Consider the following 72,089-nt stretch of genomic DNA (forward strand, 5'->3'; position numbering starts at 1 on the left):
TGCCAACATAGTCCTTTTCTCCCTTGGGATAAATGTGTAGGCTTTGCACCCGAATATATAGAGCATGTCATAGGTCAGTTGTTTGCCTGACCATAGTGTCTGTGGTATTTTGAGCCTTATTGCTTTCGACGGAGATAGGTTGATTATATATATTGTCGTCTGAAATGCTTTGGCCCAAAACTCCAGCTTTAGTTCGGCTTGCTAGAGCATTGCCGTCACCCTCTCTTTGATCATTCGGTTGATCCGTTCTGCCACTCCATTCTGCATGGGTGTGTATGGAACAATCTTTTGATGTTGGATCCCTTTGTTGGACATGTACTGTTTGAAGGCTCGGGAGGTGTACTCACCTATGTTGTCGGATTGGAGTGACTTAACTCTGTATCCTGATCGGTTCTCCAGTTCAGCTATCCATTGAGTGAAGCACTCGAGCGCTTCATCTTTCGACCTAATCGAATAGGCCCATACTTTCCGTGTACAGTCATCGAAAAATGTGATGAAGTACTAGGAGCCACCTAATGATCGTTCAAGCATGGGCCCACCACATATATCTGTGTGCATGAGCTTTAGGGGTTGCCGTACCGTCTCGTAGTGGAGAGAGTGCGGATTTCAGGTATGTTTCCCGTATCAACAATGCTCATAGAAGTCCGTCTTTGTTTGGAGTTTTGGGATGTAGCCAACCACCATTAATGCATCTAGGCCAACTTGCGACATATGGCCGAGTCGGCAATGCCATAGGTTCAAGTCAGTCTTTTCGGCTACACTCACAACCCCTTCTAGATTGATCGACATCATTGGATACAATTTGTTGTACGTGCGTCAGCTTCCTATTTTCAGGTTTCCATGGTTGATCATCCATGTCGTCTCATTAAGAGTCGTTCGGTACCCGTCTTCAACTAACATGCCGATGGAGACCAGACTCCCTTTCAGTGCGGGTACATGCCGAACTTGGTGCAGGACTATCTTATTGCCATTTGGCAACTAAATTGGTACATTGCCGACCCCGGCGATTTTGCATTCTGGCCATTGCCTAGTCGGACTATGCCTCTGGCTCCGGCCAAATAGTTTGAAAACCATTCGATGTTAGGGGTCACGTTGAATGTGGCACCGGAATCCAATAACCACATGTGTGCATCTTGTGCACTGTTGAGGATTTCTCCGATCATAGAGTCCTCTAAGGAGACAATTTCTCCTGACTCGGTTGAGTGGTGGGCTTCTGCCGACTTGTCGATGGTGAGTCCCATCGAATTTTGCCAAATATCCTTAGTGAGGACTTAGTCGACTATTTCCTCTAGATTTAGGTTTGATCGCCTATTGTCAAATGTCGTGCAAAATACCTCCCAACTCGTCGGCAAGCTTGATAGGAGGGCAAGGGCTTTAACTTCTTCTTCGAAGTTAATCCCTTGGGAGGAGAGTTCCGACAACACCTGGCTAAAGGTGTTGATGTGGGAGGTTGTTGGGTCCGACTCTTTCATCTTTATATTGAATATTTTTCTGATCAGTATCAATTTCAAAGATGAGAACTTCTTTTCGTACACAACCTAAAACTTCTCCCATAATGATAATGTTGTCGTCTCCATGACCATCCTGAAATAGACGTTACGGCCAAATGCATTCAGATGGTGGAGCGCGCGATTTCATCTATTGATCTCCACTCGGCAGTCATCGAAGCAGGTTTTTCACTGTGTTGAATGGCTTTGACTTGTCTTCTGATGATCAGCACATCATGCATCATCTCTTTCCACAAGGCAAACTTTTTGCCATTGAACTTTTGGATTTCAACTCCTATACCGGATGTTGAAGCCATGTTCTTTTTTAGAATGAGATTTTATTGACCTGGTCTTTTCTTTAAGCCGGATAGCTTCTCCTCTTTTTTGTTATTCATCGTTGCTAAATAACAAGTCACTCTGATACCAATTTTGGGCAGATATGCGTGGAAGAGTGTGAGGACATGTCGATTATGTATACATCAAACAACACAAAGAGTATGATAGAAGAAGTGATGGAAACATAGACACAGTTCAGGCTCTAATGGAAGCTCTCGTTATTCTATAACTCTACACTCAAAGACTCATGATACAAGATCGATCAAGTGTCTTTTTTTTATAACTTTAGGTTATCGCTAATATATTAAATCACATGTACCAAACAATTCTCGATGTTAAACGAGAAATTTGTGTTCTAAAATAATCTGAGAATTTAAAATTAAATGGATGTATAAATCTATAAGAGATGCCACATGGGAACAAGAAAATACTCTTAAAACTAATTTCCCTAACTTATTATTTTCATTGCAAGAGTGCAATGTTTTAAAGAGGGGGAATATGTTACGGGCATGACCATATAATATCCCATGGTAAGATTGTACTGTAGTATTCTATACACGTGGATAAAGTGTGAGGGTTAAACGAGAGTGTAAAGAAAGGAAGGATTACTTTAAAAATCCTTGGGATTGAGACAACCCATTAAGGCCAAGTGTGAACTTGCTTGGGGCCTTAGGTCTGGCTATAAATATGAGGCCTACCTACCCTCATTTGACACATTATCGACTATGTCGAGACTCTGTCCTCGTGGTGATTAAACTCTTGTAAGCGAGCGCGCTAGTACCAGGTACGACTCGACGCCACGACGGTGGTATGGGACAATGATCTAGGCTCGAGTTCATCTCTATCCCTTCGCTCAGGGATGGTCAGGTGGATGGGCACCCTTCTTTCTCTCTGTCCTTTCTTTTCTATCTATCTATTATATCCTTATCATATGTTTACATTAGGATCTAGCTTTAACAATTAGGAATTGTTGATCCATTACAATAGTCCAAAATTTTGTTTCCGAATTTGATGATTATGGGATTGTTATCAAGATTAGAACCATGAAAACAATTATTGTTATACGAATTGTCCCAAAACTAGTGGAGATTGGAAGCCCAGTTTTCAATGGAGTTTTATGGAAGACGACAAGTTGGCTATTTCCACAAAATGGGGACATATGGTGTGAAGGCATACTCGATGTGCAAGGGCAGAATTAGATGGAGGACCAACACATTCTATAGGTCTGTGGACGATATTTCAGACCAAAGCATGATAATGCTTAATAATATAAGGGGTGGAAAGACAATGTATTCTATGATACAAACCACCCTTTCTAATATCTAGATGCAATTTATCTTCTACATAAAAGTGGATGGGTTTATTTACTCCATTGGATGTTTTGATTGGAGTAAAAGCCTATATTGGGGAAGAAGCTTTTATAATCTTTGATGTACAAGATGGTAGTAGGTTAACTTTCACATATATGGAAACTAATTTGTTTAGTTTTTGTTTACATAAAGAAGCGAGGGCAATCGCAAATGATGGATCAAATTGGGTCTTAGATCTGGATCCCCAAAAGGTGAATTCTTTTTGGAGGATTTGGATTATGGAAATGAGACCAATATCTCGATTAACTTGGGATCCTTGAGAGTTGTATTGGAAAGTGTGAGTTCAAGCTCAAATAATTGGATATAGATTGTGCATAATCTTAGAAGTTTTTTGGATAATGTAAAAGGTAATATGCAATAGGCAGAGCTCAAACAATTGGAGTTTCATGCCATCTAGGACAAAGGAATATTTTATAGACGGATTTTTGATAAGGTGGAGTGCGCTTGTCCAAGTCAAATACAATCTATAGATCCTTTACGATGTCGGGAAGTTGCTTAATGTAAGGTCTCTCAATGCAACGCATAAGATCATGGGAGTGTTAAGCCGACGGCTAGAATTTAGAAAGGGGCTCATTACCGAAAGGTACATCTTTTATGTATAGCCTTAGGGCATTTATTAATACTAATGTAGTATCTTTTTTGGAAAACAAAGTATAATGCGCGACTAGAATATCATTATTAGTTGTTCCTCATTTCTTGATTGAATCTCCAACCCAAAAAAAAAAGCACCTTTGAAAACAAAAGTGGTAGGGCTAGGAAGCCACCTAACAATACGAAAGTGCATGAATTAAGGTCCGGCCTCTCCTCATTACGAAGAACTAGTAGATTCATGTAGCTTGCTGGCCAATTGAAGTGGTAGCTTGCCTAAGGTGGGTTCCTATCCTTACAAGGGGTCTTCTGAGTGGTTCTTCGGACATTGTTATCCCTAATCTACGGATAACGTTGTTGAGCGAACACTGGACGTTGACATTTATAGGAAGGTATTACTTTGGGTGATCGTCAACAAAGATTTGCTAATAGGCCTTCGGGCAAGTAGAAATGTGTATGTCAATAAGGCCTTCAAAGCAAGTAGGATCCTCAAAGACTTCAACATCCGAACCAATACTTTGGCATGATTCAACAATAGATCATAGCTAGAGATATCAATTGTAATAAGGAAAATATTTAGCTTCGAACATATGCTTGAATAGAAATCGTGATTGACTAAAATATATCAATTGAGTAAGGTGACTCGAAACCCGAATAGGAAGGAATGCATGACGATGCACAATGCAAAGTGTTAATGGGTAAGGAAAACGTGTGGTAGGCAATTGCTTGTCGTAGCGTAGGCATGATGTTGAATTGAAAAAATAAAACAATAATGGCTGAGCTTAGAGAGGACTCGAGAGATGAACGAGTGGATAAATCTCAAGGTTCGAAGCTAGAGATTGCGACTAATCATCCGAGACACGAAGTGGTGACGTGATCGACTGATACACATTTAGTTGTGTGATGATCTGAATCCCTCGGCACAGGGGTGACTTTAACTCTCGTGTGTGAAATATGTGTTGCTATATAACCCCCACCACCACCACCACCCGAAGAGATGGACTACTTGGCTTGGCTTAGTGGGTGTGTGAGTCACTCACTTGACTACTTACTACTCACTATGTACTTTCTTGTAGTTGTGACTAAGAAGAAGGGAAGGGTGTGAAAGGAGGAGGCCTTAGTGATGATGATGATGATGATGATGATGAGATTAGGCTCTCTCTCTGTCTCTCAAAGAAGAAGAAGAAGAAGAAGAAGAAGAAGAAGAAAAGCATTGTCTTTCTTTCTTTCATGAGTTCACTGGAACTTCCTGAGGGGGCGAAGTAAAAGGAAGAAGACGACCCCCCCCCCCACCCACCCACCCTACCTATGGAGGCTTCCAAATTCGCAGTACTTGGAGTTCACCCTGCTCTTCAAGGAACCCCCTTCGCACGCCCTTTTCCTTTTCCTTGTTTTCTTCTGTTTTCTGATCATCGCCATCGCCATCGCCATCGCCATCGTCCTCATCATTACCTTCATCACCACCATCACGATCAGTGTCATCTTTGTGGGCGTTCTAAAGGTCATATAAGATGTATCCCCAAGGATAATACTTCTTCATCAACAACAACAGCGAAATCATCACCCATCACTGAATCTAACATTTTGGGCACTATATCTCCTCCTCCTCCTCCCCCTTCGTCTTTATCTTCTTCTCAAGATGAGATTCCTCCCTCTCAAGAAAAGGTGCCTACTTTTAAATGCTTTCATTACCCTCTCTCTTTTTTTTTATCTTTTGATCACCCCATGTGTTTATTAGGATTAAGTAAACTTAAGTAACGAATGGTTATGAAAATGTTAGAAAAGAAGATATCTTTATTGCTGAGAAACCAGCATTCAAACTCTTCCATTTACTAGCCTTGTATTTTAGTTTGTTGTGTCTAAATGTACATTAGGATCAACGGATCTAATGGCTCAATAAAAAATCTTCTGTCAGGTGGATTTGTATTCAATTATCTATGTGTTTGTTGTGAGATTAATTGAACATTAGGATTAAACTTTACTAACATCCACATTCAAAATCTTCCTCTTTGCCTTTATAGAGCTGCTCTTACAATCGGTTCCTTCTTTCTAAGAAGTCTTCTGATTGTGGATATATGCAATAGCATGTTAGTCCACTTGTGTTGAATGTCATTGACCAATACCTTTTTAACAAATGAGTGATACATGGGATTAAGACACAAAATCTGCATGCTTATGTCAACTGCTGATTACACATTTTGAAGACGACATAGGGCTCTCTTCGCTATAAATGTAATGAAGTCAGAATGTAAATGTGATATATGCATCCTGCGCGGCCTACAACACTCTGTGACATGCAATACCGGTGTCTCTATCAATGAACGTGTGTAGAGGTTCCAATATCGTGCCTCTTTGTATGCATGGTGTGCAGTTCTTTTCTACTGGTGCCTCTTTGTATGCATGACCTCTCCTCGTGCCTTATCTATGTGAAGGTTTTTGTAGAGCTGGCTACACGCTTAGTCCCGCAATCTATTCTAAGGGGATGTCCTTGGTGTAGATGTGCATCCTCTAGATGTATGGTGCAGAAAACTATAGGCTTCTCTGTAAGTTTGCAGGTGAGTATTGTAAAAAGATTGCAGGGATCCATCTTTACTATCTAGTAGTTCCCAACGTATGTGGTGCTCATATACATCAGGTAAATTATAAGCTGTAGTATTACTGGAATTACTGGCAGTGAGGGATGTGTGTATAGGCTGTATATAGTGAGCCTTTAGCTCTCTCTGGGGTCTATCATGGAAGCTGCCATGTCTTTGTCCAAAAATTGATTTTTCATACTGCATTTTCTTCATCATACTCAAAATTGTAATGTCTCAAGGTGTAGTCTACCTAAAAAATAGGCCAGTTGTTGGAAATTGGGATGTCACTCCCCCTGTTGTTTGAGTGATGTAAATAACTAAGAGAGTGTAAGTTTTGAGGGGGGAGAGAAGTGTGTGTGTGCGTGTGTAAGAGAGAGAGAAGAGAGATACAGGCAATCTTTGGTTTCGATGTCACTTTCCTTTTCCCTCTTATCTTGTGCTAAACAGAGAGCTGGATCAGATATACAAACAATCCTCAAGAGATTCTGGAAAGTAGCGGCTCCCTATTGGAGTTCTGATGACAAAGATCAAGCCAGATTGAGACTGGGTGGTGTGTTTGCCTTGACACTTGCAACAACCGGGATCAGTGTTGGCTTCAATTTCTTAGGAAGAGATTTTTACAATGCCCTTGCCAGTAAGTTATGAGTTATGGACTTCAAACATTCCATCATTTATTTTGGTGCATGGATGCTATACTTTTTGTAAATACAATCATTAAATGATGCGTTTTTAAGCTATATGATTTGTTATTTTATTATTAGGCAAGGATCAGGAGCAATTTACTAAACAATTACTGTATTATTTGGGTGCATTTGTTGGAGGCATTCCGGTGAGCTTAATACTGCACTCTTTTAGGTACTTTTCTGTACACTTCTAATTTGGAAAGAAATCATTCTTGATACGAGACCATCCTTTTGCATGATTTCATTCATATAACCTTGAAATTTTGGCAGTTTTTTGTGCTGAGGGATTATGGTCGAGATACTCTTGCTCTACGGTGGCGTGCCTGGATGACCAATTATTATATGGAACGATATTTTGATAAGCAGACATTTTATCAGATCCAGTCCCAGTCACTCATTGACAATCCAGATCAACGCATTGTTGATGATTTGAACTCTTTTACAGGAACTGCACTCTCGTTTGCCTTAGCCTTATTCAATGCGACCATTGATCTCGTATCATTTAGTGGAATATTATTTGGAATCTATCCTCCACTGTTTCTCGTGCTTATTGTATATGCAATTGGTGGCACAGCTATCAGTGTTGCATTAGGCAAGGTAATGGTTTTTCATTTTTTGCTTTTGTTGTACATTGCTATATTATGTGTTCAAATGTAAAAAGGTATATTGGTATGTACATGCACAAAGGGCGTGAATCTACACATGTTAGTGTGTGATGTGGAGGTTTCCCATTCATTGGACATCAAGGGTTAATGTCATGCTCCATTTTTCAGACCCAATCTTAAACAATTTGATTCTATGATTGTAGTAAACAAATGACACCAATAGCATGTGACTCATAGTTAATTTGTTTTTGTAAAAAATGTGTCCATGTACAACATTTTTTGCTCTCAACTTGTCATTTATGATGTGTGCATACCTTTACATTTTCTTCTTCTTTCTCATAGGGAAGTGCTTAAACAATGTCTAATTCAAACATTTAAAGTAGACTCTAGCTGGGCATTACTTCTTTGGCAGATATAGTGTTGCATAGCATAGACATGGACTGCAAAAATTTGGGTTTTCCGAGATTTTACTTAGTTCAGTTTACAAATATGAAACCTTCCTTCTTCCATGGAGTAGTGACAGTGGTCTTCTATGGCTCATTTACATTTGACCCACAAAATTATGAATATAGCATGCATGATTATCATGTTTAGATCTGTCAGCAGAAACAAAGCATACTGCTGCCTAATAAATCGTGTATGCTTTCTCTTGTCTTGTAAAATGACAACTGCCCACACATGTATACATGATGGTTACATGGATATATGACACTCACGTCTTCTTTTAAATCATAACATAGGTTAATGCTCCTTCATTTTGTTTACAGGATCTTGTGAATCTGAACTTTCTGCAAGAAAAAAAGGAAGCAGATTTCAGGTTTGGATTGGTGCGGATAAGAGAGAATGCTGAATCAATTGCTTTCTACCAGGGTGAAAAAAATGAAATACAACTCCTTCTTGATAGATTCAAGCGATCGTTTGAAAACTTTAGTGTAAGTTAATGTCTTGATTCGCTTACTGTTTTTTAATGGAATAGATTCTATGGTACCTATAGATTCCCTTGGCATGGTCCTTGATCGTACAGCCATGGTCCTTGATTTCGTGTATGTATTGCAACTAAAACTTGACTGTTTTGAGCTGGCACTATATACTGAGTATGTATTGCAGACTAAAATTTGACCGTTTTGAGTTGGCACTATATACTTTGTAAATTATTCTTTTTTGCAGGAATTGCTTATTGCGTCAAGGAACTTGGAGTTTTTCACAAATGGCTATCGTTATGTCATACAAGTTTTGCCTGCTGCTGTGGTTGCACCCATGTATTTCTCTGGCAAAATAGAGTTCGGTGTCATTAACCAATCTTACTCTGCTTTCAACCATATCTTGTCTGATTTTTCAATCATTATTTACCAATTTCAAGCATTGAGTGCCTTCTCGGCTGTTATTGATCGGTTGGGTAGGTTCATAATCTTCTTGAAAATTTCCATAAATTCAAAGGACTTAAGTTTCTATGCTAATTTCCTGGGTTTGAATTAATGCTTCACAAAACTCATATGAAAGCATCTAGAGCAGAAGTGTGTTGCCTTTTTCCACTCCAGAAGGATGAGTTATGCTGTTTGAACTCTAATATTAATTGATTGCGGGCCATCACTTTTTTGTCAAATGCCAAAGTTTGACTCTATTGCCAGTGTAATATAGGGTGAGAAATTCACTTAAGTTATATCTAAAAAGTATTTTATATTTGTGGCTTACAGGAGAATTTAATGATCTTCTAGACAAGCAAACTTATGAACGTGACACAGAAGGCAAGGAAGAAACAACAATTAGTATTGTTGACATCCAAGCTCCTTCAGTGTCATTCAGCTCCTCCAACGCTGTCTTGCTTGAGATAGAAAGTCTTACTTTACAAACTCCTCAGTATACAATGACTCTTATAGAAGAGTTAACATTGATGATTTCTAAAGGACAAAACCTTTTGGTATGTGCTGAAGTATGACGTTTGTAAATTTGTTATTGAGCTTTGGATTGTTCTGAATATCATATGGTGCTTATCAGGTTATGGGTGCAAGTGGAAGTGGGAAGACTTCTTTGCTTAGGGCTATTGCTGGACTATGGACTTCTGGAAGTGGCACAATAAGACGATACACCCTCCCAATATGTACGGAGAATAATGGATCCATTAGTGAAGTTGGGAAAGATGTTGGCAATGAAGGCGAAGAATTTGGTTCAGAGAGTGATAATGATGGATGGAGTGCAAATGCTACTGGAAGAGGGAGCATTTTTTTCCTTCCTCAGAAGCCTTATATGGTCCTTGGTACGTTACGCCAGCAGCTGTTGTATCCGACATGGAATGACCCCAGAACAATACAAAAACCATCTGATGAGAAAGGTATTATTCTTCAACTCCAACTTATGTTTTATCTGCATCATAACTTGTCCACTCTCTTCTTTATTTTATCCCACTAGAGTAATTAGATATGCATAATTATTTGTTTCTCCATATTTTCTTTACATTTTTGCAATGTTTCATAGACATTGAAGGTCATATTAATTCTTTTTTATCATCGCCCAATCATTTCCATATGGTAATTTGTTTGGGGGGTTTTCATGCTACTAGAAAAAATGAAAAGACTGAAATCCATGTATTTTATATTCCCTGGAGTCTGTTCAATTCATGCCTGATGACGAATGTGTGAAATTGGTTAATGATTAAGAAATAATCTTCATTGGGGAGGGATTTGTTTATACTTCTGAATCTCCAGATTATTCCATCATGTTTCATAATCAAAGAGTTTTTTTGGCTTGTTACGATCTCCAGCAGCTTAAAATTTCCATGTTGTTTAATGTTAATAGACACATGTTTGTTGCTTATATCAAATTATGATGCATTACATTTGAAATAGCTGCGCTTTTATTTAATTTTTTCCTCACATTCATATTGATTATCTTCACCCTTTTTTTTTAGGTAAGCAGATGATTTGTTATAGTCTATAGATGTGTAATTGTTGTAAAAGACAATATTCAATAGAGATGCGTAGTGTTGATAATGATTTAGATGAAGAGGATATGCCACCTTATCTTGTAAATGATTTGGGTTAAGATTATTGATGATAATAGTACAATGGGATATATATGTCTAGATAAACATTTTTGTCTGAAATCATGTAGCAGCCATTCACTGACATATTACAACATCGGTTTGGTGATATGTTCAGGATTCTGGACCCTACCTCAAAGATTGGATCAGACAACTTCTCAGAAAATACCGTCAGATGAGCAACTCATACAAGCCCTTAAAGCTGTTAACTTGGGGAATGTGTTGGATCGTTGCGAACTAGATTCAGAAGTTGAGTGGGCCAGTGTACTATCTCTGGGTGAACAGCAAAGACTTGCTTTTGCTCGGCTTCTACTAGCACAGCCAATCCTAGCTCTTATGGATGAATCCACCAGTGCATTGGATGAAGAAAATGAGGTATATTTTCTTTTAGTATAAATTTGAAATTATATAAAATTGCGAATCATAATGAGATTCTGGAGCTTTGGTTATTACAGGCAGCGTTGTACAAGTTGGTCTATGGAGCTGGGATAACTTACATCAGTATTGGACATCGGAGTACTTTAACGAAATTCCATTCATTGAAATTGACACTCTTGAAATGTAATCAGGATAACAAAAGTGAAAACTGGGTTCTAAGTGAGCTCAACCAGTAATGTTATAAAAACAAATTGTTGTATTATTGTAGAATATGATATTGGATGATATATTTGAGAGCTAGTTAATGCCATCCAATTTCTCACCTAACCTATATTAATTCTATTGTATTCGCCAGCATACAAACACCACCCCTCAAAGACACCGATGATATGTATTTATCTAGTTGAGGGAATATCAGATTCTTGTTAAAGTTACTTACAGAGAAATCCTGCATACAGTTTATACTAAGTTCTACAGCGTCAATACAGTTATATGACTGCATGATGTATTCTTTTAGTACGTAAACATGAATGTGTTGTGTATGCCTTACAGATACATATATAGTGAGGCATGGAAGTTGGAAAACTCCCACCATGGTATTAATAGGTTGATATTTGTAGTTATCATGAATGTACTCATAAGCTAAAGATGCAAAAGGATGTCTGCATGCCAAACAAAATTAATAGGAACTGCCACCCATGCAAAACCTACACTTCTCCGAGAAAGCTCTACACTGTCTATATATGTCGTAGTGATGCGAAAGGAATACCAAGATGGTTAAAAAAGGAACGTGATTCACCTTGAAACACTTCTATAGCAAATACTTAATTCCTTGGCCAAGTAGTAAATTTTATATAAAGCATCTATCTCATGTGTCACATGGAATACTATTGTATGAAACTGTCTGGGTTTAGAGAGAAAGAAAAAGGAATGTGTGTATATAGCAGCCCAACCATGGTCATTGAAGTTTTGAACATTGTTGCATGATCATCACAAGGCCCAGTCTCTATGGATGCTAAAAAATATCTGATCTAATCCTTGGATTGATGTATTTCCCACATATATAACAGGAGTATAAAATCAAATTAGTCATATAAGAACTGTTCTCTTCCCACTTGTTTGAAAAATCCATTTGATACATGGTCAATTGGCAATAAGTAGTAAACTGAAAGAGATTTCCATTAACAGGTTGTGCTATCTCTGAAAATACGTGCATGCAAACTTTTGAACCACTGTGGCCAATGGAGTAGCAAATCCAAGTTCAAACCATACATGCATTCAGACAGGTTCAGCTAATTCCTCTGGCATTTCAATGTACAAATGTAATTACAGAACTATTTCAACAAAAATTTATCCAGACTGCACACAAAGTCGAAAGACAACCCATAAATTTCAGGGTTTGCAATTATGAACCCATAAAAAATGAATTCATTCTGGAATCTTTAGAAGACATAAAATACAAGTAGAGGAAAGCATATCGATAGACAAGGCTCCTCTTGCAATCAAACACTAGATCAATTTAATGCTTATGCATGGGGTACTTCCTCAGCTCGAAAAAACAAAAAATAATAATTCTGCAGCTGAATACTTTTGGCATAATGAACTGCTTCTCTGAGTGTTTAACGAGAAACTTTTACAATATAAATTATTAAAGAACTTGATACTCCATAAGCAATGGTAAGAAATGCCGAGCCTGTTACGCTCGCGAAGTTGAACTATAAAACTGTCTCAACATGTCACAATGAGGTGTTTTTATTGTAGGATTCCATTGTTTCCACCCCATCTCGCGCTGACAATTATGTTTGAGAACTTCTGCATAATCCCTTTCTACTTGATATTCAATGTTATGACGAGCTCGACTACCCAGAGGGTAATCGGTGTCAAACTCCCTAGACCTTACAAAGAATGTTATAGAATGATCTTTAGTCAAGTACTTAATGTCATATTGCGCTGTTTGCTCAAGGCTGTAAACAGGTTTAGAATAGGGGAAATAGCTCAGTAGAATCAGCAAAAGTACTGGTAGAAATTGTACTAAATTCAACAATCCTCCATGGACTTCACGGGTATGCACGCGTGCACCACCTTGATGTCCACCTGTCCTGAATGTCCTTACATAAGCTCCCCGTGGAAACCCATTTGTGGTTCCCGAGAAAAATGAGTTGAAAATCTCATCTGCATCAAACATATCCTCATTGACAAAACCAGTTCCTCGTCGCTGCCTATATGCTTGTTGTCTTTGAGCTACTTCATGGATTTCCTCTGGACCATACTGATCATACTTTTGTCTAAGCTCAGTGTCACTAAGACAAGCAAATGCCTTTGAAACTGCCTTGAATGCCTCTTCAGCCCCTGGAGCTTTATTCTTATCAGGGTGAACCTTCAAAGAAACCTTCCTATAAGACTTTCTGATTTCTTCCCCTGAGCAAGATTTCTCTAATCCAAGAACCTGATAATAGTCTTTCGTTCTCCTGATCCGCCGAACAATATCCATCTGCTCTGTGGTGTATTCTTGAGCACTTCTTTCACCAGTACTACCATTTTCACTAGGTCTACTACCATCACTGGAGTTACTTGTTTCACGAGAATCCTTGTGAATGGGCTTCTCTTTTAAAGGAATCTCTGTATCTTTCTCCCCTATATCTGCTGCTAAAGAGGAGACCAAGTTTTCAAGAGGTAAAGTGGGATCTAATCTTAATGCTTTTGATAAGAACTTGTGTGCACGGGCCTTATCTCCTTCCTGCAGAGCTTGGTTTCCAATGTCTATACATCTCTGAGCAGCATCTTTATTGCCGTCCATGCTTCAACAATATGACAACAAGATTGACACAAGGAGGTCAGGCCTTTCAAACCCTGTGCTGTAAAAAAGGAGGGAAGACATCACTAAGCTTGATTATTATGTAATATGCAAAACCAAATCCAGAGATGAGAACATTAAAGAAATGAGAGAGAGAATAGAACAAATTTTTTTGTTGTCCACGAGGAGGCCAATTTTGACCAATGAGAGAGAGAGAGAGAATGAGAACAAAACACTGTTGGACACTGGAAAGATGAATAGAATAGTATGGAAAATGAAAGGATTGGGATTGCCAATGACCATTACATACAGAAAACCACCTCCAAAAACAAATCCATAAAGAAATAACGTCATTAACATGGAGACAGAGAGAAAGATGAAGGGGTGCACAGATAAAGCAGTTAGATCAAACCAGAAAGCAGTTACAAAGATGAAACTTGCTATGCTTATCAAACAAAAACCAAACCTACCAAAGAAAACACCATTAAAGCAGATAGAGAGAGGCACATACAGATCAATAGAAAAATCCTACTTTGGAACACAGTAAATTCAAGACATGATGAAGTGATGGGATTTGTAATCGAAGGAAGGACAGATTTGCACATCTTACAATTATGGTTCTTTCCTTCTATATTTTGAACATACAAATGTACTCTTCTCCTTTACCTTCTGGTTTTGCAATCAATCTACTAGCTTTGGTAGGCATCTCTTTCTGTTCCCAGTTTCTATAATTTCCTTCAAATTTTGCTCCTAATTTGTTATATCCTCTACCCCTATTTCAGATATTGCAAATTCCTAATTTGTATAGTTTCTGGCAATAATTTCGGCAGATTCCTACATTTTCTTCTTAATTGTGTAGTTTCTAGCATGGCTGCACTCCACAATTTTACCTCATATCTCAGCAACAATTGATACAAAATCCATGATTGATGGCCAGTAATTACAATTCATATTACAACTATTAATGAATTGAGAAGATGCTGAACCGGAGGGAGAAGACCAGATGTCTAATATTGCAACTATTACATCCTGATATTGCAGCTCGCAATAAGATACAATTATTAGCGCCTAATATTACAGCTATTAGATTCTACTATTACAATACTAGATCCTAAACTTACAACTATTAGATCCTAAAAAGGGAGTGGGGAAATCCACGTCTATCAAACAAGACTTGTGTCATAAAAATCTTGATGCTTAAAAAAAGCAATATCCCTAATTGATACATAAAGAAAATACCATTAAAACAGCAAGAAAATTGGTTTAAAGATGATGTTAAAGCCTTAAAAGAAAAAGGAATCAAGGCAAACAGGAAAATGATACAGGCAATCAACAGGATTATGATGCACACACTTGAATATAATATTGAGATACAGAGAGGAGATACAAAAAAGCCACCAGAATCCCAGAAAAAACAGAAATTGGTACAAAGGGGGGATATTCAAAGAAGGATAGAGAGAAACAACAAATACTATTAATTATACAAGGGAAAGAAAAGTTACAAGGGAAAGCAAAACCCTGGAAAACCTACTAAAAAGCTGACAGAAGGAAACCCAAGCAAAGAAATGACAAAATTTGATACAGATGAATTGAAAACCTAGAAGATACCAAAGTATAGTAAAACAACTCAAGAAAGCTAACAAAAATGAGCACAAACCTCTTGAAAATACCAGAACACAGTGAAACGATCAGGAAATCAAAAAAATGATGACTCCCAAGACCTACAAAAATAAATAGAAAGCATATACAACAAATAGCAGGAAATTACAAAAAACCATCAAGGTCGGGCTGCGAGGGGAAGATATGGTGATCAAGACAATAACCTAAAAGATAGAGGGACAGAAACAAATGTACAAGAAGGAAATCACAGAGATAAGACAGAAAAAAAACATAAACGCCATTAACAAAATCAGTTCAATCACCTAAAAATCTCAAGAATCCAGGGGATCAATCAAAGTTCAGTCCAAAAGGGCAGGGAAAAAAGGAAAATTCAAGAGATGATAGAGCGACAAACAACAGAAAACACCATTGACAAAGATCTTCAAATACCATGGGAAAACTCCTAAGAGAACAGTATAGACAAAAAATCAGGTAAAATCAACCAAAGAACATACTAGAGAAATAATCAGAGCAGTACAAAAGGATGAATTAGAGTGATATTTGTTACAGGAACGAAGACGAAGATAAAAAAAGCACGTCATTGTCGTTGTTAATGGGGGGAGTAAAAGAAAAGGGAAGCCCTAGATCGATGAAATCGTGGAGGATCGTGACAGGTGATTCAAAAGACTTAAAAACTGAATAGAGGAATCAAAAAACTGACATAGATGAAATAAAAACCGATAAATGTGTGTGTGTGTGTGTGTGTGTGTGTGTGTGTGTGTGTGTGTGTGTGTGAGAGAGAGAGAGAGTCTACCTAGAATTCTTTCTTTCCTTCTTTCATCTGAGTTTTGGGGTTTGGCAAAGACATAAAGACGCAGAGAGAGAGAGAGAGGGAGGGAGGGAGGGAGGGAGGGAGGGATAGAGAGCTTACCTGGCTTCGTTCTTCCTTTCTTCTGAGTTCTAGGGTTTGACAGAGGCCCAGGGGAGGTATGATGAGGGGGGACTAAATGTTGTACATAGTTTTCTCTCTTTTTTAGTCATGTACACAGCAGGAGAAGGAGAGAGAGAGAGAGAGAGAGTATGTACATATGATGAACAACATAGCTTTGGGGGGATGGACACAAGGAGAGAGAAAGAGAGAGTACATATGATGAACAATATAGCTTTGGGGGGGTGGACACAAGGAGAGAGAGACAGAGAGAGAGAGAGGAGGAGAAGGCACATATGTACATCTTCTGGCCATGGATGGATGGACCCTCACTCGCATCTTCATGTCCGATCAGATCAATCGATCGAACATAATCCATCGGTTTGTCAGTCTGTCGATTGATGGCCTCGTGATAGGAGAAGCGGTGGACACATTCATAACATGATGGTGGCCTCTTGTTAGAATGGGAGGGGATGGGATGGACTACTCTCATCTCTATTGTTGCCCCATCTCAATTGAATCTCATACATCCTTCTCCTCGTCCATGCGGATACACGTATTGCATATATATATGTTGTTATCTTGTATGGATGGATAAATAGATGGACATTGACTAACACACGTGCATGTATCTTGTCTCAATTGTAACCCTTCGACACTCCTCACCACCCATCGCCTTGAGAAAATAATAACGTGTTCGAGCGCTTTGACTTACTTCTGTTGTCAATCTTGCCTTAAATTAGTCAACCCTCATTATCTCTCTCTCTCTCTCTCTCTCTCAATGTTCGAACATTTATGCGTTGATCGAGAGTGGATTTGGAGAAAATAATTAATTCTTAGGGGCATTTTGGGGGAAATAAATAAAAACTCGAAAGTATTCCAAAGTCTTCCCCTCCGTTTGATATATCACACTCAAACCATGTATGCCCCCTGCTGTTATTTCAATTTTCTATTTTCATAAGGTGAACAATATTCACACAAGCAACCTCTTGAAGCCCTGCATTGTTATGGATAATGGAAATCTTCTAATTTCATGAAGTCTATACACTATTTCAATGCCTTTACTCAATACATGGGCCTTGGATAACCTAAGACATCGCACAACCCCAAGCTCTTCCATGACATCATATTGGAAAACCATGACTGCTAAAGTTTTTGCGTCCCAATTTATGAACAAAAAATAAGGGAATGGATTATACTTAGTCATGGTCAAAGAGGACCAACAACACAAAGATAAATAGATTTTATTATCGCATGATGTGGTCTTTAACGAGAGGAAGGCAAGCCCTTAATTAACCCACCAAGAGGAAGGCAACCCCTCAGGAGTCAATTGTGACCCTTGGAAGTGCAACACTTTGAGGTATGAGTTATGTTGATTCCGTCGGGAAAACTCAATTCATTGAAACTACTGTCATGGACATGAGGGCAAGCCTTGGTATAGGGTTAAGATAATGATAGTTTGAATATGTTATGTTTTATGAATATACGAAGAAGATAATAACGAGGAAGAGAGAGGATAACACCATCACCACCGCCACAAAGAGAGAATAACATAGGATTAGCATGAGCGATTAGAGAGAGTGTGTGTGTGTTTGGTTGTGTGAGTGAGAGAGAGAGAGAGAGAGAGAGAGAGAGAGAGAGAGAGAGACTGTTGTAGTAGGCACACCAAATTATTTACACTATTTCAAAATCTAAAATTTACTAAGTATATATGTGTATTAGAATAGAATCCTAGAATAATCACACGTTTGACTTCAATCTAATGCATCATCATGCGTAAACAAATTTTCTATGAAACTCGTTTAAAGAGGAACATAAGTAGAAATGTTTATATTTGTAGTGGTAACAACGCCTTCCCTCAGTCCACAAAAATAAGATTCTTTACTTCCAACAAAGTATTAAGAATGTTACTTGAACATAAACCTTATAACCGTCCTATTGATCTTCAACTAAGGAAATAACAACCTATGGACTTAGTTTATTTTTTTCCATAAAAAATACCCTCCATTGGTATTAAACCTAAAGTGGCCAAAGGCAATCTACAAAACAGTTCACTATCACAAAGAATATTGCAACATATTTAACTAGAAAGCTATTGAACACTCATGTAGCTTCAACAACCCAGCCACATTTAGCATCCACATGAAGAAAGGAATTACCACCAACAACACTGGGAAACCCCTCTTTTTACAAGCTAAATATGGATTTTTGGCCTTTATCACTAGAGTATATGCCACTGAAAACTTGAAATCCAAAGAAACTATTATCGCATCCGACCTATGGACTTAGTTATAATCTACCGCCATCAAAACTCAAGGATCTTCGAGGGTATATCAATGAGAACATGGGAAGTGGATTCATTCAACAATCCAAATATATTGTTAACAATAAATATCACTCACTTTGGTTGGTCGTGGACTATCAAGGTTGTCGCAATACAAAACAAATACGCATTGCCTCTAATTTCAACTTTTTTAGAGCTCTTTTGTGGAGCAATATACTTCACAAAGCTTTTTCTCTAAATTTTCTTCATTTTTTCTGTAACATAATGAAGACTTACCAACCAACTCAATAAGACATTAACAATATTTCTATCACTAACATCAAGGACAATTGTATGTGAATGAGTGCTTAAAATGATGATCAAAGTGGGTTGGAAAGAGAGGGTTGAAAATAGATGGATAGATCAAACACAACAAGTGATGGGGGGGTCACTACATGGATATAAGGACAAATAAGGAAATGAGTGGGTTATTTGAAAGGAAGTACAAAGTTGGGCAAGTAAACAACACCAGTCAACGAAGAGTCAGATGAGCCAGTGGACTAGAGTCAAAGACAAGTTGAGGAAGTAAGAAGACTATAGTCAAACATGAACATCATTATTGGGGATTATTATTGGTTCCCTCAAATGTCTCGTTGCTTTCCTCAAACATGGTCTTCAATATATGTTAATATTTCTTCCCTTATTGAGTTGCTTGTACCACCCTTGCCTCATTTGATTTGGCCAACCCAATTCCAACCATTCTAATCCTCCAAACATATTTCTCTTATTTGAATATGCCCATCCTCTCATCTACTCATCCACCCACCCTCTCCTCTAATTGTTCAATGGTCATCTTATCTACTCATTTAGTTTTGCCCATACTCATATTTGATTTTGTGGCCATCCCTCATCCTCTCATCCAATCTTCCAATGTTCATGAAACGATCGAGATACATATGTGGGTATACATGTAAAGGAGGCAATTTTTATTGATGAAACAAAAAAAGCTTTGGTTGCAACCATTAAATTTTTAACTTGGGAAAATCGTAGCTTTTGCCGACATGAGATGGTTTTGGGTTTGAACTAGTTCTGCATTTTTTTCAATTGTAGTTGGGGAGATTTTATTGTAGGCCACAAAGATTTGTTAGATGTAGATTTGGGCAAACATGGTTTTACATGCAGGTTTATTAAGCATATCAAAATGTGTGGGCATGGCTGGAAGACTAAGAGAAGCAAGATGTTGACCTAGGCACAAATACAAGGTGTAAGAGAAACAAAATATATCTGACAAGGACAAGTTTTCCACATACTGAAGGAGAGGAGACACACAACATTATTGAGGCAACAATAAATTGATAGGTTGATAGATGCAATGAATTAGTTGTTAGTAAAACAAAATATTTGAGATAAGGCTAAGTTTTTTACATACATATCGAGGAGATACCAAACCATAAACTAGTATGAATGAATGTTCTCATGTATGATTCCCCAACTCTCTCACACTCTTCCTCTCATCAATAAAGTAAGAGTTTCTTTTGGTTTACTTCCCAAGATAGGGAAAGGGATTGAAGCAACAATTAACACGAGGAGACCGAAGAGAAAGAAACAGTGAAAGTAAGGAGTAGGAGAAACATGTGCATCAATCCCATCTCATCTCGACACTTTGCTGAAGACATTCAGTGCGGTTAAGAATGTTTGTTGAATCATCGTAGAGCCTTTTTTGCAAATGGTGCGTACAACTTATCTTAAACCTCTCTAAATATGCCACCATTGTGTAGTAGAAAATCATCCGCACAAAGAGAAGACGAGAGGAGGGTTTGGTGAATGATTGATCGAAGCAGAGAAAGAGAGAGATATCGTCCGTCTGTCAGTTTGTCTGTCCCGGACTCGGGATTGGTCAATTGAGGACCGCAAATGAGCTTAACGAGAATTTGATTTTCTAAATATGTAAATAAATAAATAAGTAAAATAACCCAATTTAAAATACATAAATAGGTCAATAAAACGATAAATATGTATGTATGTAAATAAACAAATAAATAGATATTTACAAACAAATATGTATGTATGTAAACAAATAAATAAAAAATAAGATATAGAAATAAATAAACAAACAAATAAAAGTAAATTTTCTGCATATGTAATGTATGTACATACTAATACTACTGTATAATCGCGCTCTGCCATTTTCTAGGGTTTTCTGCACAGTGCAGACCCATCCCCGCCATTTGTCTGTGCTTTTCGTTCTCCTTCTAGGGTTTGGTCACCGGCACCCCCACCCCCCTGCTGCTCCTTCTGTTGTCACAGCTTCGTCTTCAGGGACAACATTTGAAGCTTCCATGCCTTCTTCACCATCGCTCGCCACGTTTCTGGCAGAAACGGACGCTTCCAAGGACGCCTCTCATTCAAAAACCGTTTCTTCACAGTTCGAAGTTTCAATGGAGATCCCAGTCTCTACAGGAAAGATAAATGAGGTTTCTTCTCCGAAGCCAGATACTGTAACTGGTTCTGCTCCTTCGGTTGTCAACGCAGAGTCTGTATGTGGATTTGCTTTAGAAGAAGTACAAGTAGAAGAAGTAGGAGAAGAAAAAGCAGAACAAATGCAGCAATCTTTTCTTTCCTCTCTTCACAACATGCCAACAGAAGAAGCTCGAACCTCTGTTGCTCCTGTGATACTTAACACTCTTCCTGATGAGACTCTAAACGTATCTCTAGCCGTTCATCATATGCCTACAGAAGAAGCACAGAAAAACGAGGATTCAATGGAGGCTACCAAAATAAACGAACCAGGGGATACCACAAAATCGGACACGGTTGGTCCTCTTGAGAGCTTTGAGAACGCAGAGGTTGGACTAGAAAAGGAACGGAAAAACGGAACTCTGGAAGTTGTCAATGAATTGCAAGTCTCTGGAAAACCAGAAACTGAAATTGAGGAGAATGAAAATGAAGAGAAAATTTCAATTTCGGAGGGGGTTGAAGGATCTCAGACATTTGAGAATCCAGAGTCTGAACAGAAAAATGGAACTTCTGAGAACTTTGGAACCGTCTCAGATGTGACAGTTGCCTCTTCAACTATAACAACTTTGGAAGGTACAGGACTCACGGACAGTATAACTGTTGAAATTGTGGATGAAAGCATCATGGTAAAGAAGTCAAGTAACTCTATAGAGGAGACTAATAAAAGTATTTCTGATCATAGTAACAGTACGTCTTTAACAATTGTTGTGGATAACAGCAAGCTTGGTAACGGTACAGAAATGGCCAATAACAGTACATATTTAACAACTTTTGAGCATAAGACTGAGATTAATAACTGCACTGATGTTTCTATTAACTCTATCGCTGAGCCTAGTAATAGTACGTTTACGGAAATTTTTGATCATAACTCTGAGGCTAGTAAGAATCCAAATGTGGCAGTTGTTGATGATGGAGGGAGACCTAGTAACTCAGTAGCTGATCGATCTTCAGAAGACATCAAGGGAGAAGGTGACTCACAGGAAGAATCGAATCAGGAACTAGAAGCAATGGAGATACCTCCACATTGGCATCCCAAGCCTTGTGTTCATATTAGCTGCATTGGAGGATCTATGACAGAAGAGGTATGAAGCAAAGTTCTTCTATTCTTTTAAAATTTGCCATTGGAAATTACTTTTGAAGTGTTTTTATTATTTATTTATATTTTCCAGCTTTGATGATCATCCCGTAGATCTTTTAAAAGATTCAAATGGCCAAACATGTTTTTTAGTATTTCTTAATATATGTACACATTTTTTTTGCGTTTGGTGGATGTAATGAGTTTGTAAGTTATGCTATAGATATTTTAATGGATTTAATGTTAAGCACCTCTCTGGACATGGTCGTGGACACTTGGCTCTCTCTCTTTCGGTGTCTTTCACTACATGTCTGCCATAGCCTCCTTGTATATTGAAATTTGCCACTGGTAGTTGGATATTATGGCATTTCATAACTCTTAATGAACAGTTGTTGAGATCATTTCTTTGTTCCCATTTGAGAATGATAATTATAATATTTGCATAGGAAACTAAATTCAATTTTCATACCTTAGACTTTACTTTTAAGCATGCTCTACTCTCTAGTGACACTGCAAAAAAGTCAATTGTAAGAAAAATTTATCAGTCCATGATTGCATGAATTTCCAGGGTTTTAATAAAGTAATTTTGGAAGGTTTTGTTTTCTAATTAATGTGGAGTTTATTTATCATGGAAAGAGAAAATTCTAAGGTTGTAAGAATCATTATGGAGGCTGAATTGCATACCATATACTGATCATAGTTTGTCATGGAAAGATAAAATTGTTGGGATTAGCCAATCATTATGGAAGCCTATCTTTGTCGCGATAGCATGAAACTTATTGATCTTAAATTGTCACGGAAAGCAAGTGCCAATGCTTATTTTCTCTGTTGGTTTGATACAATTATGGACAAGAGACTTGGAATTTCGAAAAAAGCTGAAAGCTTAAACATTTGGGTTTCTAGCTGTTACTAATTCTGCTTGAATTGGTTGGTCTGCCCCTGAATTTCAAGCTAAAAGAAAGCATCATAACAGGATAAGCTCTAAGCAGTGTGGGCCCAGAAGGAGATTCAAAAAGGGCTGGTGTGCTCGAACATCAAGACTTTGGGAGGAACAAGGGTATGAATCAATCCTATTGGACAAGGAGAAATGACATTTAAAGTATATCAAAAATCAGGAAAAGAACAAAAGTTTTTCATGTTTGCTGTAATGTCTGGGTCGAAAGGATAATTTAAGTCATAGGAAGGACTCAGTTTGTTCAAATTGAAGTGTCTAAAGCCATCGAAAGTAAAAAATAGATTGTACTTTAAGAGGAATTGAATGCACATTGAGAGGGGGTACATATTTGAAAGATTTGTTTAATGTATTTAAAATTTTAACAAAATTTAATGATTGTAGAGAGAGAGGAAACGGATTACAGAGTGTGCTTTGCACGATGAAGTAGGAGTACAAGCATTCATCCTCTGGAAGCATAAATGATTATCTTGCACATATAAAGAATAATAATTATATTAGAAATGTCTGTCTAAATATGTATATAAGTATGAGAAACTTGACATTAGTGAACTCCCATTTCTGGCCAGACATATATTATATCATCAAAGCTCGGAAATTAAAAAATCTCAAAATTGGCCATTGTTTTGGAAAGCAGCTAATGGGATGATGGAGTAGGGATGTACATAAATACGAGAAGCTTGACATTAGTGAACTCCCATTTCTGGCCAAACTATATTATATGATCAAAGCTTAGAATCTAAAAACTCTCATTTTTGGCCATTGTTTTGGAGAGTAGCAAATGGTATAGATTATGAATTTTTTGCTCTGCTTGCTTAACAAATTGGAAGCATGTTATGTTTCTTATGTGAGCAGGTTAACTCTGACGGTAACCAGCCGCTGTTATCAAGCATTGGATGAAATAAATTATTTTGTGTTTGGTATCATTGAAAAAGGTTCACCTCCTAGTTTTCCTGAATGTATGAGTTTTCTTTGCCAACCATTTATTGCATTTTTCTTGGAATCCAACTCATGGTTCCATTATTTGGCTTTGGGTGGAAAAATGATCTGTGTTAAACATGTCATATGCACTTCTAGGTTATCAATATCTGTGATTTTTTGGCTTGTTTGCACTCCAGTTGTTCAATAATGAACTTCCTGGATCAGCTGTCTGACAGCTCATTAGAGAGTTCTCAGCAGCTATTGTAAATCCATCTCTACGGAGGATATTGGCAAGCCTTTGAAAGGAAACTTCAATTCTGATTGCACCCTTTATTGTCGAATAGGATATGAAGTCTTGAAAAGAAATATATGGGCAAATAAATAAAGATTTTCCAATGGTTCATAGTTGTTTTTAAAGCATAATAACCAGTATAGTAAAAAACGGATTCTTCAGCTCAAGAAATTGACAGTTAAAATTGGAAGTTGCTTATTCTAATGAGAGTTATATACATATAAAAAAGATATATTCAAGAATAAGTGTAAATGTGTAATTACTTCAGAATTGTTTCGTAGAGAACTAAGAAAGAGCAAAATGGCAAACTCGCAAAAATTCCGTCAAGGTTCCCACATGGGAGCCATCTTGTGCGATGATGCTTGAGGTCACAGATCAATGTTTGCTGGAATCCTAGCTTGTTTGTTATTAAGGGGTCAACTTAGCTTCATGCAACAGCCTTCATCATGAAGCTAACATATCAATCTTCTAATGAACTTTAGATGTCCACCCACACTGTAACTGCTGAAAACAATAATTCCATTCAATTGAGTGTTACTTCTTCTTCATTGTTATTTGTGCTTTATAGTTCTTGGTGTCAAAAGCATGAATGCCATGTCTTCTGGTAAACTAAAAGTGTTTTGTTTCTCTTGGTGACATCTATCTTTGTCACATGCTGCCTACTAAGGACATAATCTGAAAGTGCTAATAGTGTACTCTTGGTGATATGATAAAATGCTTATTTACAGTTGTAATGTTTGGATTTGATTGGCTTTTACAGGAACTCTTACCTATATTTAGCCAATATGGGCCGATATCAAGTGTCTCATTTGAGAATGAGAGGCATGATTCAGCTCTTGTCCGCTATGAACTTCACCGTGAGAATGCAGATGATTTTCTCGGAGAAGTTCGTCAAGCTACGAATAGCACAAAGCTAGGAGACAAAACTATCATAGTTGAGCCTTTCCGCCCGGACTCATTACTTTTTATTGGGAACCTGACATCATCCATTGATGATTCTAGCTTGCAATCAATGTTTGATGCACATGGAAAAATCGAACGAGGATTTGTAAGTTTGTATAGTATATCAATCAGTATCAATGATATCACGATATGTGAAATATTTTACATGAAAGTTCTCAAAGTTGCTTCCGTCTCTTTACATGGATATGATGATAGGTGCTACGAAATGCTGAAGGAAAGAGCAAATGCTATGGATTTGTTGAATACAGCTTGAAATCACAGGTTGATGAATTTTCCTAGTACATCATTGGTACTCACTTTACTGACTATTTCTCACTATTTCTTGCAGGCTACTGCTGCTAAAGTGGCGATGGGAAACATAAACATGGATGGACGGGTCCTGAGAGTGGAGTGGTCTGATTGCAAAAAGGTTTCAGATATGTTCTCAACTGTTCTCTTTGTTGACAGATTACCAAGAGAAGGGTCCAACGTGAGTGTTCTAATTCCTTATTGATTTATCCTTGCAAGTGATGAAATTCCCTACAACATCTTGAATAATTCTTCACTTTGGTGTAATAGTTAGACACATCCTTGCAAGAGCTGTTTGGGAAATTTGGAAAAATAAGGGACAGCCATTTGGCCATCGGAATTGGTAATCAATACCGAGGCTTTGCTTTTGTGGATTTCTACCATTCTATATGTGCAGACAAAGGTGAGACATTTGTTGGTTTGATTTGTTCTATATGAGTATATTCACATGTAAAGATATGGCTTGTATTGGAATACTCTCATGATATTGATGATAATATCGTTTTCTGTTTACTTGTATATAGCCCATCTAGCACTGGATGGTTATACTTTCCAGGGGTCAAATATTCGTGTTAGCTTTGCTAACCCATCAAAATCAACACAGGTGCACCTATTAATTCTTGTTCCTCTTTTCATCATGAGAATTAAAAAATTAAAGGTTTGTTTTCTGTTGAATGTTTTATCATTCCTTTATCTAAGGATGGTTTTTTTCAGTCTTACAAGTTCCGTTATGGAACCCAGGCAGCACAAAGCTATTCTGGGAAGGGGGGAGTTTCAGGTAAGTTTATTTGTTGACAGTTGGTTGTCTATAATTTACTGAGTTTTTTTTGTGTTTTTTTGAAAATTCCCTGCTAAAACATGAAGGTTCTGGAATGATTATGTCTCCATCATTGCGAGGTTCTCCATCAATGCCTCTTATGCAGTCGCGGTTTATGAATCCAACTCGTCCTGGAATGATGGGCTATGGTATAGGCATGGTAATAAAATTTCTGTGTGTCTTTTTGTATATACTGCCTAGTTTTGTGATTGCAAGCATGAATTGACAGCATATATGAATATTTCATACATACAACGGATTCAATAATTCAATTTCATGCACACAATGGATTTATTTACTCAATATTGTACACCTAATGGATTCAACTCTTCAATTTTGTACACATAATTGATTCATTTATGTTAAATGAATTCAATGCAGCAATTTGGTAGAGGGCCTTATGAGCGTGTCCAAGTTCCAATGCATGGTAGCGGTATTGGGATGCTTGGACCAGGAGGTCGCACACCACTTTTGTATGGAAATGTTGCTTCACGGCCTGGAATGCCCAGGGGTGAAAGCAATATGCAAAGGATGCAAGGTGTTTTCCCTTGACTACCTTTTGACTCGTTTCCAACTTATCTTCTATTCTCAATCAGTAACAATTGTCATTTGTATGTTCATTGCAGCTGTATCTATCACCCCTTCTGCAATTGTTCAGGTACTCTCTGAAAATTGTAATAATTCTAATTATAATAAAAAATGTCTAAAAATTTCTTAATGAAACAGTTTTATTTTCTGAATCCAGGTTGCCACTGCGCAAGCGAAAGCACGTGAAGAAGAAGCAAGGGCAAGAGCTGAAGTAATATAACTGTCTCTTGATGCCAGAGAATGGTGCATTTAGCTCAATTCTTCTCATTCGTTATTGTATATAGGCTGCAAAGCAGGGATTGGCAAGGTCTGGTGTCCCTGGTGATTTTTCATCTGCAGAAAGGTATCAAAGATTCCAACATAATGCCCATCAGGTATGAATCCAATTTGCCGGTTGTATAAAGTATGTTATCTTGTGCTTGTATCAAGGAGCACCATCTTGGATTTCTTCTGATATTCTAACTATGAACAGCACTTCAAGTTATCAGACCCGAGTCATGCGTATCAAGCTCAACGCCAGCAATCTATCCACCAACAAGCCTCTTTACAACAACAACGTCCAAGTTGGAATCAGGTACAACAATGATGATAGTTCCTTATATTTTTCATATTTCTATCAGACTATCAATCTATTCTTTCATAAAAGTTTGTGGTTTATTTTGGCTTTAATGTTTGTGGTTTTATCAATCCGAATTTAGTAAATGTCTGTGTTTAATTTTACTGAATTTAGCATTTATCTACAGCCACCGGTTGGTCAAATTCCACAGACACAAGGAATGCAGTATCAGCAACGTCCAAGCCAGAATTTCCCACAACAGCAGCAGGTGATTAGTTTGGCTGGGTTGTCAATTAGACCATTTTAAAACCATATTTTGTTTGGTTCTCTGAGTAGTCTATTGAAATTTTGCAATACTCTCAAAATGCTCAACTATGTAAGCAGCCAACTGCCCAACAAATGCAACATTCTCAAGTAAGTTCTTTTTTTTTCTGGTTATATGCATTTGGAAAATTAAGTTTAGGTCTTGAATTTCCTGAGGAAGAGAGAAAAAGAGATGTCTAGCCAAGTGTCCTGAAATTTTCTATCTTTCCACAAGTGCCCTGGCCAACCCTGAAAATAGGAGAAAGGTGCACTGACCATTTAATTGCTTGAGTCGCACGTATGATTGATTCAGAGTGGGGTAACCAAGTTGGGAAGAGAAGAAATAAAACTAAGGAGTATTTGAGAAAATGGGAAAAGCATCAGGGATATTACATGGTCTCCCTGGATTATACTAGCCAAAATGCTGCACCTGCATATCATATGATATCTCATCAAAGCTTTGTGCAATGATTATTTGAATGTACTGGTTAAAGCAGCAGCAATATATTCAGCAGCAGCATGGATATTCACAGTATGGGCAACAACAAACGTATCAATCTGGCCAACAAGGAAATACTCCTTATAATACACAGATGCCACAATATGCTGGTCAACAGTATCAACAGCAACAGACTGTATACTCACAGCAAAATTATGGTGAACAGTATGCTCAAGTGCAAGGACAAACGCAACCACAAACACAGGCACAGTCACAAGCACAATCTTTACAGCCCACGTATGCTGGAGCTCCCGTCTCAGTAGTTAGTTCAGGGACAGCCTCATCTGGCCAGGACGCAGCACAGCAGCAGGCTTATGCTGCTTACTATCAACAGCAAGTAAGGTTTCTGCAATTTGTTCTCTATCATCGTAAACCGTTTAGAATGTTGCAGTAGTAGAACAATTTTGTAGTCCAATTCTAGATAATGCTAGAAACATCCTATAGAGAACAGTAGATATTTGGTTTCTTAGCTTTATTAATATCTGCAGCAAAACTATTGTTATTTGACGTTGTAGATTTGTTTATTGTGTGTCAAAACAGCAACTTTTTGGTATTGTAGCTTCATTAATATTGACATCAAAATTATAGTTTTTTGGTGTCCTGGCTTCATTAACGTTGGCACCCCCAAATTAATATACCCATAAATGGTTTGAAAATGTTTGGTTGCAATCAAGTTTGAAAATGTTTGGTTGCAATCAAGTTTGTCTGTAGGCAAACCTTTTGAATTATGTGGATTTGATGTATCAACTTATTGTTTCTTATGGTTTCATGGCATTCTGTGAACACGAGTTTCTTTCTTTCATTTGTTCTCTTATGAAGGCACAAGCAACACAACAGGCTGCTGGTTCTGTGACCGTGACACCTGCAACTACTACTCAGCAAAGCTATGAGGCACAGTGGGCAGCTTACTATGCTAGCCAAGCAGCTTATCAACAGGTTTATACACAGATAGAACTTGTCCCAAATTAGTTTATTAGGAATTGATAATCTATTTGAAACTCACTATGTTTTGTTCTTCTTTTGTAGCAAACTCCTTCAGCAGATGTTGGCCAGAAGAGAGCGGCTGACCAAATGGAGTCCTATCAGCAAAATCAGGTCTCTCACATCTGTCATTTTGGTGGTTTGCAAAAATAAATATCACATTATCTATGACAAGAAATAAAAAATAGTCTCCTATCTATGGTATTGGCTTTTACGGTAAGGATAGTTATATCACTAATGCTATGACTTGATTTCTTTACTAGTCAATATTGAGTAAGTGAGAAGGGTATTGGTTGCATTTTAGAAACTTTGAAAGGTATTACTGAGACAACAATGCTAGGATGCATGCACTCAGGAGAACTCTGTCTGTATAACACGCCGATCTGAACCATATCACTTCATCAAAATAATTAATATTGACATTGCCCTTAGTCTGGTATAAGTGGTCATTGATAATGTAATGCTCACTGGTGTTTAAAAGGTTAGTGAGAATGGTATTGATTGTAAATTTAAATTCTTTTCTAGCTTCTATTCAGGTAGCACTAAAATTGAGGGACTTGAGCATAAGGTGCCCCATCTATTACTCACCCAAATCATATGTTGCACTATCTGAGTAACCTAGAAATAGACCATAAACAGTGGCTCGCACAATGCCATATGCCTTAAATATGTGATAAGAAGTACTGTTTAATGTACTGAATATTGTCTATATTGGTGGTGCCCTACATTGGTATTGTGTTTTCATATCCAAAAGTCCATTTAAAGTGTTTGCTGTGGTTTGCAGGCTGCTTATAACTATGCAGCTTACTCTCAAGATGCGGCTACTTATCAACAGCAGCAGCAAACACAGAGTGTTCCAACTGTGTATCAGCAGCCAACTGATAATGTTGCAACTGCTTATCAACAGCAAGCAACTGTGGCATCAAATAGTAATCAATACCAGCAACAACAGGTATATCAGCAAGCTAATAGTTATGCACCTCAGGCGTCTAGCGTACAACCAGGATATGAACAGCAACCCATTGCTTTAACTACTGATACTTATCAGCAGCAAGCTACTGAAGCAACTCAACAAGTGGGCCCAACCGGTATATATGACTACAACAAACGCCCCAGATACTAGGAATTTAGCTTGATTACTTTTAGAGTAAATCGTTTAGAACGAAAAATACCCTCCGTAGCGCATCATTTCATATGCAAACAAGGGTTCATGAGAGCTGCAGCTATAAATATAACCCTTTTTGACAGAGATTGCGATCTCACGATTCTCTACCTCTCCCTCTCCCTCTCTCTCTCTCTCTCTCTCTCTCTCTCTCTCTCTCTCTCTCTCTCTCTCCACCCTCCCACCCACCCTCCCACCCATGGTATTGAGCTTATTGAATAGACATGAGATATTGATCAGAAGCTAGATAAGTTGTTTGATGCAAACAATATGGAAATTTTGTTGCTTCATGTCTTGTTTTTTCAAACCAATATTACAAGCTCATGCCTTCTGAGGTATCCTCAGCATTGTATTTTGTACAGGACAGTAATCTCTGGGCTTTGTTCAGGGAAATATTCTGTACTGTTAACAGGGCTTTTTCGTTCACCCTTTGGTTCTCATTTGGCTTCAAATTTACTTACATAACAATAGGTTCTGGTGATGACACTATTGCTAGTAGAGGGCGACATTGACAATCTTCGAAGAAGCTAATTCACTGTGAAAGTAGCAGAAGTTCAGATTTTTATTAGTTTTAAAGCAAGACACTTACAAGGAAGGTCTTTGTGATCTTCATTTTCAAGAAGTAATGAAATTCTATGGTAGTCCGAATTATTTCAAATGGCGTACTAAGAATATTCTGTGATTTTTGAGTTTTTGCATAGTCACTAATCTATATATATGAATATTCTGTGATTGTATTGTGGATGGATTCACATCTTACTATGTTTTAATGGTCCCGTGCATCTGTTTTCATGCTGATAATGTTTTGTTGTAGTCCTTTATATCATAGGTACAGGATTAATAAGCAAAAGTTGGCAACATGACCTGCCCCTGTTTTACTTCTCTTTCCTCTTTGTAAGTAATATTGTGATGTGTTACAAAAATTTAGAGAATTTACTATTACGTTCTTCTGTTTTAGAATGTATGCATATCATGCTCTTCCATGCAGGCTGTTTTTCACATGATGACAGGCTTTGTATGTGACTATATTGGCAGAGCATCACCACCATAATTAACAATGTCATCATGCTTTGTTTTGATATCACAATTCTTCACACAAATTAAAGTCACTCCACATTAACACCTGGTTAATCTTCTAATTACAACCAGTACATAGTTGTCTTGTAATTGTGACTAATGAATATATTTAGTATGACATCAATAGCATTATTACCCATATGTTTTCTCTTATGTTTGTGAATCGAGTCATGGGGAGAAAGTGGTCAAAGTTATTGGCTTTGGTTGGATTAAGGACCACTAAGGTATGAGTGAAAATTTGGTGAATAAAACAATGATCAAAGCATATTGGTGCCATGGGTTAAAGTGGGTGCAAATTTGAACCTTGGGTAAGCAAGAAATATAAAGGATTAGCTCATCTGTAAAGGGTTTTTCATGCCTCATTGAAGGCATCCATGTTAAAATATTTGCTTTCATCTTTGCATAGTAGTCTAATCTATTTAGAGTAGAACGTTAATGTACAAATTTACCCATTACTAGTGAATTGTTTTTGGACTTGCTCGTTGGGTAAGCTTGATGATAATAATAGTTCAATGAGAGTTTTGAATCCAATCCAAATCTGCCTCTCCCAAAATTGATGCAGTTTTACATGGCTATCTATTCGTGATTGGATTTTCAAACCATACTTCTGTTTTGATCCTTATTTCCCTCAAAGAGTTTTTACTAGAAAGGAGTAAACCCCCTTTTGACGAACACATAGGTGATATGTTGACTTGGTCCCATAGGTCAAAATTGGTGTCGTGGACAATAGATTTTTTTTTTCTATCGATGAATTTGATGCATATTTAGAACATCATTGATCTTATGCCTTGACACATCAATTTGTGGGACATCCATGTGTAAAGAACTAGATGATTCTATGAAACAAAGTAGATTAAATAGAGCATGAGAGAGATTTGATTATGGTCATTTAGGGTCAAAATTGATTATGGGACCAAAACTAAACCACTCTTGCACAATAAGTGTGGAATTGAGTCGCAACTCTTGATGCTCATGACTACGGAGCTCTTATAGGTTAGTGTGCATTGTGATTTTGAGAGGAATGTATATCTCAAATATTAGCGCAATGGAATGTGTTGAGGACCTATAGGTTAGTGTCAAGCAAACAATATGTACAAGATGGAGAAACAAAGTATGAATAGAGTGCAAGAACCAAGATGCTTAGTTGAAGCTCTAATGGAAGATTGTCTTATTCTTTGTTAACAACAAACCCCTCCCTCTCTCTTTACAATGTTATGTTTAGGCTTATATATACAGAAGCCCTAGCTTGGCGACGTGTTCACACATAGGATACAAAGTGGAAGGAGTCGGTCTTTTATGCCAACAAACTCCCCTGTAAAAGGGCTACTCTTCGTATGTATACTAATAGTTGAGGTTATCTCCCTCGTAAACCTAGATTACAATTTTAATCAAAAGTTACAATTGTATACATACAAGGCATTCGACATTCGACTGAATCTGCAGAGGTAAAGTCAGGATCTAGCCTAATTTGGTTAGTCATTTGGATCGTGTATCACCCTGATCAGCTTGTTTGAGTTGGTCGGATCGACTGGTTCGGGTTGTCTCTGGTCCGAATCGGCTCATTTGTTTGCATTGGCTTGTGTCCGATTCTAATTCTTAGCCTTTGGTGGATCATATACTTCTTGCTCGCGCTTGCTCTAGTGCTCCCTACTAAATCCTCTCTCTGTCCTCGACTCCATTTGTCCCTCGATCTCCTCCTCTACGGTCGGTCTCCTTGCACTTGGTTTTGTCCTTAACCTCTCAACATTACTCATCTGGCCGGGCCGATCTTCAACTTACCTGTTGCAATTATTAGTTCTGCTCTCTTCTGCTCGGTCGCTTGTCGTAGTCCCATGGTTGACCTTAGTGCTTCGAACGTTGTTCTGGGAGTGGCTTCGTCACGCAATCGATAATGTTCACCTCGGTATCTATCTTTCAAACTTCTAGCTTCTTCTATGTTACTAGTTCTCGGATATGATGAAACCACATCTCAATATGTTTCATCTTCGCATGATAGACTGGATTCCGAATGAGGTGTATTGCGCTCTTTGAGCTGCAATAGATGGTCAACGCTGGATGGCGTCACGAACAAGTATAATAGAGTAGAGCGAAGACAAGACTAGAAAACAAGAGAGAGGAAAAGAATAAGAACTCAACTTATAGAATCTGTAACTGGTGTTGTTCACTTTGATTAGAATCAAGGTGCGCATGAGTATTTATACAAGAAGGTAGGGCTATGTAAGCCAACTAGAAATAGGGTATGCACGAGGATGCATGCAATAGAGAATGCATGAGAATGTGTGCAAGCTAGACATGAGGATGCATGCAAGTTAGGAACTTCCAATGTTCAATCTATGCTACATGAGTTGGATTGGTATAAGGATATATGTGTAGCTCAATTGGTAAGGTTGCTCAATAGAGACCATGAGATCTTGGGTTCAATCCCTACCTTCGTCCGTGGCATATGTTTATGATAGATGGTTGATTCAGCTTCTTACCAAAGATAGGCCCACAATTGGTGCAACCATATTACTTTCTTAGTTGGTTCCAAATGTACTCGACGCAACCATATTACTTCCTTCGTTGGTTCCGATGCGGTAATGTACTTGGCCTCTATGGTCGACAGGGTCGTGCACTTTTGAAGTTTTGACCTCCAAGATATGGCGCCGCCGCCATAGGTGAATATATATCCCAATGTCGACTTCCTATGGTCTAGATTCAAGAAGAATTCAAGACACCCAATACTTTAACTAATAGACTTATATTAAAACTTATAGTAATACAGAGCGATGTTGTTACAATGCTCTAGGAGTCTCGACCCCTTTTTATAGACGGTCTAAGAGACTTCATCAAGATCCTATAGTTACAACTAACTATTATATATATTTTCTACTTGGCAATAATATTTGTTCTGGACTCTCTATTTCATACTTGTTCTTCGTCCGACTCCGACTACCTTTTTTGATTACCTAGTTTCGACTATCACTATGCTAGTTTGGTCAGTCAGCCTGACCAGTTAACACATGGCATGCCCGTGGGACAGTGCCTTGCATGGTCAAACCCACAAAAATGTCCTAGTTGTCGTCCTTAAAAATATCCAAAATATTTGGCTCATCCTATGCCGAATCCTCGTCCTCCCTAAGTCGATTATTATGTTGAAATTGTCTAATATTTTTAGGACGTATGTAATCGTCTTGGCTTTCTTGAGTGTTTGGAAACGACGATTATTTGGCCGACTATCCTCATAATATCATCGATCGTCGTGTTGGTTTATGTTGTAACGAGGTGAATAATCACGCTTGTAACGATTCCAACTACCTCTTCCGTAGTGTTCTTGTCACTCCATCCTGCGATAATCATTATGATAATCATATCATTGATAGCTGTCTTGGTGCCATCGATCCTTCTTTGATCAATACCGATCGTCATATCTGGGTCGATTGACCTCCTTAAAGCGATTCGAATGAGTTATTTAGTCATCTACCTGAATGCGCGCTTCCTATGGCTCTATTTGTCGGACTGGAACCACAACCTTGTTTAGTAGATTATATTTGCGCTGATCAATAGTGTGCCCTTTTGAGTGGTTGATTGGGCAATATGCCTTTAATGTGCACTCTATTGTGGAATGCCCCGGGTTCAAGCAAGTAGTGCACTGAAACGCTTGACGAAATCGTAATTCTTGTGGAAAATATTAAGCAAAAATTAAAAAATTAATATATATTATTAGTTAATAGTTCTTATGAATCATGAAGGAAACCGTAACTGTATTGGTGGTGGTCTTATAAAGCCACCACCAAAGTTGTAACTATTTAGGGCGTTTTAATATAATAAACGATTTACAGTTTCCCTCATCTCTCTCTCTCTCTCTCTCTCTCTCTCTCTCTCTCTCTCTCTCTCTCTCTCTTCTTTCTATCTCTCTTTCTTCTCTCTTTCTCTTCTTTCCCTACATGGTATTAGAGCCAAACGATCTGTAACCTATAGTCTATGCCTTTCTTAAATCACAAAACACATGCCCCCATCCTAATTTAACTTTCATGCCCATACGAAAATAATCATATTCATAGTGTCCAAGATCGTCAAGTAACGAAAGACAATTTTGTGTTTGCCGTGTGTTGATCCGGACAACCCTCTGCAATAATGGCACAATCTATGTCGTCATCGCAACTCAACATGCGAAAATTCACGATCGAGAAATTATCGGACACAAATTATCGAATTTGGAAGGCAAGGTTAGAATTACTTTTTAAATATAATAAAGTATGGGACATAATTTCAGGATTGTCAACAAAACTTGAAAAAGGCGAAGAACTTGAAGAATATGATGAAAAAGACTTGTGTGCAAGAATGGAAATTCTAATGCACGTAAGTGATGGTATCGGAGAAACATTGTGAAAAATGGAGACAACAAATGAAATGTGGAAACATTTACAAACTATCTACGAGCCGAAAAACGATTCCCAACAAGTGCATACACTTCAAGCGCTTGTTAATTACAAAATGAATGATGAACAACCGGTTGGTGAATTTCTATTAATATGGCAAGAGAAATTAGATGATGTGTTAACTTCTGGATTAGAAATCCATGATAAATTACAAAAGATTCTCCTTCTTGGTGCTCTTCCTCACTCGTGGTCCACTTTTAGAACCACCCAAAACTCGATAAATTGTCCAACGCTAATTGATCTTCTTGCAAACACTAGATAGGAGGAAACAATGCGTTCACGAAGGTCTTCAAATTCAACTCCAAGTGTGGCAATGGTAGCATACAAGAACAAAAGGTTCACCCAAAGAGGAGAAAGCTCGAAGCCGTGGATAAAGAAAGATCAAAACACAAAACAAGGAGGAATGCGGTTCAACAATACCTATTGTAAAATATGCAAACGTACAAATCATGCAACCAAAGATTGTCGCGCAAAGTCAAATTTCAAGAGTTATCAACCATGGACACGTGTACAAGCCCATCTTGTTGAAGAAGAGATGGATGATGAAAAAGTCATAGGAGATGGATATCAAAATGGCGACAAGTATGACAACGTCCTTCAAGCATTCATTGCCGAATCACTTTCCGTGACGTTTCCAAACCCAAGTAATGTAAATGACATATGGTATCTCGACACTGGTGCTACTAACCACTTAACTAATAGAAAATAGGGAAAAGTACCAGGATACCCCTGGAAGTTCGTCTATTTACCAGAATGCCCCTGGAAGTTCCAAAATTACCAAACTACCCCTATGTCCAAAAAATTACACTTTATAAAGTAATTATACACTCAAATCTACAAGCCCTATTTACCAAAGATGGAAGAAATGGACCCGAACTAGCCCTATTTACCAAAGATTTGAGTGTATAATTACTTTATAAAGTATATTTTTTGGGACATAGGGGTAGTTTGGTAAATTTGGAACTTACAGGGGCATTCTGGTAAATAGACGAACTTCCAGGGGTATCTTGGTACTTTTCCCTAGAAAATATTGGTTATGTAACTATAAGGATGTTGAACCTCCTATCATTGTAAGATTTGGAAATAATGGGACTAAACAAGCTATTGGCAATGGTGATATTACATTTGAACTCACATGAGGAAGACATTTCACAATCAATGAAGTTCTCTATGTCCCATGCATCACCAAACATTTGCTATCGGTTAGTCAAGCAATGACAAATGGTACTATCATGCTATTATTAAACATAAAGCCTCAAATGGAGAACTTATTAGAACATGTTGTAACCGAGAAGGAGGCTTATATCCCATAAAATGTATTCTTACATCTCTTATTTTAGAAGCACATCATACTACCCCAATACAATCCTCCATAACTTTAACCAATCTTCATTCTCCTTCTTCTCTTTGGCACTTTCGTCTAGGTCATATATGCATTTCAATGCTCTAAAAACACTACAATGTAATAATCTAGTCCATGGTTTGCCAAAAGAACCTTTCAAGCCCATGTCTTTGTGTGAAAGTTGTATCCTTGGGAAAATGCCCCAACAACCATTCCCAAAGCATAGATCTAGAGCCACTACCCCTCTTGCATTAGTACATAGTGATCTATGTGGACCTTTTCCAATCCCTTCTCTTAGTGGAGCCAAATATTTCATTAGCTTTATAGATGACTTTAGTCGATTTACAATCTTGCATTTTCTCAAGTACAAAAGTCAAGCTTATCAAGCATTCAAAGAATACAAGGCTCGAGTCGAAGCGCAAACATCATCAAAGATTTAAAGTCTTCAAACTGATGGTGGTGGTGAGTATATGTCTCATGAATTTCAAAGTTTATATCAAAATGAAGGCATACATCATAGAATATCAACACCACACACACCACAACAAAATGGTGTATCCGAAAGGAATAATAGATCACTTCTCAATATGGCTCGAAGTATGTTACAATTTGCTCACTTATCGCCTCAAATTTGGGAGGAAGCGGTTGGCACCGCTTGCTATATTCAAAATCTAGGATTTCATAGATCTTTGGGGCTCCAAACCCCTTATGAACTATGGTACGGTCACAAACCTAACTTAAGTAACCTTTGTATTTTTTGTTGTGATGCTTATGCTTTTGTGCCAAATGTTCAAAAAAATAAGCTAGATCCAAGGGCTACAAAATCAATTTTCATCGGATATGGAGAAGCTTCGGGATACAAGGCGTACAAGCTCTACGATCCACAAAAACGAAGAATATTCTTTAGTTGTAATGTGATATTCCACGAAAATGGGCCTTCTACAAAGGTTTCTTTTTCACTCTCTTCTAATCTACCTCCCTTATTACCTACCCCTACCCACTTACAACCATCTTCCTCAACCATCTCTAATATTAATAGCTCTCATATTGAAGGAGCCAACATTAGCTTATCCTCTACTTCCACTATTTGTGTTGCTCTTCCATCTATTCACAAGGCAAAGATTAATCCTACTCAACCAACTAATTCTTCTTCTCATCTTCCCTCATTCCAATCTCTAGATGATTCTCTTCCTCATACTTCTTTAAATACACATTGTTTAACTCCCTCTCCTAATCCTTCATTCCAAGTGTCATCACCAACTTCTCCACCAAACTCTCCACCTCCAAAGTATAGATCTCTAAGTAGTATTTATGAACAACTTGATCAAATGGAAGCATATTTTGTGAACTTGGACCATGAAGCTTATATACAAGAAGAAGATATTCCAACCCTTAGTGATGACACAAATCTATCGGCCAAAGATGCACTTTCCGGATCAGATTCTATCAAATGGAGAAAGGCTATGGAAGAAGAAATGAAGGCTTTACTTAAAAATGGTACGCGGACCCTCGTTGAGCCTCCAAAAGATTGACAAATAATTGGTTCTAAATGGGTCTTACGCATAAAGCGAGATAGTAATGGCAATCCAATTCACTTCAAGGCTTGTGTAGTTGCTCGAGGATTTTCTCAAGTACCAGTTATTGATTTTCAAGATACATTTAGTCCAACGCTAAAAATATGTGGTTTTCGAATGCTCGTTGCTCTTGCCGCGCAAATGATCTAGAATTGCATCACTTGGATGTACAAACGGCTTTTCTTCATGGAGATTTAGATGAAGAACTTTATCTACAACAACCACAATTTTTTGAAGATCCAAGTCATCCGACACATGTTTGTCGACTTCGTAAATCTATTTACGACCTTAAGCAATCTCCACGCATATGGTATCACAAACTACACTCTTTTCTTATAAAAATTGGATATCATCATCTAAACAATGAGCCAAATATCTATGTTAGAAAAGCCAAATCCAATTTTGTTATCATAGGTGTCTATGTTGATGATTTGCCCTTGATCTCAATCTCTAAATCTTATCTAACTATTGCAAAGAAGGAACTTGCATATGTCTTTTCTATCACTGATTTAGGCCCTATGACCCATTTTCTAGGCATCAAAATAACGCAAAATAGAACAAATCATACTATCTCATTATCACAATCAAATTATATTAATTCTATCCTCCAAAGATTTGATATGCTTCATAGTAAGCCTATTAGTACTCCTCTTACCTCTCCATGTAAACTTTCAAATGATGATTCTCCCAAAAATGAATGAGAAATTTTCGAAATGAAGGATGTACCCTATAAACAAATCCTTGGGTGTATAAGATATCTAGTAAGTGGCACACGTCTCGATATTTTCTTTGCCGCCAGTTTTCTTTCTCGTTTCATGGCTAATCCAGGACCAAAGCATTGGATCGTGCTCAAAAGATTACTACAATACTTGAAGCATACTCAACATTATGCGTTGACTTACTCCGCCACACAATCTGAGTCAACCACACTTGTGCAAGGATGGACAAATCCCTCTAGCCAACTAATTGGTTCGTCAGACTCGGATTGGGGGGGAGATGTGGACGATGTCAAGTCAATAGGTGGATATGTTTACACACTAGCTGGCGCTACAATTTCGTGGAAGTCAAAGAAACAAACTACCGTAGCATTGTCATCCACCGAAGCTGAATATGTTGCCGCGACTTTAGTGGCTAAGGAAGGCATATGGATTAAAGCTATGCTCGAAGAATTTAAACTATTTACTATTCCAACAGTGACTTTGTTTTGCGATAATCAATCTTGCATCAAGTTAACCAACAATCCGAAGATGAGCGACAATATACGTCACGTTGTCGTGCCTTACGGCTCCGGATCGTTGCGTGAGTTGGGTGGGAACCGTTGAGGTTTTGGACTAGGAGGAAAGAAAATTCTAAGGCAATTAAGAATATGAAATATATTGTAGGAAAGAAAGATATGAAAAACTCGTGAATCCCACGAGTATAGTGTATTAGTGAGTACTCAAATTAAGAGAGAAAAATAATTAGCAAATTCGTGAATCCCACGATTATATTATATTAATCCCCTTGTAAAATAATCAACAACCTCTCTACATCTTTCTCCCTTCCTTATATAGTGTTGGAAGAGTCTAAGTTTATCACACGCAAACATCATGCTTTTCCTATCTTTAGTTTTCATGCACACTACATGTGTATGATTAGCTTTCTATCTCATCTTTTCTTTTAACTCGAGTGTCTATGCATGAATAACTTTTTGTACCATGCATGTCTAGAAATTTGATATGGGATAAAGTTTAGTATAACTTTAAAATTCATAATACCCTAGTATAATGATAAGGCTTAACATTATTAACATGGAGGTGCAAGGTTCGAATCTTGCCCTATGCATGTAATATATATATATATATATTTATACTTTCTTCTATTTACAAATATGTCTCTTCATCCGGTGAGAGACTCTCACCGGCCTTCTTCATCCGGCTCTTTCCGGTTCTGCTTCATCCGGTGCTTGCTAGTTTTCTTTGTCCAGTTCTTATCGGGACCTCCTTACCGATCTCTTCGTCCGTTTCTCACTGACTCTTACCGGCCTTCTTCATCCGGCTCTTGCCGGGTCTCCTTACCAGTTTCGGTCCTTACCGGTTCCTTCTTCCGGTTCTCACCGGGTACTCCATGTCCTATCCGGAGAGACCAAAAATGTAATTTTTCACGTAGTGTGCGTATTACACTACGACAACGTGGACTTAAAACTTCATTTTCTTCGCGATCTCATTGAAACAAAGAAGATAGAGTTAAAGTTTGCTCCCACTCATCAAATGTGGGTTGATTTTCTAACGAAACCTCTTCAACATTCTAAGCACATTATTTATTGCAAGCAAGTTGGATTAATTGATGTAATCCAAGATAAAGATGAAAACCTACACTTCTAGAAATTTTCGCTTAGGGGGGAGTGTGGAAAATATTAAGCAAAAATTAATAAATTAATAAAATTATTAGTTAATAGTTCTTATGAATACGGTTTCCTTCATGAGAAGGAAACCGTAAATGTATTGGTGGTGGTCTTATAAAGCCACCACCAACGTTGTAACTATTTAGGGCGTTTTAATATAATAAACGATTTACAGTTTCCCTCATCTCTCTCTCTCTCTCTTCTCTCTATCTCTCTTTCTTCTCTCTTTCTCTTCTTTCCCTACAATTCTTCCCGTTTCAGCAATGTCTTTTGTAATGAAGCCATTGACATAGAATTTGTCTATGCTTTATCCATTGCGAACACAATTTGTCTGTGTTTTATCCATTACCAACACTTTGTCGATTACTTGCTCTAGAGGTACTTCTTTAAAATCGAGTACGGCCAGAGTTGTTCAAAGTGGCTCTTTGAGGGCACTCAGAAAGGTTTCTTTCGAATCTTCCTAAGGAGGTGGTTGTGCAAGCTAACTCCGAAGATTTTGAAACCTTATGATGAACCTGGGAACTGAATCATGAGCTTCTTGATATTATACTATATAGAATTGGCTGATGAGTTCTCGTTATGCGACATAGCGATGAAAAAGTCTAACAAACTTGTTAGTTAATTGTTGGAGGCCGTCAGGAAGGTTTCTTTCAAATCTTCCTGAGGACGTGGTCGTGCATGCTAACTCCGAAGATTTCGAAACCTTATGATGAACTGGGGAATTGAATCATGAGCTTCTTTATATTATACTATATAGAATTGGTTGATGAGTTCTCGTTATGCGACTTGTCGATGAAAAAGTCTGACAAACTTGTCAGTTAATTGTTGGAACAATTCAAATTCTCCTTGTTTATGATGTGAGTACCAATTATTGGATTGGCCTTCCAATGACAATCCGAAATCGACAATCTTCAACGCATCTGCATCAACCAGCGATAATCGTTGAAACACATCGTTGGCATGCCATGTAGTTAAGAACACGCGCACATGCGCTTCCACGTCAGCTTCATCATTATATTTTGAGTAAGGATATGACATTATATCCTCTAAATCTTCCACCAAATAGATTGGACATAGGTGCAAGTCAGGCGACCCTTCGTCTGAGCTACTATCAATTGTAGTCTCCAAATCCGGAATTGTGCTCAAATACTCTTCAGCCACTTGCTGAAGTTGGTTGAATAACTGCAAATCGACTAAATCATCTTGTTACACATGTTGGGTTTCCGATCTCCTTTGTGATCGTCTACTTCCCACAGGCTGATCTTCAGTATGTCAATCAGACGACATCAATTCTCTGTTTACTCTTTTTTCATTGACAGATTGAACCGGGTTTGCCAAATTTTGTGTTGTCCTGTTCGACAAACACAAAGGGTCGAACAACTCACTTTCTAAATTGTTTTGTCAATGGGATTGTGGTATAGAGATTGGAGTCGGTCGACTCTGCCTAATGATCATTTAAACACACTCATATTTAAACACAAACTCACTATATCACACTTAATCATTGTAATTAGCATAACACTTAAACACTCTTAGACTGGTGATCGACTGTAAAGTATGAGCAAACTCTCAAAGCAAGAAGAATTCAAGACACCCAATACTTTAACTAACAAACTTATATTAAAACTTATAGTAATATAGAGTGATGTTGTTACAATGCTCTCGGCCCCTTTTTATAGGCAACCTAAGAGAATTCATCAAGATTATATAATTTTCGTTTGGCAAGATCCTACAGTGACAACTAATTATTACATATTTTTTCTACTTGGTAATAATATTCGTTCGACTCTCTGTTTCATACTTGTTCTTCGTCCGACTCTAACTTCGACTCTAGCTACAACAACCTTTTTTTGACTACTTTCGACTATCATTATGCTAGTTTTTTGACCTATGTACTTTGACCAACTTGGCCGGTCAGCCCAACTAGCTAACATTGTCCAGATTCAGCTTTGGACAGTTGTTGACGAATGTCATGTAGAATAACTCCCAACTCGTCGGCAAGCTCGAAAGGAGGGCAAGGGCTTTGACTTCTTCTTTGAAGTTAATCCCTTGGGGGAGGAGAGTTCAGACAACACCCGATTGAAGGTGTTGATGTAGGAGGTCGCCAGATCCTTCTCTCTTATCTTCATATTGAACAGTTGTTGGATAAATATGAGCTTTGACCAGGAGGACTTTTTCTCATATACGACTTGTAACTTCTCCCATGATGCTGAAATATACGTTGTCGGCCAAATGCATCCGTATGGTCGATCGTGCGATTTCGTCCATCGATCTCCACCTTTCAACAAACGTTGATGCTGGTTTGTCATTTTGGCGGATTGCTTTGACATGCCTTCAAATTATGAGCACGTCTTGCATCACGTCTTTCCATAAGGCGAAGTTCTTCCCATCGAACTTCCGGATTTCCACATTTGTGTCGGATTGTGTCGCCATTTTCTAAAAGTAGATGTTGCAGGCCTTGTCTTTTCTCTCAGTTGGATAACCTCTCTTCTTAGTCTTTGTTGTTCGTTTCCACCGGACAACAATGTCACTCTGATACCACTTGTTGTATATCTCAGATGTTAGCGCCGCGGAATGTGTGAGGACCTAGAGGTTAGTGTCAAGCAAACAACATGTACAAGACAGAGAAACAAAGTATGAATAGAGTGCAAGAAGCAAGATGCTCAGTTGAAGCTCTAATGGAATTGTCTTATTCTCTTTGTAACAAACCCGTCTCTCTCTTTACAATGTTACGTTTAGGCTTATATATACAGAAGCCCTAACTTGACGACATGTTCACACCTAGGATACAAACAGGAAGGAGTTGGCCTTTTATGCCAACAATGTGGTTGAAAACAATGCATTGTTAGACACAAAGATATTTTGTCGTCATCTTTGGAGGTCAATTATGACCTATACGACAAAAAACTATTGTTAAGATATCAAGCTCAACTAGGTTTAGCTATTTAGTCAACCACGTAACTTAGTAGTTACATAATTAGAATCTAGTTAGAAGTATTGACCTGAAAGCCTTAAATAGAATTTTGTACTTAGTGGGGATGCATTCTAGGTTCTCCACTACCAAGTTCATTAAATATAGGACTTACATCCTTGTACCTATATTCTCCTTACATATGTGCACCCTGCCCATGAGATGTATATATACCTCACTGTGGGTATCTTTGTTCTTTAATGCTTATTAATATAGAGAAAGGTCTTTAGCTACACTCTTGTTAATCATTGCCCATTTATCTCATTGTTCATAAGTGTAACTTCTCCTCTTCCTTCCTCTCACACACATATCACATAATCTTCCACGGCTTAATCACATATGTGATTAACTTCTGACATAATTAGATACTATTGAGAATCAAACTCAACCTAGTTTAGTGTGTGAACATGTTGGGAATTCGGTCCCTCCGGATGGGATCCAGATGAGAATCGGAAACTGGATCGGATGGATCCAGAAGGTATCCGGTGTGAACCGGATCCACGGACATATCTGTAATATGTTTCTAGTGTGCTTGTCATGGCCATATTTGTAAATAGTCCTAAAGTCATATAAGTATAAATATGACTTAGGGCAATCACTTTGGTGTGTGGTTATTATTGTTGTTGTATAGAGAGAGATAGAGAGAGATAGAGACAGAGAGAAACAAAACTTGTTTTTTGTTGTAACCGCTGGTGGGACGAAGACATAGAGCAAGAGGTTGTTGCCTCTAAGTCTCGCATCTGGTATCAAAGCAAGGTTCTAAACCTTGAAGAAAATGGAAGAGTCATTCGGAAGCATGTTCAAGCTCACTGGATCCAACTACCCAGTGTGGAAGTCAAAGATGAGGGACATGTTCGTGGTCAAAGATCTCTGGCTACCGGTACAATTCAGGGGAAAGAAACCAGACAAGATCGATACCACGACGTGGGAGGTGATGCATATGAAGATGACAACATACATTAGGTGCTTCATCGACATGAGACTGTACAACAACTTTAATGAAAAAATTAAGGCTCACGTGCTTTGGGAGAAAATCGGTACCATGCTGGAGAGTAAAAACGCCATAAATCGGGTTTCGGTATTCCGGAAGTTAGTGAGACTTCGGTACCAAGACGGATCCAGCATGGAGGAGCACATGAATGCATTCCAGGGGCTCATAAATCAAACAACATCTACATAAGTACCTCTAGCCGACGAGGTACTTGTGTTGCTCCTGCTCGGTTGTCTCCCGATAGTTGGGAGACACTAGTTGTCACCTTGGGCAACGCCGGGCCGAAAGGAAAACAATTATCCCTGGAAACGGTAAAATCAAGCTTGCTGGATGAAGAAGCTCCCCAGAAGGACCGAGACTCCGGAACCGATCCGAAGGCCTTGGTCACGGAAGATGACCATAACTGGGAAGAGGCCGAAATCGGAGTCCCCAAAATAGGGACAAATCAGGGACGAGGTCAAAGTCAAGGGGAAGGCCCACTTGCTTTTATTGCGGAAAGATGGGGCACTTCTAGAAGAATTGCTGACACTTCTGGAAAAGCAAAGGGGGAGCCGACAACCTGGAATCGAAGAAAATTTCAGAAATGAGAGGAACGTCGGCGATCACGACAAGTGAAGAAGAACTATTGCTAATCACTGAGGAGAGTGAGCTGCATCTTGTTAGTGATGAGTCGAAATGGGTAGTCGACTCGGGAGTGTCGTTCCACCTGACTCCCAACCGGAAGTGTTTCTCATCGTACAGAGCTGGAGATCACGGTTCTGTCCGGATGGGAAATGAAGGTGCATGCCAAATTGTCAACATAGGAGACGTTGTCGTGCCTTTCGGCTCCGGATCGTTGCGTGAGTCGGGTGGGAACCACAGAGGTCTTGGACTAGGAGAAAGAAGTTCGTGAGATAGAGATTAATTATGAGTAAATAGCAAAGAGAAAGATAAGAAACTCGTGAATCACACGAGTATACTATATTAATTGGTACTTAGGGTGTTAAGAGAGAAGTAGATGTATAAATCGTGAATCCCACGAATAATTTTTGTATTGATTAATATTTAATCCAAATAATCAACAAAAACTACAATGTGCTCCCCATCCTTATATAGTGATGGGAGAGACTAAGCATAGCTACATGCTTTTTCTAATATGTTCATGCACACTAAATGTGCATGTGATGCTTTTCTAATCCTTGCTTTTATTTGCTAAATATAGTGCTCATGCACGCTAGATGTGCATGAGTCACTTTTTAGTTGCTTGCGTTTTTCTATAAAATATTCACGCACTCTAAAAATGCATGATTTACCTTTTAATAAAGGTATGCATAAATAAAGGTCTTATACGTATTAAATCTATATTTAAAACACTTAAGATAAGTTAATGTAATGGTAAGGTTGGGGTTTGTCAACGTGGAAGTGCAGAGTTTGAATCACGCCCTGCGTAGTAGTGAGTATTTCCTTTTTTTTTTTACATTTATGTCTCTTTATCCGGCTCTTCCTTGCCGGTATGCCGTTTTCCTCCTTGCCGGTATGCCGTTTTCTTCCGGTTCTCACCGAGCACTCCATTCTCTATCCGGAGGGACAAAAATATAATTTCCACATAGTGTGCAACCTACACTACGACAACGTGTGGTTGATGACGTCAACCGGGTGCAAGTTGCTACTGAAGGATATCCTCAAAGTTCCGGAGGTTCGGCTGATCCTCATATCAACTGTTCGGCTAAATGATGAATGCTACATGGGTAGCATCTGGAATGGAGTCATGAAGTTTTGCAAAGGAAGTTTGATTGTGGCTCAAGCTCGGAAGATCAACACACTGTACTTGATGCATGCCCGGATCTGCCAAGAGGAAGTGAACGTGGCATCCAAAAATGCCGCTGAGTTGTGGCTCAAGAGGTTGTGCCACATGAGCCAGAAAGGGATGAGAAGACTTGCTGAAGATAACCTCATTCCGGAGGTGAAAGGCGTGCATCTTGAGAAGTGCACCGATTGCTTGGTCGACAAGCAGAACCAAACCTCTTTCCGGTCGAGACCACTGTCGAGATGGAATGCACCACTAGAACTTGTAAATACCGATGTATACCAAGTGGACATGAAGTCACATGCTGGATCGTAGTACTTCGTGACATTCATAGTGTTGTTGGGGTGGGGGGTGAAACCTAGAATGGCTTCACCCCCCTCCCAAGGGGGTTACGTTAGAGAGAGAGCAAGAGAGAAAGACAAATTGAAAGTGACACAAAATGAGAGAGGAAAAATGTATATCTCATTACATACCCCATAGGGGGTTTATATAATACATCTAATGTAACAGTTACATGACCGTTATAAATAAGACCGTTACGCATTCTTGTACACATGCACATAATTGTGCATATGTCCATACACATACTCATCCTCATACACTCATTTACTTTACACATACACATCAACCACATCATTACACATACCCTTATGCCTCCCTGTATATTCTTACGGGTAACACATAGATGACGACAACCGAAAGCTATGGGTCTCACCGCTGAAGACGAAGGACTAGGTATTATCCATCTTCAAGGAATTCCACACGAGAGTGGAAAGAGAAACCGACTGGAAGCTGAAGGCGGTTTGAGGAGACAATGGAGGAGAATACCGAGGGTAGTTCGAGGAGTACTACTGGTCGAAGGGAATCCGGCTTGAATTCACCATGCCGAAGACACCGGAGCTAAACGAATTGGCCGAAAGGATGAACTGGACCTTAATGGAGAGAGTCCGAAGCATGCCGCCACATGCTAAACCTTCCAAGACGTTTTGGGCTGAGGCGCGGATGACGGCAACGTACGTGATTAACATATCACCCTCAACACCCTTGGACAGAGACACACCACAAAGAGTATGGACTGGTAAAGAGGTGTCTTACCGGCATCTGAAAGTGTTCAATTGTCTTGCATACGTTGTCGTGAGGATTTTCGGCCATGGTGAGAAAACCAAGTGGGACGCATAAAATGGGGATGTGCAACATTGCACATGCACTTGGAAGATTTGTAAAAGAAACAAATGTTAAAAAGGAAAGGTAAATGTAAGGTGTTAAAAGTGCATTACGAAGATTCATAAAGTGTAAATGTGATGTCTTATGTGCACATGCACATGTAGACTAAAGAGAGAGTACATGAAGTACGAGTGTAGTGAGTAGTGGCCATAGTGTGTGTGAGGAGAGGGAGTTAAGGCTCCATCAATCTCTCTTCCTAAGATCAAGGCCAAATATTCTCCCATTGAAAGAAGGGGGGGTTGACCTCTTCTTTATGTAATTTGTCTCACCCCTTGCTACTATAAAAGGGAGTGAGAGGCCATTTTTGGGGGGGCTTCCACTTTTGGGTTTTCTTTGAGGAGTCGCCATTTTGTTGTTAGAGGTAGACCGTTAGGATTTTCTTTATCATCTTTTCCCCGATTTCATTTTAGGGTTTCGTTTTAGGTTCCCCTTTCGTATCATTTCCCCACCCTCGATTAGGGTTTAGTTCTTCTTCCTATTTGCTTGGGTTTTCTTCTCCCACCCTCGATTAGGGTTTAGTTCTTCTTCCTATTTGCTTGGGTTTTCTTCTATTTGTGCTTGAGTTCGGCTTATGGCCACGGTTGTAATCATATCATGGCTTTCATGCCTTATAGTGTAATTTGTTTGTTTAACCTTGTCTTGATCTATTTCTCGACCGTGTTAATCTCTTCTTCTTTCTCCTCCCTTTTTGAGCTCAACGGTCGTAAGGGATAAGCTCCCATTTCCCGTCTATTCCCTAGTCCAAGACCCCCATGGTCCCGCCCAAGCCGACACATACTCGTGGATTTCCGCGACATTTGGTGAACCCGACGTGAAGGGTGGCAAGGGAGGACGAGGATGGAAGCTTCATTGGAGGCATACATGTACAAGAAATCGGAGGGGAGAAGTCGGCATGAGTTCGATCGATGGGTGGCGTTGGTGAAGGCCCATCGAAGCGTGATGGAAACATTCCAAGAGTTCGTGTGTTGTTTTGCTCAACTCTCAGAGCGGGATTGGAGATCGGTGGGGGTGGACAAAGTCCTCCTATTTTTGAAGACGGTCCATTGGGAGGAAAGGATGGACATTTTATTCGAGCTCAAAGATGATCATGGAGCACACGGCCTCACTGATGATTGGTCCGAAGTGGAGTGGGTATGCCAGCAACACGCTGAGAAGCGGTCGGCCACAACATGTCCCGCGAGCGGTGGAGAAGAGAGGGTGGTGAGTGACTACGCACTATCTCCGGAAGAGAGCTCAACGCGTAATGGTTCGGAGGAGTTCGACCTAGAAGCATTGATACGAGAGGCGTACGAGATCGTGAAGTCAAAGATCGAAGCCGAAGAGGGGTTTATTAAGGAGCCGGGCCCGAGAGGATCAGAGAATGCGGAGGTAGACGCCTCCCTACGCATGGAGGACGGGGCCTATGTGGAGGCCGAAAGAACGTACGACATCGACATGGGAGAGGGTGCGGAGCGAGTGACCCTCTCGTCTTGCGGAAAAGGGACGACCATGGAGAAGGCCGAAGACTACGGAGCGGGGAGCGCCACTTCGAGAGTGGGCGGAAGTTTCGGGACACGGTTGCCCGAAACATCGATCGGGGAGGAAGCAAGCGTAATCGAGGATTGCGCAATTGGGGATGGGGTAGTCACGGAGCCATGACGAGCGGTGGTGTCGGGACCTTGCTCACACCAGTTCTTGAGACTTTGGCGGTCGGCCACAAGGGCCCACGTGAGACCAGAGAGACGGACGGTGGCGGCGGCAAGGCGGACGACCAAGGCGACGACAAGACGAAGGACGAATATTGGACCGGACGGAGGCGAGACCCCTCGACATTGGTGCCGGAGGGGCGGTGAGGTGTCAAGATCGACGGTTTGGTGGGGGTGGATGTCGTGAGCATTTTCGGCCATGGTGAGAAAACCATGTGGGATGGATAAAATGGGGATGTGCAACATTGCACATGCACTTGAAAGATTTGTAAAAGAAACAAATGTTAAAAAGGAAGGGTAAATGTAAGGTGTTAAAAGTGCATTACAAAGATTCATAAAGTGTAAATGTGATGTGCACTTATGTGCACATGCACATGTAGACTAAAGTGAGAGTACATGGAGTATGAGTGTAGTGAGTAGTGGGCATAGTGTGTGTGTGAGGAGAGGGAGTTAAGGCTCCATCAATCTCTCTTCCTAAGATCAAGGCCAAATATTCCCCCATTGAAAGAAGGGGGGGTTGACCTCTTCCTTATTAATGTGCCTCACCCCTTACTACTATAAAAGGGAGTGAGGGGCCATTTTTGGGGGGGCTTCCACTTTTGGGTTTTCTTTGGGGAGTCACCATTTTGTCATTAGAGGTAAACCGTTAGGATTTTCTTCATCATCTTTTCCCTGATTTCGTTTTAGGGTTTCGATTTTAGGTTCCCCTTTCGTATCATTTCTCCTCTCTCGATTAGGGTTTAGTTCTTCTTCCTATTTGCTTGGGTTTTCTTCTATTTGTGCTTGAGTCCGGCTTATGGTCGCGGTTGTAATCATATCATGGCTTTCATGCCTTATAGTATAATTTGCTTGTTTAATCTTGTTGTTACGGGCATGACCATATAATATCCCGTGGTGAGAATTTACTGTAGTATTCTATACATGTGGATAAGTGTGAGGGTTAAATGAGAGTGTAAAGAAGGGGAGGATTACTTTTAATCCTTGGGATTGAGACAACCCATTAGGCCAAGTGTGAACTTGCATGGGGGCCTTGGGTATTGCTATAAATAAGAGGCCTAACTACCCTCATTTCATCATCTTTTGACTATGTCGAGACTCTGTTTCATGGTGGTTAAACACTTGTAGCGAGCGCGCCAACACCAGGTACGACTCGACGCCACGACGGTGGTATGGACGCTGATCGAGGCTCGATTCTGTCTCGATCCCTTCGCTCGGGGGTGGTCGGGTGGATCGACACCCTTCTTTCTCTCTCTCCTTTCAATCAATCAATCAATCATTCTTTTATCCTTATCATATGCTTACATTAGGGCATATCTCTAATAGTTGGTTTCAGAGCTCATGTTCTAATGTTTCTTTTGTTGTCTTTTTTCTTCTTGATTGATGGTAATCGATCGATGTGCGGTCGGCCTTGATCCAAACAACGATCAATAAAGGAACTTCGGTAATCTTTCTTGTTTTTTTTTTTCTATTTTTTCTTCTCCCTTCTAATCATGTATATGGTCATATGTAATTTTTTTTTCATTAATTCAATGATGTTGTAGTGGTAATTAATTGGTTATATAAAACGTTTACATATGTGCACGAGGTCAATGCCTCATTTGTATGTGATTAGTGTGGTATGTGTACGACCTCAATTATGTATTACGTTCACAAAGATATGTTACGTTTGTGTATGAGGTCATTACCTTGATTTGTATGTAAATGATATGCGTTTGGTGTCGTATGTGTATGAGGTCAATACCTCAATTGTGTATTACGATTAACCCTTATTTTTAGATGTTTCGTGTGCATAGAGGGTATATGCCTCGATTACGTATCTCGATTACATCATTTTTGGCTATTTTATATTACGATTTCTTTTATATATGCATATGTGGTCACGTGTATACGTATTTGATCGTATATATGTGATAATATATATATGTGTATATAAGTTATTACGTGATTTCAATATCGAATATTTTCCTTTTCAGGGAAAGGATCTTGGTGGCTGTCCTCACATTTTTGTGAGAATGGCGTTGTCAACATCCCTTTTTCAACAAATTTTTATTGTTGCATCCCCGTTGGTGACTTCAATTTCGTTACGTAATGAAACAATATTAGCCACAATGGTGTTGAGAACATAGGGCTTGACCCACTTGATGTGAGGTCGTTCTTATGATACACATATCCAACATCCCTCCCTCATTACATAGATACGATGCCACCATGAGCTCATTCGTACGAAAGGCATTCGTAATGACGTAACCATGTGATGGGCCACATGGGCCTACTACGAAAACATGACTCATTTGGCTTGACCATTTGGTTGCACTTTGGCGTATGCCATCGTAATTACGAGACTTGAGGTTAGGTAATGTACCAACAAAGTTTGTGGTTAACGAGGGGGAAATAAGGATGCTTGACATATATGTTTCTTTTCAAAAAAAATAAAAAATGGGCAAATGCCTCGCATATATCTTATACGCATTAAATATTAAACATTCAAGAAGAGCAACCTACTTGCTTGGCTCAGGTGTTTAATGCATTTGTTCTCGAGGTCTCAAAAATAATCATCCTATTTCTTTGCCAGAAATAATCATTCAATGGCTCAAAATAACGACCCGATGTCATCTGCTCAAGCGGAAGGAACTCAAGGAAATCCTCTTGGACAAATGTCCATTGAGATGTATTTTTCACAAATAAGCCAATACCTTAGTTTCACCGCTCAACAGATGACCAAACTTCGATAATCTTAAAGTGCTCTCGGGGCACGTGTCATTAGTTTACAATGTGAAACTAATAGACTTGATGAGCGACAGGGTGAACCATCGTTTATCGTTAACCCATTTACGGGAGAAAAAAAGGAAAGAACCAAAGAAGCAATCTGCACGTGGCTGGGTTGATGGGAGTCTCATTTTGAGCTCTATCCCACGCTAGACAGTACGAAGATTGCATATGTTAGCTGAGAACTAGGGGGTAAGGCCGCCACCTGGTGGCATGGGCTCCGAACTTTGGGGAAATTGCCCGATATCTGGACAGATTTTGTCACAGTTTTTAAGGGCCAATTTCTACAACCTCCCTCTTGAACCGAGGCAGCTCAAGCTTTAATGAACCTCTCTAGCATGAAATTTTCTTCGCTAGAAGACTATGTCCACCATGCTAGAACCCAAATCCAAAAATTGGGTCTAGAAGGGGACAATTGGTTAATAGCTTGTTTTGTCAATGGCATCCCCAATTCGGACTATCACTGGATAATGCACGATAAGGATCCAAAATCCTTTGAAGGGGCCATTGAAATAGTTCTTCGCTATCAACGCACTTGGAAAAAGGACCACAACAAACCCAACGAAGCGCTTGGGACTAAGCAGTCGCAATTCACTTGGAAACGCAAGATACCCAACGAATTCAAGGATCGCGATTGTAAGCGACAACATCCTTTTTGCGTATTCTGCAAAAAGAAGGGTCATACAAAAGAGCAATGTCGAAAGCTCCAACGGAAAGAGCACGATAGCAAAGCTAAAGCTGCAAACCATAAAGGTCAAATTCCTAATGTCCTTCAGGTCTATACACATCATTTAAGTAATTGTCAATGTTCTTTTCCTCACTATGTATTGGGTCCCAATGATTTACTACGTGCAAACGGGTATATCAATGGATCTCCCGTACAATTTTTGTTTGATTCGGGAAGCTCACACAACTTTGTGAATGATTGTTTGGTTCAAATATGGGGAATCCAACCCACCGTAAGTGATCACACCTATACGGTGCACTTGGCTGATGGAAGAGTACAATACATCAACAGGGCAATTCATTCATTAAGAATTTCTATTGATACTTATATAGAGGAAGTAGACTTCCATGTAATGAATCTTTGTACCACTGATGTAATACTAGGTTATCCCTGGTTCTATAATAAAAACTCTTCTTTATCTATTGATTGGGTTCATCATTCAATAACTTTTGTACTAAACCATTAAACTCATTTTATCAATGTGTAAAAAAACAATCCCTCTCGATTGTTTCCTCTCCATCAATATCTGAGTTGTCTTGTTCTACTCTATTTTATTGTGTACTTGATCCAGACATTCACGTTTACAATATCGATAATGTCTCGGTTCAATTAACATATTTTGAACAACAACTTGATGAAATCTTAAATGATTTTAGTGATGTTTTTCTGAGTTAACTACCAGATGGGTTACTTCCTAAATGTAATATAGACCATCGTATAGATATTGTACCTGGCGTTGCACCAATAAGTATACCCCCTTATTGCTAAAGTCGATCCGAAGAGGATGAGGTATCTAAGCAACTTAAGGGCTATTTATGAATGGGTTATATATGTTATAGTAAATCTCCATGGGGTGCACCAGTACTCTTGGTTAAAAAGAAAGACGGCACATGGTGTATGTGTATTAATTACCGACGCTTGAATAAAGTGACGATCAAGAATTCATATCCATTGCCTCGGGCTGACGATCTAATTGACCGTCTCCATGGAGCTCAGTATTTTACGAAACTTGATCTCCATACTGGCTACCATCAAATTCGTATAAGTGAGGACGATGTTCCTAAAATGGCATTTCGTATGCGCTATGGCCGTTATGAGTTTTTGGTTATGCCTTTTGGTTTGACCAATGATCCGACTACATTTCAACAAGAAATGAATGACATTTTCTGAGAACAACTCGAAAATTTGTCATTATTTTCTTGGATGATATTTTAGTTTATAGATGTACATTGCAAGAATATGCTAAACATGTCCGCTTTGTTTTACAAACATTGTGTGACAAATAGTTTTATGCGAAGATCTCAAAATGTGAGGTCTTCAAGAAATCAATTACTTATCTTGGACATCTCATAACCGAACAAGGAGTTGAAATTGATCCTTCTCGCATCGAGAAAATCAAGCTTTGGCCCACTCTTTGGAATATTCGAGAAGTTAGATCATTCCTTGGTTTTGTCGGGTTTTTGCGAAAATCCCTTCGTAATTACTCCCAATTGATGACGCCGTTTACTGATCTTCTAAAAGGTCAAACGAATAAGTCTACAAAACCTATTGTTTGGAATGCTACACTAGACCTCGCCTTTAAGGAACTCAAGGACTTGGTGTGCAAGGCTCCTTCACTTCTTTTACCCGATCCTTCAAAACCTTTTGAGGTTGAAACCGATGCAAGCGATTATGCTATAGGTGCTATCTTATATCAAGATGGTAAACCAATAGTATTCGAGAACTTAAGAAACTTGATTCTGCTTAATGTCGGAATACCATTCAAGAAAAGGAATTATTTGCAGTTATACATGCGCTCAAAACATGACGCCATTATCTTTATGGAAATCGCTTTGTGGTAACTACGGACCACGAGTCCTTGAAATATTTTTGTGACCAACAAGACTTGAAAGGTCATAAGGCACGATGGGGTGATCTCATCCAGGACTTTTATTTTTCCATACGATATCGTAAAGGTTCCATGAACACTGTCACTGATACATTAAGTCGCATCCGTGAAGTTAACATGCTTAGCTTCACTGAAATAACATCAGATCTTTATGATCACCTTCGAGGAAAGTATCTTGATGACAGTTATTTTGCGAAATACTGGGCAAGAGTTGAATCTAGAACAGACACCACCACATCCTCGAAGGAATACTTCCACATTGCTAACGGTTTGCTCTAGCGTAATGGGAAGGTTTGTGTTCTAGATTTTCCTGAGGTCAAAAAGAAAATTCTTTTTGAATGCCATGATGCACCCTCTACGGGGCACCTTGGAATACATCGTACACTCGTTCTCATCTCCACTCAATTCTACTGCCCTAAGATGCGTCCTGACATACATAGCTATGTGACTAAATGTCACCAATGTCAGGTTAACAAAGCCGAACGACTTAAAGTCGTAGGACTTTTACATCCCTTGGACATTCCCAACAATAAGTGGGAAAGTATATCCATGGATTTTATTGTTAGCCTTCCTCACACCTAAAAAGGCCATGATGCCATCTAGGTTGTGGTTGATAGACTAACTAAAATGGCCAGATTTATTGCTACTAAAACCACGGTAACAACTTCCGAATTGGCTTACTAATTAGTTGACGAGTTATTTCGTTTTTATGGGTGACCGATGGATATCGTGAGTGATCGAGATCCAAAGTTTACTAGTGACTTCTGGACGCAAGTCTTTAAGAAGTTAGAAACTACATTGAGCATGAGCTCCATGGATCATCCTCAATTCGATGGACAGATAGAACGAGTAAATCAAATAATTGGGGACATGCTTCAAGCATACGTCGGTACAAAACCAACAATATGGGAACGTTGTCATGATGTGGCATGTCTAGTGCAAGAAAAAGTCAAAAATTGAGGATCCACACATATTTCACGAGTACTTGTAAAAAAAAAAAAAAAAACCTAGGTCACAATGGCATTGAGTGCATGTAGAGGGTTGCAGGTAGGATTTGAACCTTGCACCTCTAAGATAAGAGGCAATTACCTTACCACTAAAGCTACTACTAAGTGCTTTAGATGTTCTATATTTCTTTCTCATATTCAGTATTCCGTAGGAAACAAACGTACAAAACCGTGTACACAAAACCACGGTTTTAAGCCCATGGTTTTCTGTATGTCACAAAGCAAAACTGTGTGCATAGAAACCATGGCTCCAAGCCCATGGTTTTGTGCATGGACAAACCTATAAAACCCCTAGTACGGCTTGTGTAAAGGGGGGGGGCTCGATAGGTGAAATCACCACCATCATCATCATCAATAATATAATATTCTTTTTGACATCTATCTTCTTCTTGAGTGTACAAATATTTGTTCTTTTCAAATGTGATATTGGTTTCCTAACTCGTACATACGCATCGTCGTCTTAATCTCCACTTCCTCACCTCTTCTGTCTCCTTGGTTCGTGGCCCTGGTGGTCCCTCTCAAGCGAAGCACGCACACACGCGCATCTTCGCGACAACTTTATCTCCCAATTTTGGAGTTTGCTTATAATAGCTCTAAGCATACATCGACGAGATATAGTCCTTTTATGTTGATGTATGGTTTTCAGCCACGAGCCCCGATTGATGTTAATATACATCATGATTAGTTGCGAAGTATGCAAAAATTTCTTTGGGATATGCAAGATATGTTGCATATTGCACGAGATAATATAAAAACAGCTCAAGATAGAGCACGTTTTTATGCCGATCATCATAGGCAACCTCACGTATTCAACCCTGGATAGAAGGTATTTTTACGTGTACCTTACAATTCTAAGACATTGTCTAAGGGTAAGTGCGCTAAGTTAGCCCCACGGTTTTGTGGACCTTTTACAGTCCTCAAACGCATTGGGTCATCAGCCTATCCTCTCGCTCTTCCCGATGGTGTTAAAATTCATCCAGTTTTTCATTTGAGTCATCTAAAAGAACTTCTAGGTTATAGCGACAATACAGTTACAACTGAAACTCTAGTTACTTCTGAAGAATTATTTTCTAAACGACATGTACTAGAAAGAATTCTCGATGTTAAAACAAAAAAATTATGTACTAAGGAAATCCGAGAATTTAAAATAAAATGGATGGATAAATCAATAAAAGATGCCCCATGGGAACACGAAAATTCTCTCAGAACTAACTTCCCTAACTTTCCATTGCAAGAGTGCAATGTTTTAAAGAGGGGGAGTATGTTACGGGCATGACCATATAATATCCCGTGGTGAGAATTTACCGTAGTATTCTATACACGTGGATAAGTGTGAGGGTTAAACGAGAGTGTAAAGAAGGGGATGATTACTTTTAATCATTGGGATTGAGACAACCCATTAGGCCAAGTGTGAACGTGCTTGGGGGCCTTGGGTATCACTATAAATAAGAGGCCTAGCTACCCTCATTTCATCATCTTTTGACTACATCGAGACTCTGTTTCGTGGTGGTTCAACTCTTGTAGCGAGCGCGCCAGCACTAGGTACGACTCGACGCCACAATGGTGGTATGGGACACCGATCGAGGCTCGAGTCCATCTTGATCCCTTCGCTCGGGGGTGGTCGGGTGGATCGACACCCTTCTTTTTCTCTCTCCTTTCTATCTATCTATCTATCATTCTTTTATCCTTATCATATGCTTACATTAGGGCAGCAGACGACAATATACCTAGTAAATCTTTCGTAGTCGAAAGCAATCAGGCTCAAAGTGCCACAGGCACTATGGTCAGGCAAATAGCCGACCTTTGATAAGGCGTGTATTTGGATGCGAAGCCTATGCATTCATCCCAGGGAGAAAAGGACCAAGTTGGCACCCCATGCAACAAAATGCATATTTCTCAATTATGGAACCGATGGGGACTTCGACTACCGTCTATGGGATCCAAAGAACCGGAAACTGATCCGGAGCAGTGACGTAGTCTTCAATGAAGACTCTATCTTCTCTCAACGGAACTAGCAGAAGTGTAAAAGTTAGCGTGTAGAAACTTTGACAAACAGGTTTAGCCGGGTAGAGACAGAGAATAAAAAATAGGTTCAATGGAAGCTAGAGAGTACTTAACATACATGGGAGAGACAGAGAAAGAGAGAGAGCATAAACTCAATTAAAAAATAACACGCTCTAACTCTATACATACAACGTGCTAAACAACACTATTTATACAAGTTCTCAAAAGGACTGACAAAAGTACTATGTACTTCAATGCTCATACGAGCGGTTGACACTAACTACGAGGACTTTGACTACCTAGTAGTCTAGGAGTTAGGCTACTACTAGCCTTCCTGTTCACATTTGAATCTGGCTCCCTGATCCGTCTCTCCTATCCGGCTCCTGGTTTTGGTATCATCCGGTTCTTCGTTCCGGATACCGATCCGGCTCAGACTTATCCAGCCGATCTAGATCCGGTTGAGCTTGCTCTCTCAACACTTCCCCTCAAGCTCAACTTGAGGTCGGATCGTGGTGTCAGTGTCTGCAGTAACCGGTCCTTTCCTTCGGCTCCTTCTGACGTCCTCCCACCTTCCATGCACTCCTCATCTAGTCCGGTTCCGCTCCCCGAGACTCGTCCGGTTCCGCGCACCTCGAACTCCTTGGTCAGCTTGTCTGCTCAGTAGGCCTACCTCAGCTCCTTCGCTGCTATGAATCCGGTGCTTATAGACCCGTAGGCTCTTCCGTGTTGGCGTTGTCTTCCGCTGCATCCGTGTCTGCGTGGCCTTTAGTTGATCCGGCTCTTCCGAATCCAACTATTGAACCGAATTGGCTGTCTCCGATTCGTTCCAGCTCTTGTCCGAATCAGTTGCCTCCGATTCGTTTTGGGTCTTGTCCGAGTTGGTATTCTCTAGCTTGTCTTCGTTTTTCACGCCCTTCACAACATCGGACCATGTTCGGGTCTTGGCCTTCTTCTGTCGGTCAGCTCTATCCTTCTTGACTCTGCCATCGTTGCCGTTTACTCCGACTTCTTCGAATGTGCCGACTCCTTCCGTCAACTTGGCTTCCTTTTTCTGCTCATCTCCCCCCTTGGTTCTTTCTTCCTCTCTAGTGCCATCCGTTCCCATTCCTGTTCTCCCCCTCAAGTGCGGCATGTTGAGATGCTGAATGTCGAGCATCTCTGAAATATGTTGCAACTTGTCTGATCCGAGCTGCTTGGTGAAGATGTCAGCTACCTGCTGATCCGTGTGAACATATTGAAGTTCAACTTCACCGCTCAGGACCTGCTCACGAACAAAGTGATAATGCACTTCTATATGCTTTGTCTAAGCATGGAATACGTGATGTTGTATGCTGCTTATGTTGTCGTAGTAATCAGGATCGGTTTCACCACCTCGATCTAGAGGTCACGCAGCAGTCGCCAAAGCCAGATGGCTGCACAAGTGGCAATGCTAGCGCCCCGATATTCAACCTCAGTGCTCTATAGAGCCATTGTTGGCTGCTTTTTGCTGCTCCACGCAACAGCTGTGCCACCAACCCAATCGGCATAGGTATATCTGACAAGCTTCCTGTTGGGAGACAGGTCCCTCCGGATGGGAAGGGAGAAGAACCGTATGAGGAGTACCCGGCTACGGAGAGCCGGATGGCGCAGACCCGGTGAGAACCGGATGAGGAGTACTCGGCTACGGAGAGCCGGATGGTGTAGACCCGGTGAGAACCGGATGAGGAGTACCTGGCTACGGAGAGCCGGATGATGCAGACCTGGTGAGGACCGGATGAGGAGTACCCGGCTACGGAGAGCCGGATGGTGCAGACCCGGTGAGGAGTGCTCACCGGATGAAGAGACATATTAGTAAATATGTTTATGAGAGTCCATCATGGCTATATTTGTAAATAGCCGAAAAGTCATATTAGTATAAATATGACTTAGGGCAAACTTTTAGTAAGTAGTTGTTATTCTTGTTGGTGCAAGGAGAGAGAGAGCGCGGAACTGTGTACAGAGAGTGAGAGAGAGAAAGAGGGGTAAAAGCATGCGAGTGGAAACACTATTATAGCTAATTAGCTACTAAAATGGCCATAGCTAATTAGCTATTTGTTTAGCTAGTCTTTCTTGTGGGAAAATCAAATATTTGAAAAACTAATTTATGAAAAAACTCAAATATTTGAACTTCTGTTTCAGACATAGTGGAACTTGGGGAATATCACCATCATCTAAGGTCGACTTCAATGTCATCAATTTCCTGTTTAGCCTAAGTCTGATTTTGAACGCAGATGGAGTACTCAGAGCACGAACGCAGACGTAGCTCCCGCAACAGCAAAAAATCGACATTGCAGATTGAGAGCTACAACACAGAACCCGCTCGATCATCGTCCAGGTATGTTTCAGTTACAGAAACCCCAAACATTTGTTTTTTCTTTTTGACTACTTTCTGAACTTTGGTGCCGATTCATATTTCCCCAAAATCGAATAGGGCGAAGTCCTTGGAGTCCCATACAAGGATGTCTCGCAAATCGGGGAGTAGCAACAGGTGTGTTTATATTACTTTTTTTGTGTTTAATCCTGTCTTTAGTGATTAGGGTTTGTGATTGAAATTTCTGATTAGGGTTTTTGATTATAAATTTCTGATTAGAATTTCTGAATAGGGTTTCTGGTTACAAATTTTGATTACAAATTAGAATTTCTGAATAGGGTTTTTGTTTATAAATTTCTACTTAGGATTTCTGATTAGGGTTTGTGATTGAAATTTTTTATTAGGGTTTCTGATTGAAATTTCTGATTAGGGTTTTTGATTATAAATTTCTGATTAGAATTTCTGAATAAGGTTTCTGGTTACAAACTTCTGGTTACAGATTTTGATTAGGGTTTCTGATTTCAAACTTCTGATTACAGATTTTGATTAGGTTAAGTTAAAGATTTTGCACCATTTTTGTTGTTGTTGATTGGGGTTTTTGATTCTCACATATTCTGATTTTGCACTATTTCTGATTTCTGAAATGATATTTCAGATGGCTCGTTCCTCCGTATACGAGAGTGCTAAACTTCGCAAAATTTTGCGAGACAAAGGAGGACTTCCACAACACCTATGGTCTGTCACTCGAGGGTGTTGACCCTGCTGTCCTAAGTGATAAATTGATCAGTGATATAGACTGGATGACAGTATATACAATGCCTAGAGTCAAAGGCAAGGTCAAGCTGAAGCATGTACGAGCCGACTTGTACGATGACTGCATGAGACTGCACCAGAAAGTTCATCAGGAGATCCCAGTCAACAATGAGTTGTCAGTTTCATTTGCTAGAGCATTTGCATATGAGTACTGCAAAACAGCGAAGGAATCTAGAGACCCTGAAATGTATAGGGTAGCTTGGGCAGTCTATGGTGAGGCATCGGTAAAAAGATGCCGAAAGATGGGGACCTTGGCACAAAAAATAGACAGATTTTGGAGCATGGCAGCTGTTGATGCAACTGCCGACTCCCAGCAAGACCGGGGGCATACACCACACCGACACCCAAGGAAAGCCAATGTCGATGATACAGGTGAGACATTGGTTAGCTATATGCTAAAAAATGTCCATGAAGCCTGTGAGACATTGGCATTTTTTAAGACTGATTTAGAGAAAGCCACAATGGCTTCTGCAATGGAGAGCAAAGTTACTTCTGCTGTTACAACAATTAGAAATAAGATTCAGGTAACTATTGTTTTGCTGGTATGTGATTGTGTTATAAATAACGGGTAAAATGTGCTAATCAAGCATTATCTGGAATAGGTTGCGCAACAGGAGCTTGAATTAGAGGGGCCACTGGATCCCCAGCGTAAAATAGAACTGCAAATAGAGATCCAGGTTCTTTCAATGAACCTGGACCTTCTAGGTGTAAATACTGTTGCAGATTACAATTTGGATAAGCTTCAAGTAAGTTAACGATTCCTGAGCAAAGTTGGTGTATCTTTCAACAACAACAATAATTAATCGGTAAATTTCTCTGTTGCGTTGAAGGAACAATACATTCATCAAGAACAGGTAGTTAGCTGCCTTAAGAAGAAGCTACATTTTGTGGAGGGAATGGTAAGGACCAGATAGGATTTGGACCTGAACATTCTTGCTCCCTTACCAAATGAAGTAGAACCAGAAAATGATTTATTGACAGTTCAAGCACGTTGCATCGCTTGCGGGTTAGGTGTGGAGGACAAAACTGCGTCTTTGTTGGTTCACCTACAACCATGCAACCACACATACCATCTGCTTTGTTTTCAACATGCCTGTCGAATTGCTGCATTCTGTTTGGGAGATTGCAGTACAACTCTACCAAATGAGTGGAGAAAACAAACAGGTATACCATACTGTAGCTAATAAGCTTAGTCTTTTCTAATTAGCTATCCTACTAGCTAATTAGCTACTGGCAGCTAATGAGCTACTAGCTAATTAGCTATCCTAGTAGCTAATTAGCTATGGTACTAGCTAATTAGCTAGTACCATAGTTGTGTAAAAAAGCTAAATAGCTATCCTACTAGCTAATTAGCCACTGGCAACTAATTAGCTATCCTAGTAACTAATTAGCTACTGCCATAGTTGTGTAAAGTAGCTAATAAGCTATCCTAGTAGCTAGTTAGCTATGGTACTAGCTAATTAGCTAGTACCATAGTTGTGTAAAAAAGCTAATTAGCTATCCTACTAGCTAATTAGCTACTGGCAACTAATTAGCTATCGTACTAGCTAATTAGCTATCATAGTAGCTAATTAGCTACTGACATAGTTGTGTAAAGTAGCTAATAAGCTATCCTAGTAGCTAGTTAGCTATGGTACTAGCTAATTAGCTAGTACCATAGTTGTGTAAAAAAGCTAATTAGCTATCCTACTAGCTAATTAGCTACTGGCAACTAATTAGCTATCCTACTAGCTAATTAGCTACTGGCAACTAATTAGCTATCCTACTAGCTAATTAGCTATCATAGTAGCTAATTAGCTACTGACATAGTTGTGTAAAGTAGCTAATAAGCTATCCTAGTAGCTAATTAGCGGCAGCTAATTAGCTGTCCTAGTAGCTAATAAGCTATCCTAGCTACTACATAGTTGAGAAAGTAGCTAATTAGCTTTCATTGTAGCTAATTAGCTATCCTAGCTACCACCATAGTTAGTAAAGTAGCTAATTAGCTATCCTAGCTACTACCATAGTTAGTAAAGTAGCTAATTAGCTATCCTAGCTACTACCATAGTTGAGTAAAGTAGCTAATTAGCTACCATAGTAGCTAATTAGCTATCCTAGCTACTACTATAGTTGTGTAAAGTAGCTAATAAGCTATCCTACTAGCTAATTAGCTATCCTAGTAGGTAATTAGCTATGGTACTAGCTAATTAGCTAGTACTATAGTTGTGTAAAAAAGCTAATTAGGTATCCTACTAGCTAATTAGCCACTGGCAACTAATTAGCTATCCTAGTAACTAATTAGCTACTGCCATAGTTGTGTAAAGTAGCTAATAAGCTATCCTAGTAGCTAATTAGCTACTAGCAGCTAATTAGCTATCCTAGTAGCTAATTAGCTATCCTAGTAGCTAATTAGCTACTACCATAGTTGAGTAAAGTACCTAATTAGCTATCCTACTAGCTAATTAGCTACTACCATAGTTGAGTAAAGTACCTAATTAGCTATCCTACTAGCTAATTAGCTACTGGCAACTAATTAGCTATCCTAGTAGCTAATTAGCTGCTGGCAACTAATTAGCTATCCTACTAGCGAATTAGCTATCCTAGCGAATTAGCTATCCTAGTAGCTACTGCCATAGTTGTGTAAAGTAGCTAATAAGCTATCCTAGTAGCTAATTAGCTAATGGCAGCTAATTAGCTATCCTAGTAGCTAATTAGCTACTGGCAGCTAATTAGCTATCCTAGTAGCTAATTAGCTACTGGCAGCTAATTAGCTGTCCTAGTAGCTAATAAGCTATCCTAACTACTACCATAGTTGAGTAAAGTACCTAATTAGCTATCCTAACTACTACCATAGTTGAGTAAAGTACCTAATTAGCTATCATACTAGCTAATTAGCTATCGTACTAGCTAATTAGCTATCCTAGCTTCTACCATAGTTTAGTAAAGTAGCTAATTAGCTATCCTAAATAACTGTCATGTTATTGTAGAATCTTGTGGATTAAGGACGGCACATGATGTGTCTGGTGCTGATGATGCTGCAACAGATGAGGATACTACTGCCAATGTGGCTGAAAGTAAGAGTCCTGCTATCACATCTCCTTCAGATCAGCTGCACCCTATTCTTTTGGAACAGTGTACTGAATTAGGCAACGATGTGAAATGCCATGAAATAGTGGAAACAACATGTAAAACTGAGGTTCACAACAACAGTGTTTATGAACACTTGATGCAACATTTCTTCGAGTCTCAAGACCTTGATTCCACCCCACCGAGCCCAACTACTGAAAATGTCCAAACAGATCCCTCTGTACTTGAAAAGCTAGTTCAAGAAACGGCTGATGTGCAATTAGCTGCTGAGGCGATGGGAAGGTTGTCGGAGGAGGACACACTTGCGCATTGGGTCCTAGAAGCAAGGCTAAATGGGGAACCAACCAGAAAAAGGCTGAAGAAGGGGCCACGATCGGGAACAAGACCAGTTACTCGGTCAAGGGGCCCAGACGTAGTGGAGCGAAATACTGTTTAGTTGGATATGATTGTTAGCTTAGGGATTTTGCTAGGGTTTTATGAAGTTTTACTATCCTGTTGGACAAGTAAAACCTCAGATTGGTTGTTGCTTGATCCACATTATGTAATGGAACTCTATGATGTTTTTCCAAGATAATTTGAAGAGTGTTGTTCTATGACTGAAACTCTTTGATGTTCAGGATATTGTTTTGTGAGACTAGTAGTTACTTTGTGAGTGTGAATATGTTGGTGTTTTCTGATGTTGCAGAGTCTAAAGGGTTTGATTCTATTGCTCGTAAGGCCAATGGCAGTGTGGATACTGTTGATGTTGCGGCATGTTTAAAGGGCCCCATCTTGAAAGTAGATGTAGCAACTGACACAAGTGATCTGGTCACACAAGTTGATCAAGCATGTAGCACGGATGACTTGGTGTTGCAGGTAGATGCAGCATGTAGCACGGATGACTTGGTGTTGCAGGTAGATGCAGCATGTGATACCAGTGGACTGATATCGAGCAGAATAGTAGCTACATGCACTGAGGTAATCCAAGGATTGATAACTAAGTCGACAAAACAAGAGCACCAGAATGTGAAGCTAGGCCCAACACAGTCGACTAGGGGTTTAAAGAGGAAAAGGACACCAGTTGTGTCAGCCGAACCTGAGCTGATTGAGATTGATCGTATCCTACCAGAAAATGGTGTAACAGCGGCTCAGTTTCAGGAATGGAAACCTAAACCACTAGAAGTCGAGCGAAGAGCCTTGATCTTGGAGCTGGATAAAGTCTTGATGAGTGTGAGATATATGCAGCCAAGGAGGGACGCAAATCAGTTTCTAGAGTGGGCTGTGGAGTACTTCGATTTATTTATTTGGAGTGAAAAACCAAAATCAGATGTGTGGAAGTGTTTGGCAAGATTCTTCCCAAAATGGCGAAGTCGTTTTAAAGGTCAATGGGCACGAGAAAATTGTGAGCAGATGGAAGCTGCAAGATTCAAGAGGCTTTCTGATTTTTGGGCTACTTGGCCTGAATATAATGCTGACAATACATTGATTTTGGATACAGAACATTTCCGACACTACTTCAATATTCGGAGATGCTGTCTCATTCTACCCGAGGAAATGCCTGAACAGTACCTGGTGCAAACAGTGAGCTGCCAACTAGGTGCATGGTTGTGGACTCCATACCGAGCTCAATATGCGGATAATATATGTAGACTCGTTCCACTGACTAGCAAGAGCTTAGCTGTTTATAGGAGATTTGTAGACATTTCCAATGGTAATTTATAAATATGTAAAGAGATGACATTATTCAATGAAGAATTTAATTACTTGTTCCCACTGTACTTATCTACTGTGTAATTTGAGGAATATGTTGCAGATTGTTGATTTCATTCTATTGATGACTATTTAGCTATTGACAGCTAATTAGTTGCATTTGTACAGCTAATTAGCTGCATTTGTACAGCTAATTAGCTACTGATGACTATTTCGCTATAACTTATAACTTAAAACTTAACAAAAAAGACATGATTTTATTGAGAAAGAAGCACAGAAAGCAGACTGTATACAAGAAATTGATTCCAAACGAATTTATTGATCTGTTTTCGCGAAATACATGTTTGTTTTACAAGAGAACATGGTAAGTGCTACTTGTAGCTACAAATTCCATGGCATACTATTGTAAATACATTTGTACAGCTAATTAGCTGCATTTGTACAGCTAATTAGCTACTGATGACTATTTCGCTATAACTTATAACTTAAAACTTAACAAAAAAGACATGATTTTATTGAGAAAGAAGCACAGAAAGCAGACTGTATACAAGAAATTGATTCCAAACGAATTTATTGATCTGTTTTCGCGAAATACATGTTTGTTTTACAAGAGAACATGGTAAGTGCTACTTGTAGCTACAAATTCCATGGCATACTATTGTAAATACATTCATACACATTAGCACCAACAGTGTATAAACCGGAGCAGCTATTGTATTCTGACATTGGGACGTTGATGCATCTGACCAAATGAGAGTACATATACGCCGCTGGTTTGTCTTCTAACAGCCTGTACACATATTCGTAGTCATCTAGTTTTGCATAAAAAATGCCTTCGATGTAGAATGTCCCGGCAGATACAAAATTTCCCCATGCATCTACAATATTCTGCCTTGCACACTGTTTACTAACCGTGCACTTTAATATATAGAAATCAGCACCCTCTGAATTGCCTTCTTCAGCATTTACAGCGAAGTTATCCCCAACGTTCAGGACATCACTCAAAGTATCTCCAAGTCCCTCATATGTGAAGTCAGCATTCTGCCCTGTTTCTCCATCAACTGCTTCCTTATCATTCAGAGTGTGATACTCCCAATTCTGAATGTATGCTTTGTTTAGACAATATCTCCAATTTCCCTGCACACAATGGAAGCAAAAACAAGTCAATTCTCTAACCGCAATACAATGACCATCCAACCTGGAATAACCGCGAACAACATGCAGAGATCGCAATTCGGGAATTCCTTGGCACTCCCAGGTCTTCTCCCTATTTACTTCATCTATCTTCACTTCCCAAAATTCACGTTTGATATCTCGAACTTGCGAGGAATAAACACCTGTGGCACTCATCGACATATTTGTTCTTAAAAATTCAACTACATGTGATGCACAATTCATGTGCACACCATCTGTCTTTAGTTGTTCATGGGTAAGTGCCCGCTTTATAACAGCCCCTGCACCATCATGTTCACCTTTACCATGGCCAGACCCAAAAAAATTCCATCTCATCTCCAAACCTGTTATAGCAGGATACCTCCCCACAAAATAAAATGGACGTCGAGCCTTGAATTGTGACGCAGCTCCGTCAGACCAGACCCAATGTTGAGTAAGCTCCAAACGTTGAGCTAATAACCACTGCCAATGTAACTTAAAACAGTGTTGGACGAACAAGGTATCATGCTTCTTATCATCGGAAATAAAGAAATGAATTACTTTTTTAACATCACCTGAAACTCGAAAATATGTTATGTGCACAAAAATGGTTACCTGAACTGAACACCAATGCATAGATTGAATTTCATTCTGCTGCTTGAAAGTATAATTCTCTGCGAAATCTACTACTGAGACTACTACATCATTTGGGAAATCAGATATGCAAGTCTTAAACTGATGGGCCTGCCATGAATAAATGAAGTTGTGTTTAATGAACTTTCCTAGAGATACTACAAACAGAGACACCAAATCCCTTGGTTTAAGCATCTTCCGAACTAGATCCTTTCTTTTACACACCTTTCCTTCGAAATTGGTGTTCACTGACTCAAATAACTTCACAGAGATCAATATTTCACTACTCAATTCATTTGGACACCACCTAAATCTAGTAGGGCCACAATCTTGACATAAACCCATGACACATTTATGAATATGGAAGATAGCGTCAGATTCTCTCGGACACAATATTGAATCTAATAAATAACTCATGGAAGAGATAACGTGCTCAGATGATTTACACTCCTCTTGCGGGCTTGATCGACAGATTTGGCACCCACATGTGCAAACTGTATTAGTTAGGGATGCGCTATGGTGACGTAGTAGATTAACAGAGTCCTTCAGAAAACCCATCTGTACATGGTAAATGCAACAACATGTGTATCGATCCTTTAAGCGTCTCACAAAGTGTGGCTTAAGAGACTCGAATGTTCGTAGTTGAACTTTGATAGTTGGATGCATTCGTTTGAACCTAATAAATAAATCGACCTGCGTAATAAAGGGGAATTAGTTATTCTCGTAACTAGCTAACTATCCTAGTAGCTAATTAGCTATCCTAGTAGCTAATTGGTTGTCCTAGTAGCTAATTAGCTATCATGGTAGCTAATTAGCTATTCTAGTAGCTAATTAGCTATTCTAGTAGCTAATTAGCTATTCTAGTAGCTAATTAGCTATCATGGTAGCTAATTAGCTGTCGTAGTAGCTAATTAGCTATTCTAGTAGCTAATTAGCTATCATGGTAGCTAATTAGCTATCATGGTAGCTAATTAGCTGTCGTAGTAGCTAATTAGCTATCATGGTAGCTAATTAGCTGTCCTAGTAGCTAATTAGTTGTCCTAGTAGCTAATTAGCTTGTCTACTAGCTAATTAGCTATCATGGTGGCTAATTAGCTTTCCTAGTAACTAATTAGCTATCATGGTAGCTAATTAGCTGGTCTAGTAGCTAATTAGCTATCGTGGTAGCTAATTAGCTGGTCTAGTAGCTAATTAGCTATAATGGTGGCTGATTAGCTTTCCTAGTAACTAATTAGCTGGTATAGTAGCTAATTAGCTATCATGGTAGCTAATTAGCTGGTATAGTAGCTAATTAGCTATCATGGTAGCTAATTAGCTATCACGGTGGCTAATTAGCTGTCCTAGTAACTAATTAGCTATCATGGTAGCTAATTAGCTGGTCTAGTAGCTAATTAGCTATAATGGTGGCTAATTAGCTATCCTAACTAATTAGCTATCATGGTAGTAGCTATTGAGAGTAGCTAGTTACCTATGTAGTAGCTATCATAGTAGCTAATTAGCTATCATGGTAGCTAATTAGCTTTCCTAGTAGCTAATTAGCTGGTAATAACGAAATAGCTAACTAGCTACCATGATAGCTAACTAGCTAGCAGTACAGCTAATTATCTGGTAGTACCTAAATTAGCTATTGAGAATAGCTAATTAGCTATCATGGTAGTAACTATTGAGAGTAGCTAGTTACCTATGTAGTAGCGATCCTAGTAGCTAACTGAGGTAAATGTAACTGATAAGCTAATTAGCTTTTCTGCTAACTGAGCTAATTAACTTTCCGAGTAGAGTCAAAACAAATGTTGAGATAAATGTAAATACCTGAGGTACATCAAGAAGATGAATGGGATGCTCCTCGTATTGATTTCTTCCAACACGTTTCCTGCATAAATTCTTTTTATTGGGTGAAACCCTACTCTCATTAGTCCAAAACATTGTGATTACATCCTTGATTTCAAATGTTATGGGTGTCATTGGCTTACATCTTGTAGTTAGCTTTAGTAGACTAGTTCCTTCACCCGAGGAAATTATACGGTTCATTGTATTGTACACTGTTTTTCTACTAACACCAATTACCTTAGATAGCTCACTGATGTTTATATCGTCAACATCACTATTAAGTAACATCATTAGACTAGACCTTTTTAAGACAAGATCATCTTCTGACCTGCTCATGGATACGAAACTATTACGAAGATTATTTACTAAAATAGATGATATGTTTGCATTAAGACCATCACAATCAACTAAGTCCTTTATCGATGGATCATTACATATTCCATAAAGTACTACCTTCTTTTCTTCATTGCTGATGTGCTTGGTTTGAACATTGAAATAGTCTACAACCTTTCTCTCTATGATGGTAGTCGCATTACTTACATTCTCAGCTAAACTATCCTTACCTTTACTGAGTGTGGCTTTCGTATCCTTCAACAATTGACGATGTTTCCTTTTTTTTTCTGCCCAATAGTTTCGTATGGCTTGTTGTGTCCTGATAACATCATCCCTATCCTTATGATCATTGAGGGGTAATTCTAAACACCCTTCTTCCCCTTCCATTTGGCTAGACATGTTAAAACCCTAAATTTCCAGAAAAAAAAACAAGTATTAAAGATGGCTATGGGCAACAACAATACACAAAAATATTCCACACAATACACAAGATTAGACACAACAATACACAAGATAATCAATAGACAGAAAAGTTATTGCAATCCAAGACCGAACAGTAGAGGATTTCACTCTGTTGGATCCAACAGTTGAGGAGGCGATCCAAGACCGACCAATGGCAACAACTGAGTGTAGAATGTTGCCGTTGGATGAGTGAACTCCGTCAAATCGAAATGTGGAAGCAATCCGGGACTGGACAGTAGTGGCAACTGAGTATAGAATGATGGCAATGGAGGAGAGAACCCCGTCAGATTGAACAGTTACCGATGATGCTTGAAACGCACATAGAAGGCACTTGAGAATAGAGTGGCATAGAGAAGAGAACCCCGTCAGATTGAACAGTTACCAATGATGCTTGAAACGCACAGTAGCGGCCCCTGAGTGAGAGTGGAAAAGAGAAGAGAACCCCGTCAGATTGAATAGCTCTTTGATTATGCTTGGAACGCACAGTAGCAACCCCTGAGTGTAGAGTGGCAAAGAGAAGAGAACCCCGTCAGATTGAACAGCTCTTTGATGATGCTTGGAACGCACAGCAGCGGCCCCTGAGTGTAGAGTGGCACAGAGAAGAGAACCCCCTCAGATTGAACAACTCTTTGATGATGCTTGGAACGCACAGTAATGGCCCCTGAGTGTAGAGTGGCACAGAGAAGAGAACCCCCTCAGATTGAACAGCTCTTTGATGATGCTTGGAACGCACAGTAATGGCCCCTGAGTGTAGAGTGGCACAGAGAAGAGAACCCCGTCAGATTGAACAGCTCTTTGATGATGCTTGGAATGCACAGTAGTGGCCCCTGAGTGTAGAGTGTCACAGAGAAGAGAACCCCATCAGATTGAGCAGCTCTTTGATGATGCTTGGAACGCACAGTAGCGGCCCCTCAGTGTAGAGTGGCGGCAGGTGGACTCGATAGGGTTTAGCAACAGTGGTAGCAACTAACCCACAGTACTCAACTAGAGATGGCCTACGTGATGTGGCAAAGGATCATGCATAATGGACCTAGGAATTCGATATATAATTTATGGTACACATTTATGGTGCACACATCAATTTATGTTGCACATTTATGGCACTCATTTACATATGTAATTAAAACACTCTAGTATTTTCAATGGTAGTTTTTTGCATACTTAATTTATTAATGATGGCTTTTTACTAAAATGACTATTTATCAATGGTAGCTTTTTGCATAGCTAATTAGCTATGTCAAGGACATAGCTAATTGTTTCCACTCGCATGCTTTCACCCAGAGGTTGTTGCCTCTGTGGCGAGGATCGTGAGCACGAGGTTGTTGCCTCCGTGAACTCACTGTTGTACATTCTAGCATAGTGATAGTTTGCAGCCTGTGGG

At 39.2% G+C, this 72,089-nt stretch overlaps 2 protein-coding genes and 1 pseudogene across 6 annotated transcripts; 2 read left to right on the forward strand and 1 right to left on the reverse strand.

The window, feature by feature from the left end:
• Window positions 1-5,074: 5,074 nt before the first annotated feature.
• Window positions 5,075-11,494, forward strand: ABCD2 (ABC transporter family protein). Its single transcript, XM_087327311.1, has 10 exons — window positions 5,075-5,446; window positions 6,805-6,991; window positions 7,119-7,186; window positions 7,311-7,637; window positions 8,413-8,577; window positions 8,813-9,041; window positions 9,340-9,563; window positions 9,641-9,974; window positions 10,801-11,057; window positions 11,138-11,494. Exons 1-10 carry the CDS (start codon window positions 5,090-5,092, stop codon window positions 11,294-11,296), a joined length of 2,307 nt encoding a protein of 768 aa, XP_087183437.1. The 5' UTR covers window positions 5,075-5,089; the 3' UTR covers window positions 11,297-11,494.
• A 984-nt stretch (window positions 11,495-12,478) lies between these two features.
• LOC147869204 (chaperone protein dnaJ 49 pseudogene) lies at window positions 12,479-16,497 on the reverse strand (annotated as a pseudogene). Of its 4 annotated transcripts, none has more exons than XR_015530477.1 (2): window positions 16,385-16,497; window positions 12,479-13,910 (listed from the first exon to the last, which is right to left on the reverse strand). The product of XR_015530477.1 is annotated as a chaperone protein dnaJ 49 pseudogene, transcript variant X1 (transcript). The 4 variants fall into 4 exon arrangements; XR_015530480.1 differs by having other exon boundaries at window positions 12,479-13,915; window positions 16,385-16,465; XR_015530482.1 differs by lacking the exon at window positions 16,385-16,497 and adding an exon at window positions 16,268-16,328.
• A 2,602-nt stretch (window positions 16,498-19,099) lies between these two features.
• Window positions 19,100-30,669, forward strand: LOC147869205 (uncharacterized). Its single transcript, XM_087322040.1, has 21 exons — window positions 19,100-19,158; window positions 19,755-19,826; window positions 20,839-22,243; window positions 25,162-25,449; window positions 25,560-25,625; window positions 25,693-25,833; window positions 25,923-26,055; window positions 26,177-26,256; window positions 26,367-26,430; window positions 26,517-26,629; window positions 26,851-27,007; window positions 27,096-27,127; window positions 27,215-27,268; window positions 27,342-27,431; window positions 27,530-27,631; window positions 27,801-27,881; window positions 27,998-28,027; window positions 28,411-28,752; window positions 29,235-29,351; window positions 29,442-29,510; window positions 30,181-30,669. Exons 1-21 carry the CDS (start codon window positions 19,100-19,102, stop codon window positions 30,517-30,519), a joined length of 3,834 nt encoding a protein of 1,277 aa, XP_087178166.1. The 3' UTR covers window positions 30,520-30,669.
• The last annotated feature ends 41,420 nt before the right edge of the window (window positions 30,670-72,089 follow it).

Source organism: Azolla caroliniana, unplaced genomic scaffold (assembly GCF_043228905.1).
Source record: "Azolla caroliniana isolate FFs.n. ecotype wild unplaced genomic scaffold, voAzoCaro1.0.p SCAF_1, whole genome shotgun sequence".
Taxonomy (NCBI): Eukaryota; Viridiplantae; Streptophyta; class Polypodiopsida; order Salviniales; family Salviniaceae; genus Azolla; species Azolla caroliniana.

Excerpts from the sequence above, each read along its gene's own strand:
- LOC147869205 (XM_087322040.1), top strand. The coding sequence starts at position 19,100 with ATGGATATAAGGACAAATAAGGAAATGAGTGGGTTATTTGAAAGGAAG. Across the intron at positions 22,244-25,161 it reads GAGGATCTATGACAGAAGAG|GAACTCTTACCTATATTTAG; the intron begins GTATGAAGCAAA and ends TGGCTTTTACAG. Across the intron at positions 27,432-27,529 it reads TCCAACATAATGCCCATCAG|CACTTCAAGTTATCAGACCC; the intron begins GTATGAATCCAA and ends AACTATGAACAG.
- ABCD2 (XM_087327311.1), top strand. The coding sequence starts at position 5,090 with ATGGAGGCTTCCAAATTCGCAGTACTTGGAGTTCACCCTGCTCTTCAA. Across the intron at positions 6,992-7,118 it reads TTTTTACAATGCCCTTGCCA|GCAAGGATCAGGAGCAATTT; the intron begins GTAAGTTATGAG and ends TTTTATTATTAG. Across the intron at positions 9,564-9,640 it reads CTAAAGGACAAAACCTTTTG|GTTATGGGTGCAAGTGGAAG; the intron begins GTATGTGCTGAA and ends GGTGCTTATCAG.